The 72,089-nt window shown below is 38.1% G+C and overlaps 2 protein-coding genes and 1 long non-coding RNA gene across 5 annotated transcripts; 2 read left to right on the top strand and 1 right to left on the bottom strand.

Moving 5' to 3' along the window:
• The first annotated feature begins 505 nt into the window (after positions 1–505).
• LOC107788803 (uncharacterized) lies at positions 506–7,010 on the top strand. Its single transcript, XM_075251239.1, has 8 exons — positions 506–751; positions 1,246–1,561; positions 2,340–2,537; positions 2,617–2,889; positions 3,252–3,354; positions 3,607–3,725; positions 5,303–5,479; positions 5,943–7,010. The coding sequence occupies exons 2-8, from the start codon at positions 1,259–1,261 to the stop codon at positions 6,735–6,737; spliced, it is 1,968 nt and encodes a 655-aa protein (XP_075107340.1). The 5' UTR covers positions 506–751; positions 1,246–1,258; the 3' UTR covers positions 6,738–7,010.
• A 14,874-nt stretch (positions 7,011–21,884) lies between these two features.
• Positions 21,885–23,067, top strand: LOC107816274 (uncharacterized). Its single transcript, XR_012708439.1, has 2 exons — positions 21,885–22,287; positions 22,375–23,067. It is a non-coding gene; the product is annotated as an uncharacterized LOC107816274 (long non-coding RNA).
• Positions 23,068–25,191: 2,124 nt separating this feature from the next.
• LOC107816273 (aldehyde dehydrogenase family 7 member B4) lies at positions 25,192–31,980 on the bottom strand. 3 transcript variants are annotated; one of them, XM_016641977.2, is made up of 15 exons: positions 31,616–31,980; positions 31,446–31,532; positions 31,145–31,276; positions 30,756–30,828; positions 30,443–30,465; positions 30,289–30,352; positions 28,824–28,869; positions 28,060–28,240; positions 26,977–27,153; positions 26,711–26,875; positions 26,154–26,294; positions 25,952–26,049; positions 25,701–25,850; positions 25,427–25,489; positions 25,192–25,340 (listed from the first exon to the last, which is right to left on the bottom strand). In XM_016641977.2, the coding sequence occupies exons 1-14, from the start codon at positions 31,748–31,750 to the stop codon at positions 25,435–25,437; spliced, it is 1,527 nt and encodes a 508-aa protein (XP_016497463.1). In that variant the 5' UTR covers positions 31,751–31,980; the 3' UTR covers positions 25,192–25,340; positions 25,427–25,434. The 3 variants fall into 3 exon arrangements, with proteins under 3 accessions (XP_016497463.1, XP_016497464.1, XP_016497465.1); XM_016641978.2 differs by having other exon boundaries at positions 25,192–25,334; positions 31,616–31,979; XM_016641979.2 differs by having other exon boundaries at positions 31,078–31,276; positions 31,616–31,951.
• Between the last annotated feature and the right edge of the window lie 40,109 nt (positions 31,981–72,089).

Here is a 72,089-nt window from a genome sequence, read left to right as displayed (position 1 = left end):
GACCAGAAGAATTATTGACGGGTCCACATAATATATATAGAGTCTTTCAAAAAGGCTTTATACATATAACGCTTTTCAAAAAGGCTTTATACATATAACGCATTTTAAAAGGGCGCTATACTTAACTGGACAAATGACCGTTAAGGTATAGCGCCCTTTAAAAAGGCGTTATATATAAAATGGTCACCAAATTTATTTTTCACATATTTTGGTTCTTTAAATCCAAAAGAATCATATATTGGTTCCGGAATTGCGTTAATTTTTCTTGAAATTTGTTTACTTTTGTTTTTTGCCGTCAATCAGTTCAAAGTTAACGTGTTTTTCTTTTTAATGATAATTGTCTTTGTTTTAGGCAATTATCATCAATAGTAATAGTAATAACTCCACGGTGGAGTGATGAAAAAAAAGAGAAAATCCACGGTGGAGTCGGTTTATTTATCCTGTTGGGGCGTAATTTGATTCTTAAATGCCACGTGTCTAAAGTTAAGCAAAATAATTTCGTAGAAAGTAGAGTCTATTTATTTATCTTCCGGAGAAAAGAAAGTCCCCAGTTTATACACGCAATCAAAATCCAAATCCCATAGATAGTTCCAGTTTGAAAGAGATACATAGTCCACTTCCCATTTAAGCGTTGAAACTTCTTTTCCTTTAAATTCCGATACTTTACTTTTTCAACTCCAAGTTTTTGCTTTCCTTAGAAATTAAGTAATCATCCAAGATTCAATTTTTCTGCTACAATCGATCTCCCCAGGTTCGTTAATCATATTTCACGTCTTTTTTTTCCTGCCTTTGATTCGATTCTTAAACTACTGTAATTGGTTTATTGTCTCTTAATATATTTGGGTTCTAGTTTTTTTTTCTCTTCTAGATGCTGATTATGTTCAGGTTAATTTCCATTACTTATTTGCTTTTGAAGATGGTTAGGGTTTAGGTTAGGAAATATGAAGTTTTTATTGGTAGAAAATGCTTAGCTTGCTGATGACAGCAAAAATAATCTTTTTGCTTGTTTCTTAATATCTAGGGTTCTACGTCTGCCCACCAAGGGGTTTTGCTTAAGGAATGTTCCTCTAATTCTCTTGTTTACTGAATAAACACGTAATTTAAGACTTGCATTCTGGTAAATATGAAATATTGCCGCATTGCCACTCTGTCATTCGGTTAAGATGAGTTTTTTGAAAAATAGAATTGTTGAGAGATTGTTTTGAATTCTAATAAACTTATATTTGTATTTGCTACTGAAAATAGGGTTAGGAAACTGATGGCGACGGCGACTATCGCCACTGCAGCAGGTGCTGCTGCTCTATTATATTATACGTTAAATAAGAAATTGCAATCTGCTCCAACAACGGATGACGATGAGGAGGAATGTGGCAGCAGTAGCCAAGATCATGCTCAACTAGGAATTAATAGGGTTTCCAATAGGCTTATACAGGCCTCTGCTACGTGGTTAGAGACAATCGCGACATTATCTGAGACTCTTAGGTTTACTTACTCGGAGACCCTGGGCAAGTGGCCTATTGGTGACTTGGCTTTTGGCATCAGTTTTCTTTTGAAGCAGCAGGTAATCGTGAATCGATTGTTGACTTTTTTCCCAGTAAAGGTATTTGGTTGATGTGGAATGTTATGTTGTGTACTGTCATATGTTTAAGCTCTGTTGTCGTCATGCTGGAAAAGGGAGTATATAATATGAAACGCAATATGCAAATAATTGCACCATGGAATGGAGTAGAGGGAAGAAGATGTTAGACAGATAGCAGTTTGTCAACTTGTCCAGTATAGAACAATTCAATTTTTTTAAACAAGTTTCTTCCTTTTTTGGAATATGTGATGTGAGGAGTTTTATATTCATATTCCTTTCTTTCTACACTGACATGCATTTATCAAAATGTCTAGCCGGGTGATTTTGGATTGTTTTTGTTGCTTTTCTGAGACTGAACACAGCGCTCTGTCCTGTTTTATCATTTCATTTTTCTTTTCATTAATGTATTAATGTTTTATGTATTCTTTATTTATCTATTGCTTTTTATTCAAAATGACTAGTCTAGGTCCCTCCAACACACTTTATCTTTAAAAAACAGTTGTGGAAGTTTGGTGGACTGTGGCCATATATAACTAAATACAATAGGTTCCCAAAGGAAAAAATGCTTGGGGAAATCTCCTTCCTATGACTGTTAACTGAAGCATGATACTTCTGTGATTTTTCCATAGATTGATATACCAAAGCAATTAGTTGCTTAAAGAAGGTGTCGTTCATTTATGCCATGTTAGTAACACCTTGAGTTGACTTAGCACTATCTTACCGAGCTTGTTCACTTAGTAGGTTTATGTAATGTTTGCAGGGAAACATACATATTAGTAGCATATTCTGTGGCGAAGACAGTACCCTGTTAAAAGGTTGTGATATTGCTGCAGAGCTTAAATTCCTCTTACACTTGTTGACAGTTTGTTGGCATTTCTCCAAAAAGCCTTTCCCATTATTCTTGGAGGAGACAGGCTATTCTCAAGAAAGTGTACTACTTCAAGAACCCAAAGCTGGAGTAAGTCTCCTCCATAATTCTCAGGCTCTGACTTAAATTATTATATCCTTTCTTCTAAATGACAAATTCTATTGTGCAGATTCTGAAGCCAGCTTTTACAATACTCGCGGACCACCGATCAAAATCTTTCTTCCTTGTAATCCGTGGAACTCATAGTATTAAAGATACTTTGACAGCTGCTACCGGTGCAGTTGTGCCTTTCCATCACACTATGGTACACGAGGGAGGAGTTACCAATTTGGTGTTAGGCTATGCGCATTGTGGAATGGTTGCAGCTGCTCGATGGATTGCAAAACTTGCAACGCCTTGTCTTCTTAAAGCACTTAGTATTTATCCCGAATACAAACTTAAGGTCCTTGATATTGAGTCTGATCTTTCCTCAGTTTTAGGACCTTTACTCCCCTTTTATCTTTTTTATTTTGGGGTTAGAGATGTCTCTCTTTTTTTGTATCGAAAATATTGGTCATATAGGTTGGATCTGTTCCATCACGACCTGTTAAATTTTTATCAATACTAGTTCTTTAATTTCTTGATTCCCAAGTAGTTTGTCTTTATTCTGTTTGGCATTGTTTTTTTATCCTTCTCTTTCTCTTGGTATGAATCTGCCTCTCTGTTGATTTTATGCGTACTATTGTATTAGGAGTTTTCTTGCAGATTCCTTATGGCGTCTTTAGGCTAATTCCCTTATAAAAGTTATCTTCTTTTGGCGCACAGATCGTGGGACATTCCTTGGGTGGAGGAACTGCAGCACTTTTAACTTATATACTTCGTGAGCAGAAGGAACTGTCAGCAGCTACCTGTGTAGCATTTGCACCAGGTTTCATATATAATTTTGTTAATGTTATTTGTCATTTGACATCATTTATGCTGACATGTTTCATTTTGGAACTGATATGATAAGGGTTTCTACTCTATGCTACGTCTATTATTGAAATGTTCTAAGTTGACCTGGTCATCTGTCTACTAGTGTATGCGTGTACTTATATATCCACATTCTACCATTTTGTTCACTTGTCTTCAATCGCACATATTGCTAGATTTTGCTCATTTAACTAAACATCTTTTGCAGCTGCCTGTATGACATGGGAATTAGCTGAATCGGGGTGTGCATTTATTACCTCAGTAATAAATGGAGCGGATTTGGTGCCTACATTTTCAGCTGCTTCAGTGGACGATTTGCGTACTGAGGTTAACTTCTAGGTTTACATCGTAGAATTTCTGTGACTGTTTTTATGTGGCAATTGGTGCATTCTGTTGTAGTCTTTTTCTTCTTTGGGTAGATCGGCTAGCATGTTTTGTTTTGATACTCCACACAACCTGTTTCGTAGGTGCAGTACATGTTGTCCTGATGTTGAACTTATCTTGCACTTCAAGCTTTTTGTTTTTATGTTTTGGTGAATAGAAATTTTGATACTAGTCATGGTTCCTTTACCCCGCTCCCTTCCAGTTATTCTTCCTCCAATGGATACATTGGTCTGAGCTAGGGGTGGCAAACAAGCGGATTGGGTCGGATATGGGCGGGTTGAAAACGGATAGTGCACAAATGGATAAAATATCCGACCTGGCCCGACCCATATTTAATACGGATAGAAAATGGGTTAACCGGTGGATAACATGGTTATCCATATTATCCATGGCTTCTTGAATATGATCACTTTTGGCAGAATACCTAGTCTCCCAAACTTGAGGAACCCCAATTTAAGTGGGCGTTTGGACATAAGAATTGTAAAATTCCAAAATAGGGGGAAAAAAATTTCAAGTGAAAATGGTATTTGAAATTTAGAGTTGTGTTTGGACATGAATATAATTTTGGGTTGTTTTTGAAGTTTTGTGAGTGTTTTGAGGGAATTTTGAAAAGCAGCTTTTTGGAGTTTTTCAAATTTCCGAAAATTTTCAAAATGCATCTTCAAGTGAAAATTGGAAATTTTATGAACAAACACCGACTTTGAGAAAAAGTGAAAATTGTTTGGAAAAAGGAAAAAATTTCTTATGTCCAAACGAACTCTAAGTCTTTGCAAATGTAAAAGTTAAACTCATTGGTTATCCATTTTTTATGAGGATAATATGGATCTTATCCGTATTTGACTCATTTCTCAAAAGTTTATTATCCAACCCATTTTTTAGTGGATAATATCGATGGATAACTATTTTTTTTTATCCATGCAGCTAATCTGAGCTATGCTGCTGGAGAACCTTCCACCGTAAGCCTTGACACGGACTTCTTCCCCATGTGTAAACCATATTGACACGAGAGTTAGCTAATATCCCCTTGATACTACTTCCTCAAGCCAAACGATGTTGGTTGTATCTGCTAATCCTCCTATTCTTGCTAGCCGACCTCAACTAGTTCCTGGTTGATGCATTATTAACCAATTGATTGATTGACATCGTATGTTTGCTTTTAGGTGCAATATCCATTTAAATTAGTGTCTGCTGTTGCCTTTCTAACTTTTCCAGGATTCAGGTTTTGGCCAAAAAACAGTCTATTTCATTTTTCACCTTAGAAGTAAACTGAGTTCATTAAGCTTTGGTATCTATTGGTCTAGTTTGGCATGGTGATCTTGATTGTCGAGTTTACAGATCCACTTGATGGTTCAGAGAAAAGGGTTCTGTTTATGGTACATCGTGTTGCTACTATATGCATAGTTTTGTTAATAGCTTCTGGAAGCTTGTTCTTTGTACCAAAATTGCACCTCTGCTCCTAATACCTCTTTAGTTTTGAAGTATGGTCTCTCAAGAGGGGAATGTTTTTTTTCTTGTTGCAGGTGACAGCATCTGCTTGGTTGAACGATCTAAGAAATCAGATTGAGCACACTAGGATTCTTAGTACTGTTTATCGTTCTGCATCAGCCCTGGGATCTCGTCTTCCATCAATTGCCACCGCGAGAGCTAAGGTTGCTGGTGCTGGTGCAATACTACGGCCTGTTTCCAGTGGAACACAGGTACAATTATAGTTTACTCTGTTATTTCAGTTTGCCCTTACACTGGTAGTAACAAAGCTGTAATACAGTGTGCTTATGTGTGAACTTGTTTGACCATTTGGCTGACCAGCGTGTCGCCTTTGGTGCATGTCAACCTGTTATATGCACATCGAAGACATGACATATAACTTGACTGCACAGTTGTGCTTAGCTTTCTGTTTTATAGGTTATTTGTGAAAAATGTTTAAGGTGTTGGCATTCTAGAGAACATTCTTTTGAGTTGGAAAAATAATCAAGAGAATCTGTTTAATACTTTAGTTCACTTGAGGAGTTAGCACTTATATGTGGGATGGACAATAGGGTAGTGGCCTTAGAGCTTCTGGCTCTGTTTATTTTGTTTCTTGTACTCTGCTGGAGTCATTTGACCACATTTATCAGTCCTCGAGGTATATCAGTGGGTGTTGACATCGGCAGTGATTTGTAGGTTGTCATGAAAAGAGCGCAAAGTATGGCCCAGGCAGCATTGTCGCGACCTGCCATGCAGTTGTCGTCATGGTCATGCATTGGTCCCAGACGTCGACCCACAAATGTTCAGGTTAATTCCGATGAACAGCAAAACTCTGGTGAAACTTCTTCCAGCCAAAATTCTGAAACATTCCTTCTGGAATCCGAGACTCGAAGTACGACTGTGATGGAGCTTCCTGTATCTTCAACCGTGGGAATTACATGGAACTCAGACATTGATCAGTCTTTTGCAGATGGGATTAATATCCATAATGGCCTGGATCCCGATCTTGATGATAGTGAACATGTGGCCGATGACGGACCTGAAGACCGAATGACGGAAGTTGAGATGTGGCAACAACTAGAGCATGAATTGTATGATCAGTCTGAAGGTGAAACTGATGTTGCCAAGGAGATTAGGGAAGAAGAAGCAGCAGCGATCGCAGAGTCAGGTCAGAGCTCAAGTGAATGCTCTGTTCCAAACACAAAAGAGGTGCACAGATTCTTTCCTCCTGGAAAGATAATGCATATTGTGACTCTCCTCTCTGAAGAAGAAGATCGTGAAAGTGACAGCGACATGTTGTGTGAGGATCATAACCGACCCAAGGATACGAGTGTTGGAATATTTCTCACTCCTAGATCACTGTACAGTAAAATAAGGTTGTCACAAACTATGATCAGTGATCATCTCATGCCGGCTTATAGAAAGCAGATAGAGAAACTAATTAGGGACCACGAGAATGATGATGCTCGTGTCAGATTAAATGAAACCTGACCATTAAGTTTTCAGGTGCAATGTCAAGTGAAATGTTGGTTCGTGAATGGCATCAAAAAGAGAACTCGAGATTAGTCCCTGTGTCGGCTGTGTCGTAGCGAAAATTCTGATACGTTGATACTTTTCACGATTGTAGAGTTAGTGATCAATGGCTGCAGCATCCTCCTCAGGGGATGCTTACTGATGATATACTCTTTAGCTAATTTGCCTGTATATATCCTGAAGACGTCTTATTCTTTTGTCAATGAAGTGAAACTGTAACTATTTAATTTAGCCTTTTATGCTTCCTTTTGCACATTGTGCGTTACAGTTCATTATTAAAAATCATGTGAAAGCTGCATCAGTTTCAACTAATTTATGAAACTGAAGGGATTTCATGCACATTTGTTAGCTTCGAGCTTAATCATGAACATTTTTTTTTTTGATTTAATACTCAATGGAATAAAATATCAGTATCTTTGCTAATGAATGAAAATGAAAGAGAAACATCTGATAAGTGGACTTTGAGCAAAATAGAAATATACTTAGTCTCCAGAGAAGTTGCAAGGTAGAGAGCGAAGCTTTATTTAATCTTCAGCGACGCCTCCACTTGGCATTATTTATTAGTTTTTAACTTGAAATTGTGATCAACTAATGATAACTTAAGAGCAACATACATTCGTATTTAGCAATTATTAATGTGAATATTCCATTAAGCAACATTTATAATTGTAACATATGAACCCCACTGCTTCATCAATCACGATTTACATCCCATCTCTTCATTACGAATCTTTCTTTCTTTTAGATAAATTATTTTTATTGTTATTGCGTGCAATGCTTCTTTCGATTGGTCAAAAACTAAAGAGGTATATAATATAACTTGCAAGTTGCAACTTGCTTGAGAGAGGTATATACCTCGCATCTCCCAAAATCATCTATATTTGGACTGTTTATAACTAATTGTTGCTTGATTTTTTAAAATTGATTCGGTGTGTGTTATAGACGGAAAATATTTTGCAAAAATGTGTCATTGTTTGTTGTTTGGTTTCCAAAAAATAATTTTCGATCCCCCAACCCCCATTCCACCCCTCCCCAACCAAAATAGGGAAAATGACTTTCCTTGTGGATGAATGTTATTATCCTTCACAATTAGCTTAATTCTTAATTTTATATTATTGCTTTAACCAACAGTTGGACATTGTTATCATTCTAACTTGATTTCGTGATATATTTGATTAATTGACATTGTAGACGTGTATAGTTATTTATAAATGAAAATGATAGAGCGCTTTCCGATTTCCCTAAACAAGTGGAAGGAGAAAAATTGACCAATGAAATGATTAATAATAAGAAGAATGGACATGTGTGTATGTGGGCCTTTACTCTAATCTTTGCAATTTCGAGATGAAACTAAAGGAATGACATTGTCTCAGTCGTATCTACCCACGTGTCCCTTTATCAGCTCCAATGTTCTCTCTCCTTTTTTGATAGCTTAATGAATAATGAAAATGACATTGTAGTTTGTACAGATAAAAAAATATTTTGATTAGTATGTTTAATAATTAATTATTGTTAAGTTGGCCATGTAATTGTTGGTAAAGAGCGGATATGCCTTATGTTATTCCTTAATAAACCGCAAAAATAGTTTCTTTATGATTGCATGAGGTCACTCGTGACAATCATGAAAGGCTGCGCCCATCTCCTCTTGTATTTAATTGTTTTTTTAAAAAAAGTAATCAAATCTATAGTGTTTATTTACTTCTTAAACTCCACTTTAATTAATTTTTTAAATATTTTCACTCATATTAAGAAATTCACCTTTTAGCATTAATTAACAATAAAAATATCATATTAACCTTAATTTGTTCAATTCATTAGAAATATAACAAATACTCCTAGATTCTTTATTTCGAGGATAACTTTGAAAAAAAGAAGTTAATTACTTGTTGATATTTGAAAAGGGGATCTATACATAAATAACCGACCATATTCATTGTTTACTTTTTATAGTCATATACATATATTATACAATGATTATACACAATTATACATATATAATACATACATTATGCATATATTATACCTTCACCGGCTATTTCTAGTTTAACCGGTTAGGTGGTAGCTATTTGGGTTAATTCTTCTTTAAATAAATCAAATATTATAGATCACAAGAAAAATACTAAAAAAAAAAAAAAATAAGAACAGAAGGATTAATTAAATATGTGGAAATGGTACACTTAAATGTGGAGATAAAAGTGCATTATCTAAACATTCTCCTTCATGACCAATATGGCACGATAAACCTCTCTTCTCCTGGCACGCTAAGAGTTGTACCTCCAAAGTGTAGACGATATAATATGAGGCTCAATATTAAGTAAATCAAAAATTGAGATGAGTCTGATTTTAATACTATGTAAAGAAAATAAATATTAAACGTAACTCATCCACAAAATATTATTATAACTTCTAAGGTGAGTTTAAAAGAGAAGTTGGTGCCAATGAATGGAGTCACTCCATCAAGCAAAAGATGATTCTCGAGAAAAATTGTCTGATGGTATAAACTCACATCCCATGTTAGCTATCTTTGTTTTCATCTTATTGGTGGAAGAAACCTATATATTTAGTCACTTTTGTTCTATAATTTGCTTAGACTAGATCTGAACAAATCATATATCTAAAACTCTTAAATAGGCCAATAACTAGTTGTTTATTTGATATCATTTGTAATATGATCCGCATGTCTTGAAACATATATATATATATATATATATATATATATATATATATATATATATATATATTCGATGTGAAAATTAGAGGAAAATGTATATAAGACAGTCGGAATTTGAAGTTTATGGTTTTAAACTTACCAGCAAGCTCATAACTCGTTGTAGTTATTGAATTCGTAATTAAATACCTTTAATAACCTTTTTTAGAGAATGTTAATAAATTCCAAAATTTATTTCGCCGTCCAATAGCGACAACTGTCTTTTTGATTGGTACCGCAGTCGTCCTTTGGTTGGAAAGCGCTCATGGTATCATTATGAATATACAAACCAAAACTGTGAAAGCCTAGAAATATACATACCCAGTTGAGATGAGATATGATTGCATAACGATGTCTAAGGACACGATCTAATAGATCGTTGTACCGAGTAGTTGGATCATGATCTCTTACCATAAAAATGGTTGCATGCGCGACAGCACCAACTATGAGAAATCCACCAATGTAAACAATGACAGTTGTGTACCATAGTCAGTAGCTAGATACAGATAAGGGGACATGGAATGCTATTCGAAATCTTACTGAATACTGAATTTCTTATCTCATGTCTACTTTTCGTGAAAAAATACCAATTGAAGTGGAGGGTTTCTTCAAATAACAAGGGGTTGAGTCAACTATTCAATCAAATGATATTGAGTATGTTTCTCATCTCTTCTCCAGAAATAAGTGTGCTATTTCTTTGCAAAAATGTGCTCAATTTCAAATGTGACAATTCCGCGTAGATCTCTTCGTTAGTTGGGGGAAGAATCCGTCCGAATATATATATTTGATGAATTTCATAATACAAATACATAATCTACATAAATATTATTGAATTCATCTAAACTCATACCTAATACTCTAGCTCCTCCGTGCCTCCGAACTGTAGGATCTATGATTGGTTAACCGGAACTATTGGATATATGAACAGTCACAAATTTGGGTCAGAAGACCTTTTGTATTGGTGTTTGATTTCCTATACAAATTTCATAGAAAAATATTCGTGTCATAATCTCATAGACATGTCCTATCAAATAAAATTGACCAAAGAAAAGCGTGAAACATGAGAAAGCTAATTATATATATGTCGTATTGTTATTGACACATAACCATAATAATTGATGATCATGACTAATGCTTCCACATTTCATCTACCTACTTAACCAATAAAGATAAGAAAATCCTTTCAAACTTCTTACGTTTTTTCTTATCTTTTACTTACTCATCCGTGATCCGACTTTAGAAACTCATTGCCTCTGCTAATCCAGATTTCATCATAAAAAGTCCATTATGAGAGTTCTAGCGTTCCCTTCCAAGAGAATTTCATTCCCAAAACTCAAATTTAAGATATCTGATTAAAAATGAAAAGAACATTTATCATTCTTTAATTTGTTATAGACAAATTATAGAAGAGATATAATAGTGACATCTTGGACATTTGTATAGTTTAAACTAGGGGCACTTTAATCATTCCATCAAAGTCGTTAGGAATCTGTTAGGAATCTGGTAAGGTGGTTAGGAAGTTAGTTACAATTAGAGCCGTTAAATACTGTGTAACAGATTGGGAAGAGGCATTGTATTCTGGAAGAAGCATTTTCTGTTAATAATTCCAATCTCTATATTCTTTCAATTCTAATTCTCAAGCATTAGTGCACATCTGTTCAGGAATTGTTCTCCATCTTCGATTCCTTAGAATTAGAGGTGGCAAAATATTTAAAAGAAAACAGTTATCCACTCATATTATTCATTAAAAAATGGATTGGATAATGAACTTTTTCAAAACGGGTCGAATATGGATAAGAACCATATTATCTACTTAGAAAATGGTTAACCAAATGGATAACCAATGGATAACTAATGTGTTTAACTTTTACATTTGTAAAGCCTCAAATTAAAAATTTTACAAGTTTAAGAGATTATAATTCTTCCGATCCAACCCGCCTGTTTGCCGCCCGAACTGCACTGTTGGAGTTCTTCATTGAACTCACTTCATTCTTCTACACGGATAAGTACCTTTTTTTTTCTTTTCTTCCTATCATTATTAAGTGGGCGTCGTTTTCATAATCATCCCTCTCCCCTCCCCCAAAAACAAATGAAGAATAAATAAAGACACATGAGTTTCTTTTTTTGTTCACTTAATTGGTCCATGCACTACTAGTGAATAATTAATAAAAAAGAAAGATATATGAAGGCGACTCGTCTTATCGTCATTTATCACTCAGGGCATATATAAATATTACAATCTATATATGTCACGTACCGATTTCTTTAGCCTAATAAAAATAACATTGGCCAAGTGAGGTCAACTTTGGTAGCGTAAGTTTCACTCTTTGTATCTTGTTCCCTCTATCTCATATAAATAATCATAATTACTAAAAATAGTTGTCTCAAATCCTGGGTTGCAGTAAGTAGATCAGGTTATTCCACCCATTGTCCCCGAATATGGAAAATATGTTCTCATAAAATCTTGCGTAAATCTGACCTAGCTGGCGAGCGATCCCAGTTCGCGACATTATTTATCATTTTAGAAGTTCAAGACAAAATTGATTATTTTTTTTCTTTTTTATCCTTAGTAATAATTGTTCTTAAAGATAGAGATAACACATAAATAGAATAAATATTCAATAAAGAGAGATTATGAGCCCGTTTGGATTAGTTGATTGTAAATAGCTGATAAGCTTATAGTGCTAAAAAGTTTTTTTAAATGCTGAAACTGATTTTTAAAATAAACATTTACGTGTTTGGATAGAAGTGCTGAAACTGATAATAAGCAGTTGATGTGTTTGATTAAAAAATGTTGATAAGCTATTCTTTTGTTAAAATGACTAAAATACCCTTGAATCTTTTTCAAAAGATTATAAATTAAAAATTTCTTTGTAAAGAAAAGAATTAATAACGAATATGGAATAAAGAGAAAGTTAAGAAATTTATTTTGGGAAGAGTATTTTGTGAATTAGAAAATATTATTATATTAATGATAAACTAGTAAAAGTGTTGGTCAAACTAAAAATGCTTATAAGTTGAAAAGCCATAAGTTGGGGGTGACCGGCTTATGACTTATGGCTGATTTTAGCTTATAAGCACTTTGAGTGTTTACCAAACGCGTAGATAAGCCAAAAGGTGCTTATAAGCCAGTTTGACCAGCTTATAAGCTTAGTCAAACACCCTCTATATCTTAAGACATAAATAAGGGTAGAATAGTCTAATCTATTTTCTAATTAATATTTTTTAAGGGATGTGTGAAAGAGAAATACGAAAAATAATATATGACTGAGAGAGTAATAATTTACAACTCCAGTTAGGTCCTCTGCCACTTGCCCACGACCAAATTAAAGCTAGGAACCTGAAAATTAATGCCATTTCAATTCTTTGTCAGCTTCCAAGTCAGATTTAATTCTGATCCCCAATGGCGGAGACACATAAATTGAAGGAATGTCAGTTAAATATTCTCAATCAAAAAATTATAATTGTATATGTAGGTTGTTCCAAACCTAATAACATTAGACGGAAGTCTGACTTTTCCTATCAATTAGCGAGATAAAGCCGTTGGAAATCGGTAAATATTTACTTTGTCCGATGTTCTCATCAAATTGATAAATGTATGATGAATATTTTGCATATAAACTTTTAGTATTTAATCATAGTTAAGTGATGTGTATTAGAAAATTAATTATCGAATTTTAAGGTTAAATTGTTTAGCTTGATCTAAACACGAGTGCGTGTAAGATAAAAAATTCACATAAGTTTAGCTTATAATATTAATATGCCTTGTTTGTTACGAGATCATTTACATTTACATTTTGAATTCAAAATAGATTTTTTTTTTTTGGTAGGATTAAACATGACAAGTGAGAGTTTCTCAGATCATCTAAAACAATAACTGGTTTAAGATACTTGACATTACTGGAGTTTAACTCATTAGATGAATTCTTTGAGCCAAGAAATAAGCGATTCTAATGGTACGTGCATTTTTTATTTGTGAGAATTCACCATCTTGTGTTCTTAGCCTACTCTTTAGAATATTATATTGACACAATAAAGTGTCGAGTTTGAGTTCTATGCTATTGATAAAATTTTGTGCTACTTGTGTTCCAACATGCATGCGTGTGGGGAAGTGGTTTGAGTAGTTATTGTTGGATCATGGGCATATATTATCTAAACCATTTTATTTATGTTTCTACTATTTCGGGTTGTATGAGAATTTTATAAACATAAGTCAAATGGTAAGTGTCACAATAGTGTGTATATATAATGGAGAGTCGTTCACTTTATATGCTCTGCGCGTCTAGTGAGAGATCATGTATGCTCAGCCAATGAGGCCCGTAATGAAATGACTCATTAAGGTTGCAATATTTATCGAATTCCCCGAACTAACCCTTATTCTGTAAATTTTATAACGCACAATAGACAGTTGTCCTAAGAGCGATAAATAAGGGTGCGGGGAGGGAAAGACCCAGTCCGTCAAATAAGTGTTGAAGATACAATTAAATAAATAAAAGTGCGCCCTTTCTAAAAATTTAAGCTTTTAGATGAGATTGTCACATTTCAACATGGTATCAGAGCATGCTGAGACCCTAGATTCGAATCTCACCACCACCCATTATCAAAAAGAAAATCCAGGTGATTGACTCATAAAAAAGGACAAGTCTTCACGTGAGGGGCATGTTAAAGATACAAATAAATAAATAAAAATGTGCTCTCATTAACAGTTTAAACTTTTAGATAAAATGACAGCACATTTCAACAAGTACATTGTTATGTGTTCATCGGACTAAAATGTATTTATTTGTTGTGTTCGATATGGAATTTATTATGTTAAATATCTTTACGTCATCGTATGGAGTAAGTATGAACAATAACCACTGGAAAAATACACAATGACGAAATAATAAAACAAATAATCAGAATGCATTGCATGTTGAAATTGTCAAAAGTTCCACATCGGTGGATGACAATTTTGAATGGGAATTTCACCCTATAAAAGGAGGCCTAATGTTTAGAATTTAAACACACCTCTCATTTGCCTTTTTATCTTCTTAAGGCATTTGTATCTTCTCTCTTTAGTATTATTTCACTTGTAATTTTGGAGTGGAATAAAATATTGATTGTGTCCGAGAAAGTAGGCAAAATTGGCCGAACCTCGTAAATTCTGGTGTTCTTTTATTGTTGTCTTATTGTCTTGTTTATTATTTAGTGGTTGTCATAATTTTTGGTATAGTAGTTGTGACTCATTCACACTATATACATTTGGCTTCCGCAACAATTGGTATCAGAGCCAAGGTACTGTCTAAGTATGCTCTGTGGTTGCAGCATAGTCTGATCTTCCACATCAGAAAAGATCTATCTTGGTAACTGAGTCAAGGTTCTGTCTGAGTATGCTCTGTGGTTGCAGCTTAGTCTGATCTTCCACACCAGAAAGGAAATAATCTTGATTTGTGTCGTCAGCTACTAAATAATATTTGTGTCAAAATGGAAGACAATAAACAAGAAGAATCTACATCAAGTGTCAATAATACGTCATCGTTGGCATCTTCGCTTATGACAAGAATTGTGTCAAATGCGAAATTTGCGGTAGAAATTTTTGACGGGTCAGGACATTTTGAGATGTGGCAAGGCGAGGTTCTAGATGTTCTTTTTCAACAAGGGCTAGATCTTGCCATTGAAGAAAAGAAGCCAGATGTTATTGGAGAAAAAGATTGAAAAATTATTAATCGTGTTGCTTGCAGTACCATTCGATCCTACCTTGCTAGAGAGCAGAAATATCTATACACAAAGGAACCTTCTGCAAGTAAATTATGAAAAGCACTGGAGGATAAATTTTTGAAGAAAAACAGTCAAAATAAATTGTACATGAAGAAGAGACTGTTTCGCTTCACCTATATTCCTGGTACCACAATGAATGAACATATCACCAGTTTCAATAAGTTGGTTACAGATTTGCAAAATATGGATGCAACTTTTGATGATGGTGACTTGACCTTGATGTTGTTGGGGTCACTTCCTAATGAGTACGAGCACCTTGAAACTACTCTACTCCATGAAAATGACGAAATTTCTCTCAGAGATGTTTGTTCGGCTTTGTACAGCTATGAACAAAGAAAAGGAGAAAAACAGAAGGGCGGAGAAGGAGAAACACTAATTGTGAGGGGTCGTCCTCAAAATCAAACGAGGACTAAGAAGAGAAGATCCAAGTCGAGATCTAGACCCAGCAAAGATGAATGTGCCTTTTGTCGAGAAAAGGGGCACTGGAAGAAAGACTGTCCGAATTTGAAAAATAAGGCCAGACATAACAATGGAAAGGCCATTATGGATTCAAATGTAGCTGATTGTGATGATTCAAACTTCTCATTAGTTACAACAGAGTTATCAACATCATCAGACATATGGTTGATGGACTCGGCTTGTAGCTATCATATGTGTCCCAACAAGGACTGGTTCGTGAATTTTCAAGAAGGAGAATATGGAGTCATCCACACAGCGGATAATAGCCCTCTTACCTCATATGGCATTGGTTCAATAAGATTAAGGAGCCATGATGGAATGATCAGAACATTAACAGATATTCGATATGTACCGGATTTGAAGAAGAATCTCATCTCTGTGGGAGCCCTAGAATCAAAAGGGTTCAAAATCATTGCAGAAAATGGAGTGATGAGAATATGCTCCGGTGCACTAGTGGTAATGAAGGCCAATCGGAAGAACAATAACATGTACCGCTATCGTGGTAGTACAGTTATTGGGATAGCAACAGTGACATCCAGTGATGACAAAGAGGCAGAAGCAACCAGGCTATGGCACATGCGCTTGGGACATGCTGGAGGGAAATCCTTGAAAGCTCTATCTAATCAAGGATTGTTAAAAGGCGTAAAGACTTGCAACTTGGAGTTTTGCGAGCATTGTGTCAAAGGGAAACAGACAAGGGTTAAATTTGGTACAACGATCCATAATACTAAAGGCATTTTGGATTATGTACACTCTGATGTTGGGGGTTCTTCCAAAACACCTTCATTGGGTGGGAAGCACTATTTTGTAACCTTTGTTGATGATTTTTCCCGAAAGAGGATGGGTGTATACAATGAAGAGGAAAGATGAAGTGTTGGGAATTTTTCTCAAATGGAAGACAATGGTGGAGAATCAAACAGGCAGGAGGATCAAGTGTATTCGCACAGACAATGGAGGTGAATACAAAAATGATCATTTCAATAAGGTCTGTGAAAATGATGGCATCATCCGACACTTCACTGTCAGACATACACCACAACAGAATGGAGTGGCAGAATGTATGAACCGGACTTTACTGGAGAAGGTACGATGTATGTTGTCCAATGCTGGCTTGGGCAAAGAATTTTGGGCTGAGGCAATTACATATGCATGCCACCTCATTAATCGTCTACCATCTGCTGCTATTGATGGCAAGACACCATTTGAAAAATAGTATGGAAAACCTGCTGTAGATTATGACTCTTTGTACGTGTTTGGCTCAATTGCATACTATCACGTGAAAGAGTCAAAATTGGATCCGAGAGCAAAGAAGGCTATATTTATGGGGATTACTTCTGGAGTCAAAGGATACCGCGTATGGTGTCCAGAGACAAGGAATATTATATTCAGCAGAGATGTTATCTTTGATGAATCTGCCATAACAAATAAGGTGACAGTTGAAGATGTCAAACAAACTGGTGGTGCATCAAAGCAGGTGGAGTTTGAGGGAAAATTTATTTTTCCTACACAAGAAGCAGAGAAGGAAACTCATGAAGATTACCCTCTGGAAGAAGAGCCAGTAGAGAGGGAGATTCCAACTCAGGAACCTCGACAACAACTTGAATTAATAGCAACCAGCAGGCCAAAAAGGACAATAACGAAACCTGTTCGTCTCATAGAGACGGTTGCTTGTGCAACCTCAATTGTAGCTGATGGTGTTCCTACCACTTATAAAGACGCAATCCAAAGTTCAAAAGAAGATAAGTGGAGGATTTCCATGAATGAAGAAATGCAGTCCCTTCATCAGAATAATACATGGAAATTGGCCAATCTCCCGAAGGAAAAGAAAACAATTGGGTGCAAATGGGTATTTGCAAAGAAAGAAGGATTTCCTAACCAAGAAGATGTTCGCTACAAAGCAAGATTGGTGGCCAAAGGATATGCTCAGAAGGAGGGAATTGATTACAATGAAGTATTTTTTCCAGTTATAAAATATTCCTCCATTAGAATTATATTGGCTTTGGTAGCACAGTTGGATTTGGAACTAGTTCAGATGGATGTAAAAACTGCATTTTTACATGGAAACTTGGAGGAGGAAATCTACATGAATCAGCCAGAAGGATTCAAAGTTGCTGGAAAAGAAAATATGGTATGCAAACTTGAAAAATCATTGTACGGATTGAAACAATCTTCTAGACAATGGTACAAGCGATTTGACAAGTTTATGTTGCGGCAAGGGTACAAGAGAAGCAAATACGATCATTGTATGTATTTGCGCAAACTTAATGATGGTTCCTTTGTATATCTTCTCCTATATGTTGATGATATGTTGATAACTTCCAAGAATTCGGAAGAAATTGATAAGTTGAAGATTCAACTGAAGGAGGAGTTCGAGATGAAGGATCTGGGTGAGACAAAGAAAATTCTTGGCATGGAGATAATAAGAGATAGACGTTCAAAGAAACTCTGTTTATCTCAGAAAGAATATTTGAAGAGAGTACTACAGCGTTTTGGCATAGATAAGAAGACTAAGCCAATTAGTACGCCACTTGCTCCCCATTTTAAGCTAAGTACTACTATGTCGCCAAAGGATGAAACTGAACAGGAGTATATGTCAAGGGTACCATACGCAAATGCTGTTGGTAGCTTGATGTATGCAATGGTTTGTACGAGACCTGACATTTCACAAGCCGTTGGAGTTATTAGCAGATATATGCATAATCCAGGAAAGGAGCATTGGCAAGCTGTGAAATGGATTCTACGGTATATTCATAGTACTGTAGATGTTGGGTTAGTTTTTGAGCAGGAAGGCAATTGGTCTGTAGTTGGATATTGTGACTCAGATTTTGCGGGTGATCTGGACAAACGAAGGTCAACTACTGGTTATGTGTTTACTTTTGCAAAGGCACCAGTTAGTTGGAAGTCTACTTTGCAGTCAACAGTTGCTTTGTCTACAACAGAGGCAGAGTACATGGCTATTACAGAGGCTGTGAAGGAGGCAATTTGGCTTCAGGGGTTGCTAAAGGAGCTTGGTATTGAACAAACAAATATTACAATTTTTTGTGATAGTCAAAGTGCTATTCAATTAGCGAAGAACCAAGTTTATCATGCAAGGACGAAGCACATTGATGTTCGGTATCATTTCGTACGAGAAATTATAGAAGAAGGTAGAGTCACGGTGAAGAAAATTCATACTACGGAGAACCCTGCTGATATGCTGACAAAAGTGGTGACTGCGGTCAAGTTTCAACATTGTTTGGATTTGATCAACATTGTTGAACACTAAAGATTGAAGATGAAGACACAATCAAAATTTGTTATTGAGAGAAAATTGAAGATGTGGAATTTTGCCAAGGTGGAGATTTGTTGAAATTGTCAAAAGTCCCACATCGGTGGATGACAATTTTGAATGGGAATTTCACCCTATAAAAGGAGGCTTAATGTTTAGGATTTAAATACACCTCTCATTTGCCTTTTTATCTTCTTAAGGCATTTGTATCTTCTCTCTTTAGTATTATTTCACTTGTAATTTTGGAGTGGAATAAAATATTGATTGTGTCCGAGGAAGTAGGCAAATTTGGCCGAACCTCGTAAATTCTGGTGTTCTTTTATTGTTGTCTTATTGTCTTATTTATTATTTAGTGGTTGTCATAATTTTTGGTATAGTAGTTGTGACTCATTCACACTATACACATTTGGCTTCCGCAACAATTGGTATCAGAGCCAAGGTACTGTCTAAGTATTTTTTTTTTCGCTCTTATACTTGCCTGCAGTCCAAAAATAGATAATTTTCCTGTTCATTTCTCGTGTGTGCATTGATACATGCTATGCAGCTGCAATCAATTACACTTGTAATGGAAGCATATTCCATTTGCAAAAGAAAGAAAATGAAACTTTATTCCTTGTTATCGTTTTTCCCTTTTCCAAAACACTAAGTTTGTTTTTCAGATTAATATTTAAATAAATAAATGAAATAGTTTATTGAACAATCATTATGTTCATTTGAGATAAACGCAAATTGCATTCGAATCAAGCAAGTTGCTACAAGTTGTATAAGGAAATTGACGTACGTAAAATTGGAAACAAAATCATCAATTTTAAGAAATGGTATCCCATTATTAACATTACTTTTCCTTCTCTGTGTCGTTTTATTTACTTTTCTCTCTCTTTCTTTTCCTTCTCAAGTAAGCAATAAAAATAATACTCTGATTCGATTTTTAATTAATTATTAAGAAATCTCAACAGTACTTAATGGTGGAAAATCATCTTAGTCATTAAAAATAAACATAGTATTTTCTTTTCTATAACTCCTTTTTCTTTTACAAAATAAAAGCCAAGAACAAAAATATGTCGAATAATTTTATTTTTCCAGCTTAATTTGCCAGAGTTCATTAAGACCGGGTCATAAACCTTGTTTGCAACAAAAAGGAAATGCCTTTTTCTTTGTTACAAATTAAAAGTACAAAAACGTGTAAAAAGAAAGATGTGGCTAGTTAGTGAAGTGTGAACCCTATGATTAAAGTCTAAGTTTAAATCACATCACATTAATACATAATATAGGAGTAATAGACAGCGCCACATTATTTTCACATTAGGATCTTTTTATTTTTAATAATTTTTCTTATTACAGATTGGCCGTCCATGTCTGTGGTCCAGACGTGGTGGATTCTTAATCGTTATAGAGTTTTAAATAAAGGTAAGAAAACTTCCCAATATTACAAAATCATTATCATAAAGAATAAGGTGGAAAATGAAGATTTGTTTCCAAATATAGGTAATGCCCACGGTGCCAATCTATTATTTCCTTCTCTCATTTTATGTGATCTTATTTGATTGAGCATAAAAATTTAGAAATAAAAAGCTTTGTTTTTTGAAATTTCTAATATTAAGTATGCTAACATATATTATAATATTTGTACGACTACAAAAACTTATAATTAATAATAAAATAAGAATTTAAATTAAATTATTTTTAAAATTAAAAAGAGATCAACATTTTTTTTTAAAAAGGAGTATATGTTGTCTGTAGGGGTGTCATTGGATATTCAAAAATCAACTAAACCGACCGAACCATACTGCACCGAACCGATTTTTAGGTTTCTTTTTAAGAAACTGTAGGTTTTTATATAAATCTATAACCGCACCGATAATTATGGTAGATTTTTTATTTTATAAAAATAAATCTAAAAAATACCGCACCGTACCGAATAAATTTTACATGTGGAAAATATATTTATCTAGTAAGTTTAAAAATAATAATGCATTAAATTTTTCTTTGGGCCTTGAAATTATGAAAACTATTACAAGCCAACAAGTAATTAAACTCAAAATACTAATTCCTAAAACCTATTATGCTACTTCTACTTAAACTAAGTTATTTCAAGTATCTTTATTAGCAAAATACAAAGTATTTTAGTGATTATGAGTAGCAAACTACAATGTATTGAATATGTTTCCTTTCATATAATTTAGATTTATCTTTTTGAATATTTAATCTTCTATAGACTTTATTCTTGAGTCCCAACCTGATTAATATCTTTCCACTCGTGTGATTTATATTTTCTTTGCCTTTGCTTGGTTTCTTTTACGTTGTTGTAGAATAGTTGATGGATCTATACTCTAGCCATCTTTCATTTTTTTTAATTTATCACCCTTTAAACAGTAAAAATATCTAGAGAGTTTTGCTAAATCCTATAAAAGAACGTATGTTATTGCATTTTACTTTTACTGGTGAATTTTACGTGATATTTTAAAAAATACCGAAAATTAACCGAACCGTACCGATACCGAAGAGAAATCGACATGATTGGGACGGTTTCGAAAAGTCTAATTTTGGTTATACATAATAGAATAATCGAAAATTGATATGATATAAATTTTATAAAATAACCGGCCGAACCGAACCATTGACACCCCTAGCTGTCTGAACTAAATTGAGAGCGTACTATGGTGGATTCTTAATCGTTAAAGACTTTTAATTTTAAATTAAGGTAAGAAATTTCCAAAGATTATAAAAAATCACAATTGATAAGGAAAATTGGTGGAAAATGAGATTTGTTTCCAAACATAGGTAATGCCCAGCTGGCAATCTATTAAATATACGGCCTGAAATTAATTGACAGCACAATCGCTGACGTGGATTCTCCAAATTCCCACTTAATCATTGAGATTTGAGAGAGTTTTCCTCCTTTTTAGCCTCCGCCCCTTATTTCATTTCTCACTCTTCCTAAAAAAAAAAGCTCTCAGAAAAAAGAAAAAAGCCATCCTTTTGTCTATTTCAGAATTTAGTACAAAATTGATTCTCTTTTTGTTCTGTGTGTATATGAAATTCGTTGTAACGAATCAGAATTACAGAGACTGATTGAGAAGCTGGAGCTTGTTTGTGTTTTCTGATATGTCTTTCATGGCTACCTTTTTTGTTCCTGAGGAAACAAAGGAAGAAGAAGGCGCGTGGGAAAAAGAAAGATAACAGCCAAGACATCTTCTTCTACTAATTCTTAGTCTCCGAAATAAGCAGAAGTAGAGCAAATAACTATGAACTTTTATAGTTTTTCTGTATCTATATAATTAACCACATCTCTGTTTCGATCTTTACTGCTGCTGGTAATTGTTTTGCTTTTTTGAACTTTTCTGTTTGTTAATATAAAAAAAATGGTTTTGACGGTGAATTTTGTTTTTTTCTTCCTTCAGTTTGACGGTAAACGAAACGATGTCGACGACGGTAATAAGCGAATCGGTGGTGATGAACGCTGCGGCGGAGGCACAAACGGTAGCGGCAAAACTAACGGCGCAAACAATCGAGGTGGACTTCGCGACGTGCGAATGCTGCGGATTGACGGAGGAATGTACTCTGGCTTATATACAGACGATTCGTGAACGGTATCAAGGGAAATGGATATGCGGATTGTGTGCAGAGGCAGTGAAAGATGAGATGATACGATGCAAAAGGCTGATCAATACGGAGGAGGCGTTGACACGTCACCTCAATTTCTGTAAGAAGTTCAGTTCGTCAAGTCCTCCGCCGGTGGATCCGACGGTTCACTTGATCGCCGCCATGAGGCAGCTGCTGAGGAAGAGTTTGGATTCGCCTAAATTGCTTAGGTCAATGCCCTGTAGTCCGACGAGGAACGGTAGAGAGATGAAGCCTAACGTGTTGGTTCGAACGGAGAGTTGTATTCCTACACTCTCTTTGGTGGAATCTGCTGCTTATCATGCCATGGAAATGGATCAAAATTGTGGATGAAGGCGGTAATTGTAATTTCTAGCTTTATTTTCAACTCCCAAGAAAGAAATAATTAGTGCTTAATTTGACCAAAGTGTAAACAGAATAGGACTAGAACTATTTACCAGTTGTGATGGAATGGGAATAGTATTTGCTCTAAATTTGCGTGATTGAAGTTTGAATTCTGTTTACTCAACAGATTTTACAATTTCGATTTGCCATCTTAGTATGCACCTGTAAATATATATTAGCAAAAGGTATGTTCTGATGGATAGGCTGCTATATATTTATTTGGCAATTAGACACCATAAAATGTCTTATTTTATGGAAATATTTTCACCTCTTTGTGAACTAGCTACGACTTCATTGGTTTTATCAATTATGCAAAGATATATTTAACGGACAATGCTTGCATTGCTACATATAACATGAGAAGCAATGTTGAAGGGTGCTTTTGAACTGTGGTTTACTCAGAACCACAATTCAAACCCGTGAAAACATTCTCCTTCCTGCAGAAATGCAAGGTAAGGTCCGGCCCTTTCTCGAACCATGCGTATAGCGAGAACTTAGTGCAACCGACTGTCCTTCAAGAAATCATATTTTGAAAGTTCACGAGGATTAAGTAAGAATAAACATCTCTCTCTTCGTCTAATTCTGGGGTATCAAATTAGCTGAAAAAAGTTATCTTCTCCCTAATTGTAGATAAGAGACCTAGAAGAAGAAAGCTTCTGGCTTTTTCTGGCTTATGGAGGATAGCAGAGGAAGTATAAATTAGGTACCAAGAACCCAAAATTGAGAAAATGACAATGTCATATTACTACATGTGACTTCCCCATGTACAAAATAGTGAAGAAATTTTGGCGGATGAGGTGCGGAGGTTCTGGCTTTGAGACAGAACTGAATGGGCGTTCCGTTAGCTAATTGATGTCAATCGGAAGTACCATTGTGGGCCTAAACAACCTCTTGGTTGTGACGCTCTTATGTGTGAACGAAGAAATTTATGATAGGAAGTACTTCCTCTCTAATTGACCCTATACGACTCGAACCTTAATAAGTTCAACGGGTATGTTTTGAACACGGGATTATGTATATGTAGATTTTATATATATATATAGGAGTGAGGGAGGGCCATTTGTCTGCTAGTGATGAAGATATTGATGCAAGGTCAGGATATCCACCCCTTAATCTGATTATAGTCCCATCCTGTTTTGTTCCATTCGGACTGACTTCAATCATTTTTACTCCATTTGTTATCACCACCGAACTCAATTATGGTTCTTACTTTTTAGACAGTCAACTGAAATCTCTGCAATATGGATATGTTAATTAATCGAGTTTTTCTGTCCTCATCTTTATTGCTATTATTATTTGAATATAAAGAAGCATGGCTCATGAACTTCCAAACAATTCAAACTGTAAACAAACCCCAATGCCTTTTGGATTTATTAGGTTGGTTCCGGTATGAACAGTTTATGCTACAACCGCATAAACTAACTGTAGTCTACAGTGATAGAACAAGTTGTCTCATTACAATTAAGAACAACTTAAAAAAAGGAGGTGTTTCGTTTGGACTTTGATCAAGCGATCAGAGAAGATTAGCATAGCCCCTGGATGACACGCACAAATTGAGAAATGGTCCAAAAAATTTTAGTGATCATTCCTTAAAGCAGTTCTCTAAGACTGCAAATGAATGTGTAGATTTCTTGACTAATGAAAATCATAGACATGAAAGAATGAAGGATATGGGGCAGACTATTCAATGGAGTGGAGCCTATCTATTTAGCAAGTATTCTCTATTCCTAAAGAGAACTATTTAGCAAGTATTCTCTATTTTTAATGCAGAGTTGCCAAAAACCTATGTGAGTAGGTATCCGAAAGAATAGTCGAGGTGCGCACGAGCTTGAGCCGAACATCACCGACCACAATCACAAATTAGAAAAGAGATTGTAAGCGTATAAAGAAAGGGACTGCCTGTTGTACTCCGACTTCTAGAACTAGTTTGATTTTTCAAATATCAAACAAATTTGTCTATACATGTCACGAAGCTTCCAGAGGAGGATCTGGAGGACCATGTGGACTAGTCACTTCCATTATTGGATATAATATATCAAAATGATTGACAAACATAAACCTATAAGATTAAGAGTCTATGTAATTGACTTCTAACCACCGATAATGCAAGTGTTGTTTTCTAGTTATGAGATTAGGTTAACTACTCTTGAAGTAGAGCAGAACAGCCAAGTAAACTCATTGATTGGGCGACCTGATAGTAATCATTAGAACACTTGGTTATAATATGAGTATCACTTTATTGAGTTGCAAGGGAAGTACATTTAAGTGATTCGGGGCCAATTACAAGTACTTGGAGTAAGTATCAAACCATGGACACACTCAAAGGCACGATAGTCCAAGAGCAGACCGCGAAGTTCTGCACCTGAAACAACACTTGGATTAATTAGAGCAACACTAAATTTAAACTGCTATAAGATAACTTTAGCATACAGTAATGCAATAACCCACCAATTTCGTTACCCAAAATTGATTCCTTGTGCCAATGGTAGTTCATTCCCATAATTGATTGTACTGCAATGGCAGGGAATAACCCAAGCAAGTCAGCAAACAATCATCAGATGAGACTTTCAGTAATGAGAATTATAAGATAATAAAGTCTAAGATAATTACAACATAGTAATTAATTCAAGATGCTTAAAGTGTAAAACGAAGCAATAAGTCTGAACAGTGAGCTTCCGTGAATGCAGCATCCAAATGTATTAAATGAGAAAGGAATGATTACCAAGTTGAGCGCCTCATATATTGTTTCCAAGAATCACTTCCTGCCTCACGGCCACCACCAGTACCTTTTTCACCTCCAAAAGCACCACCAATTTCAGCTCCATTTGTTGGTATGTTTACATTGACGATGCCACAGTCACTTCCTTGAGCTCTGCAACACATATAGGCATGAGAGAACCAGGGGCCATAATTTATAAATGAGAAGGAAAATTCATCTAAACCACATGCTCAAAAATATTATAGATTGCTTACCCAATCCACTTAAATAAAACTTGTGGATTTCGGGTGAAGATGGAACTACTTAAACCTTGAGGAACAGAGTTGTTAATTTCAACTGCTTCTTCGAAAGTCTGCAAGCAGAAAGTTAGAAACTGAATAAAAAGAAATTCCACCAAATGTGGGGACGGAACCTCATTGGTCATCTCGAAAATTCAATGCCTTCGAAAGGAAATACCTTAAACTTCATTATATAAAGAACTGGAGCAAACAATTCTTCCTTCACAACTTCAGCTTTTGGAGAAATTTCAACAATTGTTGGATGCACAAAGTAACCCTCAGATTCTATGACTGAACCACCTGTAAGGATCTTTCCGCCCTGCAAAACATTCAATTTAAAAAACAAAGTTTCACTCATATTTTTCTTTCTGTTGAAAAGGGAAAAATTCAACAACAACAACAACAACATACCCAGTGTGGTCCCACAAGTGGCGTCTGAGGAGGGTAGAGTGTACGCAGACCTTACCCCTGCCTTTAAGAAGGCAGAGTGGCTGTTTCCGACCCTCGGCTCACGAAGGATAAAGGGAAGGGGCAATAAAAGGGGAAAAATCCAATTCCATTACATGATAGATATGGTCCTAAGTCCAGCTGAGCTAACAAAATATGGTCTCCATTTTCATTTTAGGGTTATTAATGACATTATGATCTGACACTTTACTACAGGCTATACTTTGGAGGATAAACTGTTAATAAATGCCTATTTAGGAATAATAAGTCTCAAGAATCGGGACATACCTGGGACTTGATATTTTGGATTCCCTTCTCGAAGTTTTCCCTAGAGGTGCGAGTATGCAGTGGCCCAAGTAAGGTACCTTTTTCTAAAGGGTCCCCTATCTTAACTTGCTTGTATACATCAACTAGTGGTTCAAGTACCTTCTCATATACTGTCTCGTGAACAAGCTTCACCCAGAAAAAGATTAATGAAGAAAAACAGTAAGAAGTTTTGAAAGTGAAAGCTTTAAACAGCAAACCGAATAGGATATAAACAATTAATGCACTACCAGTCTCCGGCACGTTGTACAGCGCTGACCAGCCGTACCAACGGCAGCAAATAAAACAGAACGAACAGCAAGTTTAATGTCCGCATCATCCATTACTATTATGGCATTATTTCCACTTAGTTCTAGTAGGCATTTCCCAAATCTCTGATTTACTGTTTGCTGAACTGCAAGACCAACCTATTGGCACAAAAGAAATAAGCCCACAGATGGAAGTTCGTTATAGCAAGTTTGAATTTCGATATGTAATTTTTTGGTATCAATACTAGAAGACAAGCTTTATCAAATTTATGGAATAACAAATATGAAAAGGAATTTGAAAAATTTCAAGATTCTTTTTTTATTCCTTTATCTTTTTTTGGTTTTTAATAAGGTCCATGATTCGCTAAACACAGACTTACATATCCATTTAGTTTCAGAATTGACTCCCTACCTTTTACTTTTCAAGTCCTGTTAATATTCTTTGATTCAACAACCCAGACAATGTAAAGCCAAAGTAGAAAAGTAAAGTAAGCAAAAAATGGATAAAGTAACATTGCAGTAGTTTTTTCCTCCAGCTCCAGAAATATGGTTCTACATCTTTTAATAGCATATGCATCTCTACTTCTTATTAGCTAGAGCTGAAAAGTTTTAATTAATTACTACTATCCATAAACAGGTATATTCTTTCTGCACAATATATTTTTTCCAAGAAACACAAAGAAGACAGATAAAGGAATTATAGAACTGCGGTGAAGTACTATTACTTCATTTATTCTCATAGACATTTTTGTACTTATTTCATCATTTATGGAGGCTCAATATCAAGTCAAAACAACAAATATAGGAAATTAAGAAATTCAATGACTTTTTAATGTCATATCAAAGATGGCAGTGGAAGTTTCCTAGAGATGAACCAACAAAAACAGGCAGTGTAGCTATACATTTTAGGTAATCGTAGTGTCGAGAAGCTGGAAAATTATTTAAAAGGTAAATCCAAGTTAAAGTAGGACGTAAATACTAATGCAGTATTAGACTATTAGCTGCAAAAGGAAACCCCTTGATGAGATAAGACACTGGCATGTTAGCTTAGGACAGAAAAGTCACCTTTGAGCTCCCAGTGAAAGAAACTAGAGGAATTCGAGTGTCCTTTGCTATTGCTTCACCAATTTCAGCTCCACCACAGAAGGCAGTAAAAATTGAACCAGGTAAATTGTTTTTCTCCAATACACTAGCCACAATTTTGGTCATCGCAATGGTAACCAATGGTGTTGTTGGAGCACCTTTCCTGTGAACATGGCATAAAATCCCAAGACGTGAACAACCAAATACCAAACTCAAGTTTTGATTTCAAGCATCAAGGTATTGGACATCCTCGAAGAGCAAATTTGCTTTTGGAGATTTGAGGATAGAATTGAGAGATTAGGCATTAGTATAAACTAAAAAGCATCTGCTCCATCCTCCCAATTCAAATGTGCACACGCAACATTTTATTAAGACAGGAGAAGATACTCTGTTTTGTTTAACTTATTTGGACGCGGAAGAGATTCTGTTTTAGAGCCAGTTATAGCAATATAACTTACTTAAATATTCAGCTGCAGCATGAATGCTTAAAATTAGGTTGACATGGTTCGCAAGGTAAGAGGGATTCAAGGCAATGATTACTTTCAACATAAATGTGTCTGTGATGATGTTCAAACTATGGTGTGGCAATAATACCCGATCAATTTGAGCTCAGCAATAACTACAAGCTCAATTTATCAATCTGAAAAGATGTTCAACCATCAGCTCAACTATCATTGAGAAAAGCCATTCAATCATTTCTACAATAGAAAACTTCACTTCAAACCATCCAAAAGTGATGGACTTACCAGACAACACAATTGCCGCAGACCAGTGCAATACACGCATTCCATCCTGAATAGAATATTATACATAAATTTAGAAAAGATAAAGTAGATATCGATACTTCTCAAACATTTACTTGGAAAATTGGGTCAAAGCATTTAAAGCTTAGTCAGAAATTACTTGGTATATGTAAGCAAAAGTTCTCCACATACAAACAGTAGAAGCATTTTACTTATTTTCGTTTTTAGATCAAAGCACTGCAGTGGAAAGAGTGCAATATAAAATACAATCTGAACTTATCAGCCATACACTCCAATGCTCGAGTTAAAAAGTAATTAACAAGTAAATTTATAGAGGAAAAGTACAGTGAACTGTCACCATGACACCAACCAACTGCCTTAGGGAAAGAACAGGAAAGATGGAAGATACACAGGCATCATCTAAGAGCACAGTTTTATCAGAATAGAGTGAAGTAGTGTACTAACAAAACGAAAATAACACAAAAAGAAGAGAAAGAAATACATGGATTCAATTCTTAAATAATGATAGGTAACTACCTAAATAAACCCAACTCCCCAATATCGGACATTTATTCTAGTATATTGACCCAATAAGAGAGTTATCTCATGTTAACTTCCTGCATATTAGAACACTAGGCAATTTCTTCTAAGGTATTTGTGTTGGTGGGAGGTAGCAAGTAGCCGAGTGGGCGCAAGCTGACCTGGACACCACCATCATTATAAAAAAACACTTACTGCATATTAAGCATTTCTCTTTTTCTCCCCATCCCCCATCCCAGAGATCAACAACAGTTTCCCATTTACCCTATATGACTAACCCACAACTTATCAGTTGGAAGTAAGAGTGTGTCACCAACTAAACCAAATGTTCTTGTAAGCATTTCTACTTTCAAATAAATAGTATACCTGTTTACCATTTTCTACAAGGTGCATATCAAATGTAAACATCAGTTTGGCTGTTATTGACACTAGCATGCAGGTCAGAGTGCATAATTTGCATGGAAGTGCCTTGTACTATATACCTTTCTGGTAAAATATGGAAGATGGAAGAAGAAGTAAATGGGGACGGATAAGGGTGTTTCCCTGAATTGGTAAGGAAGTTAAGGAGGAGGACAGATAAATGTCAAGGGGTTGGATGCCCCTCCCTGTCAGCTTTTCAGCTCGTAAAAACTGGGCAGAGAAGAGGAAGTACATGTCTTTTATCCTGCCGACCATAACAAACAGCTAAAGGTAAATTGTAAGTATCCTAAATCAATTAATTTTCACTTTTTTACCCTTCCAGAAGCTAACGGGAAGGGCTTGCTTGAAGGTAACGGGAAGGGCTTGCTTTCGTAGTGCTGCAAAAATCCATAGTGGATAAATGGACTAACCATTCTATTCTATAGTACATTTTACTACAGCCCTGAACAACAGGAGGCAAAGTGGAACCAAAAAGACCATACAGAAGTCAGAAATTTCAATGGCTTACCAAGTACAGCACATGGGAAGTTGAAAGCCGTGATCACACCAACTATCCCAAGAGGATTCCACATCTGTGCACAAAAATTACATTGAGAAGATCAAAAACTAACATAACCAAGGTTCGAGTAATTCCTGACTTTAGAGCACAAATGTCAGCACACCTCCAACATCATATGGTTAGGGCCTGTCAACAAATAAATATAAATATTGTTAGTAAAAGGAAGTTATGTAAAATCACAACGTAAACACCAATTCCAATTGCATAAGAATGTAAATTGTCTACTCCTAAAGAACATTTGTATCCCAAATTCCCAATAGTCAGCAAAAGCTTTTAACATCAGTTCAACCAGGAACTACTCAGGTCACCAGAAAATATTTAAACCACAAACAAGAAATTGCAATCACAAATATAATTCCTTAAAAGATAACAACTTTGGCTATTCCTAAAGCAAAAAAGTAAGGAAGCAAGCTCACGTTCAGAAGGAATAATGGATCCATTCAGTTGTCGACTCAATCCCACAGCAAAATCACACATATCAATAACTTCCTGCAGAGTTTTGCAGTAACGTTAGGGCGTATACGGACAAGGTTTACTTAAACATTTGAACACTAACACATGGACAATGTACGCCTAGTAAGTCTGCCATTCACTATTCAATTATAAAAAAAAAATAAAGATAAAGGAACTACATTATGAAAAGAAAGAAAGTTACAAGACAGAGAATGATCATGAAAAAAGAGACTGATATATAATAAACCAAGTGGAATTAGTTTACATGTCACTGTAACCACTAACCACAGAAAGTTTCCAGTAGTAAAGCTGTTGTCTACACTGTATGTTAGTGAGTTGTGAAATTACATACTTGAACCTCTCCGATTCCTTCGGGGAGTATCTTCCCCATTTCAAGTGAAACAAGCCGACCAAATTCCTGAAGGTTTGCTCGGAGTGCATCACCAATCTGCCTAACAATCTCACCTCTTTTTGGTGCAGGAACCTGCAACATAATAAAGCATTATCAAGCAAGGGGAATGAACTTAGAAAAATAAGCATTGGTAAATGAAATTTAAACTAGTTTTAGCAATATACTCATAGTAGAAAAACTGATCCCTAAAAAAAAAAAGAAGTTAATTACAGTAGAATATGAATAGGAGTGATGAGCATACCTGCACCCAAATTTTTGCTGCTTCAGAGCAAGCTTGCATGCCTTCCTCATAATCTTGGGAAGAAGCTTCTACAACTTCAGCAATAGTCTGTATCCGCAAAAATAGCTTTAAATTAACCAGTAGTACAATTTAAATATTAAAAAAACTTAAAATCGTTAAAAATTAAGAACCTGATTGTTGGCGGGATTAACAGTGGAGATGACGGAGCCACTAGCTTTCCAGGTGCCATTAACATAACAACCTAGATTTTTAGGGCCAATTCCAATCTCCTTGAGAAATTCGTACTCTTTCTTTGCGAAACTCATGATTCCTTCAATTTCACACTAAATGTACAATCAAACCTTTCGAACTTATATAGAAATTGCTTAGTGAGAGAATCAAGAAATCAATTCAATGCGAGAGAAGTAGCGATCCAGTCGAAGAGACGTAACGTATCAGAAGAGAAGTGCGGAGTAAAACAGCAGAAAAGGACAATAATATATAGTCATAGGAGATGGTTATCCTTCAAATCATAGTAATCTTATTAGTGAGTATAAACAAGTGGCAAATTGGCAATTGCCTATTTAAGATTTTTGGACTCACCCGCTCTCTCTAGGATAATACAGTCTTATCTTGATTTTGATGTTTCGGCTAATGAAAATAAAGGTATTTAATGAATATTTCTAGTCGTTTATGAACCTTTTTAATTAAAACATTTAGCTATGATTTTTTCAACTGAGACTAAAATTGCCCTTGCATTCTTCCATTCTTTTAAAATTCTATTCTTTGTTTTCTAATTAATGATCTTAGTACGTTTGGCTCGCAAAATCATAAATCTTCTCAACTAATGCCAAAATACACGAGATGTAAGAAAACAGCTTAAAGCACTCAAATTCAACTGCAAACGATAGAATTCATGCTTAAATGCATCATTTTGTGTGAGCTATCGGTAGATATGTCAATTTATATGTTAAATTCAAGTAATTCACTAGAGAATATCTGCAAAGACATATGGTGTTTCTTTTTTTTTTTGTTATTCAAAATACATTATCAAGAGTGTTAGTTGGGATGATAGGATCTCCCCTAAATAATCTACAAAGAATCTTCATCTTAATTTCATGTTCTTAAAATTTTTACAAAGGAATCCTCATTTTCTCCGTACATGAATAAAATAAATCACCTACTTTTTTTTATAATTGTGTCCATCTCCTTTATCTGATCCTTGTATGCAAGAAATGGGTCCAAAGTCTATGTGGATATATATATGCACGCCAAAAGAAATTTTTACATTCTTATACTATATATGAAATTTTATTATTTTTTTTAATCAAGTTTTAATTTAATTACATAGCCATATACAATTTACCAATTATATACAAATTAGTTTTAAATGAGTATCCCTTTATATTAGAAATTAAATAAGGAATCCCCATCCCTGCGCTTTCTCTTTCTCTCTCTCTTCCTCTCCTTCTCTATTCTTTCCCCAATTTTCTTCCTTCATTTTTCTCTATTTTTCGTCCCTTTTTCCCAGGAAATTCATTAATAAATTTCAATTGTTATAATATAGAGCTTTAACTTAGCAATTTCCTTTCATGTTGCACAATTGGTGTTCGAATTGAAATTGTCAATCAATAGATTTTGAAAGTGTTTGATTCTCCACCATTGACAATCATTAAAAAGCTTCAAAACTTTGAATTCGAATTTGAGTTGTCAAAAACCATTGTTTGTTTGGATTGAGTATTGTTGAAAACAATTGAAAATATTCTTTGGAGTTTATATCTCAATTTTGAGGGTGTTTGGTAAAAATTAGACTTGATTTTGGTTTAATTTCAGATTTAAACTCGAAGAAGATGATATACAATATACTTACGAAATTGTATTAAAGTTGTACAGTACTAGAAATCCGGAAAAATTCGACCGAGCCATACCAACCAACGTTGGTCGATCAACAAAAGCGACCAAAAAATCATCCAAAGCGGACGGAAATTACCAAAAAAATATTTTATATTTTTTTAAAAATTACATACCGATCGAAATTGGTCTGTATATTGGTCAAATATTTGACCAAAATGGTCGGACTTGCTTAGTCAAAGGACCTTTTTGATTATCGACCAACATCGGTCGGTAACGTGGACCCATATTTTTAAATTTTAATAATTATATTATTATTTAAAATATTTTATAAAATTTATAGTTGAATTTACCGACCAAAGTCGGTTGGTTATTACAGGAGAAGATTTTACTGACCAACTTTGGTCGGTAGATGTAATTTCTGGAAAATAACCGACCAACTTCGGTCGGTTCATAGGTAAAATATGGTCAAACTTTTGAATCACATTAATATTTACTATCTAAATAATATAAATATAATTCGTTAACACTTTATTTTGTAATACAAAGGCAGAATACATAAAATGACACCTAGAGTTGTACCCAAAATCCCTGTTACACACTTGTTGACCACAAAAATATGTTTAGACACTTAACCTTTCAAAAGTATATCTATTACACACCATTTTTGTATTTCACCACTCTTTACAAGTAAGTGTAATGTCACGCGCCAATGGGATCTTGACACGTGGATTAACTAAGAAAATAAAATAAAACACATAAAAAAATCCACTTGCTTCATCTTCCCAAATACCCCTGTCAAGAACTTCATTACCATTACCACCCCATTACAGAGACTCCATTACCGTCCCAAACAAAGACTCCATTACCACCCATGTCAAGAACCCCAGTCGCCTCTCCACCATCTAATCGCCCACCACCATAAATTTTTCAATCCACCACTGCTCCGCCATCAATCAGCCATAGGCGCCGCTCGACACCACCACATTATTTTGAAGAAGATATTCCTTTATTGGCACCTTCCCGTAGTCCATGACACTATAAGCACAATATTCCTTCACCTGCAATCATTTTGCATCATCTATCCTTGAACCCACATCCACATCCTCCCATTAAACCACATTTTCACACAGTCGTTGCTTCATCATAGAACAAAGTTCAACGAACAACCCTACTGCCTTATGTAATCGGAATAAACAGTGAAAGATGTTGAATGTTGGGATTTTTGGGGTCAAAATCTTTATGATTTTCTTGAGTTTTTTTAATAAATGCTTTTTTTTGAAGAAAGGATTGAAGGAAATAAAGGGGAAAATATAGAAGAAATAGGAGAGGAAGGGAAATTTTCTATGGTGAGATTTTGGAGAAAAAGAAAAAGGAATAATTTCTCCATTATTGCGAGAGCTGGTTGTTTGTTCAAGCTCTTGACGAAGAAGATGATGTTTTTAATTAAAAAATTAAAAAATGGACATATGTGGCATCCAGACGAGAGTTCACACATTTCTTTTTCTATTCACTCGCCTACTTTATGTGTAAAACACGCTCTTGCCATGTAATCAAAATGGCGTGTAACAGACACTCTTTTAAAAGGTTCAGGTGTGTAAAAATATTTTCGTGATCAACAGGTGTGTAACAGGGATTTGGTAATGTCACGACTCAAAATCCCAACCTGTCATGATAGTGCCTATCACATTACTAGGCAAGCCAAAAATCTCGATAAACCACAATCCCTCTTAAATTTAAAAATATAATATTTAAATACAATACAATATCCCACAAATACTGATACAAACACTCCCCAAAACCTGGTGTCACTGAGTAAATGAGCATCTATATAGTACAAGTCTGGAGAATATGGTCTATAATGATCTGAGACCAAATGCAATTAACAAAAAGATAGGGAAAGAGAGACAAGGTCTGCGAAACATGGCAGCTACCTCTGAATCTCCGGAAGATCAGCTGCGCGGAAGAATCAACACCTGCTATGTCCAGAAACACCTGGGTCTACACACGAAGTGCAGGGTGTAGTATGAGTACAACCAACTCAGCAAGTAACAATAATAAGTAAGGAACTGAAGGTAATGACGAGCTACACAGTTTCAGTTCCTTTCCAGTAATTTCAGCAAAGAATAGACATGCTTTCAAATCTAGTCAAATCAATTTTATATTGTTCAAGATCATATAATCCGGATATAAAATCTTTCAGAGAATTTCACAACAATGACAGATAGCAACAAAGTGCAACCACAAATGAAAAGCAAGTACAGCTTCTCAGGCCAACAATCACTCAACTCGTCACAACAACTCATCCACTCGGCTCTCACCCCTTAGCACTCACACTCAATGAGTACCCGCGCTCACTGGGGGTGTACAAACTCTAGAGGGGCTCCTACAGCCCAAGCGCCATAATCTGCACGGACAACTCGCGTGCTGCACGGACAACTCACGTGCTATAATATCCTGCACGGACAACTCACGTGCCATAATATCCTTACCTCACCGACAGGCCCTCGGCCTTACTCAGTCCTCAACCTCTCTAGTCTGTCGGGCTCTCAGAGATCACAAAGATCAGCCTAAATAAAAATAACATAGCGTATCAACAAATATCCAGAAAAGACTAAGGTATAATACGTAAGAAAAATCATGACTGAGTACAAGACAACAATTAGCAAATAATTCAATAAGTACGCGACCTCGGTGGGTCCCAACAGTACTATCACATAGCCTAAACATGATTTCTAACATGATTTATAGTCAAATTTCTTCAACACATAGAGATCATATAGCTAACAACAAATTATTAAACTTTACAGTTTCACGGGACGGACCAAGTCACAATCCCCTCGGTGCACGCCCATACGCCCATCACCTAGCATGTGCGTCACCTCCAAAGTAATCATATGATACAAAAATTCGGGGTTTCATACCCTCAGGGCCAGATTTAAAACTGTTACTTACCTCAAGCCGTGAAATTCTTATTCTACAATGTCCTTTCCTCGTGAATTGGCCTCCAAACGCCTCGAATCTAGCCATAAATAATTCGTTTCAGTCAATAAAATTTATTGAAATTAATTCCATAAGAAAATGCTAATTTTCCATAAAAACTCGAATTTTAGCTCAAAATGCCACTGCCTCACATTAACCCTACGTGATCACAGATATCCCCACGCGATCGCGTAGAACAAAACCCCTCACTGACTAATTAAGCCTACGTGATCGCAGACGCATTCACGCGATCGCGTAGAAGGAAAACATCATCAGATATCAGAAAATTCCAACAACTGTTCAAGTTTAAATTTTTGATCCGTTAACCATCCAAAACTCACCCGAGCCTCTCGGGACCTCAACCAAATATATCAACAAGTCCTAAAACATCATATGAACTTATTCGGACCCTCAAATCACCTCGAACAACGCTAAAACCATGAATTATACCCCAATTCAAGCCTAATGAACTTTGAAATTTCTAATTCCTACAAATGGCTCCGGAACCTATCAAATCACGTCCGATTGACCTCAAATTTTGCACACAAGTCATAAATGACATAACAGAGGTATTCTAATTTTTAGAATCGGATTCCTACCCCGATATCAAAAAGTCAACCTCCCGGTCAAAATTCCCAAAAATTAAACTTTCGGCATTTCAAGCCTAATTCCACCACGGACCTCCAAATAATTTTTCGGACACGCTCCTAAGCCCAAAATCACCATACGACGCTATTGGAATCATCAAAATTCAAATTTGAGCTCATTTACACATAGGTCTATATCAGGTCCACTTTTCTAACTTAAATTTTTAATTATGAGACCAAGTATCTCATTTCACTCCGAATTCCTTCCGGACCCGAACCAACTAACCCGGTGAGTCATAAAATAACTATAGAGCATAAATTGAGCAGTAAATGGGGGAACATGGTTATAATACTCAAAACGACCGGTCGGGTCGTTACATTCTCCCCCTCTTAAACAAACGTTCTCCCTCGAACGGGTTTAAAATAATACTTGGAGCCTCAAATAAGTGTGGATAGTTGCTCTGCATCTCCTGTTCAATCTCCAACTGGATGGCCTCTCCACTGCACCTTCACTGATGTTATGCTCTTTGACCTCAGTTTTCTAACCTGCCGGTTTAAAATAGCCACCAACTCCACATCGTAAGTCAAATTACCGCCCAGTTGTACTGTACTGAAATCCAGAATATGAGACGGATCCCCGACATACTTTTGGAGCATGGATACATGGAACACTAGATGAACACCTGATAGACTAGGTGGCAAAGTAAGTTCATAAGCCACATCCCCAATTTTCTTAAGTATCTTAAAAGGCCCAATATACCGAGGGCTCAACTTTCCCTTCTTCCCGAACCTCAACACACCCTTCATGGGTGAAATCTTGAGCAAAACCTTCTCCCCAACCATGTGAACAACATCACGAACTTTCCTGTCGGCATAACTCTTCTGTCTAGATTGTGCCGTACGAAGCCGTTCCTGAATTATTTTGACCTTCTCTAAAGCATCCTGAACCAAGTCAGTACCCAATAGTCTAACCTCACCTGGCTCAAACCAACCCACCGGAGACCGACACCATCTCCCATATAAAGCTTCATACGGAGCCATCTGAATGCTCGACTGGTAGCTATTATTGTAAGCAAACTCCACGAGTGGAAGAAATTGATCCCAAGAACCCCCAAAATCAATGACACAAGCGCGTAGCTTGTCCTCCAATATCTGAATAGTGTGCTCGGATTGTCCGTTTGTCTGAGGGTGAAATGTTGTACTCAACTGAACCTGTGAGCCCAATTCTCGCTACACTGCCCTCCAAAACTGTAAGGTAAACTGCGTACCCCGATCTGAAATAATGGACACCGGCACACCATGTAGGCGAATAATCTCGCGAATATAAATCACAACCAACCGCTCCGAAGAATAATTAGTATCAACTGGAATAAAATGTGCGGACTTGGTTAGCCGATCTACAATCACCCAAACAGCATCAAACATTCTCAAGGTCCGTGGGAGCCCAACTACGAAGTCCATGGTAATACGCTCCCACTTTCACTCCGGAATTTCAAGTCTCTGTAGTAATCCGCCCGGTCTCTGATGCTCGTACTTTACATGTTGACAATTTAAACACCAAGATACAAACCCGACTATATTTTTCTTCATTCGCCTCCACCAATAGTGCTGCCTCAAATCCTGATACATCTTCGTGGTGCCTGGATAAATAGAGTACCGCGAACTGTGAGCTTCCTGGAGAATCAGCTCACGCAAACCATCTACATTAGGCACACATAGCCTGCCCTGCATCCGTAATACATCGTCATCTCCAATAGTGACTTCCTTGGCATCACCGTGCTGAACCGTGTCCTTAAGGACAAGCAGATATGGATCACCATACTGGCTCTCTCTGATGCTATCATATAAAGAAGACCGAGAAACCACATATGCCAAAACTCGATTCGGTTCGAAAATATCCAATCTAACAAACTGATTAGCCAAGGCCTGAACATCCAAGGCTAAAGGCCTCTCTGCTACCGGTAAGTATGCTAAGCTGCCCAAACTCTCTGCCTTATGACTCAAGGCATCAGCCACCACATTGGACTTTCCGGAATGATAGAGAATGGTGATATCATAATCCTTAAGCAACTCCAACCACCTTCGCTGCCACAAGTTAAGATCCTTCTGTTTAAACAAATGTTGTAGACTCCGATGATCGGTATATACCTCACACTGGACACTGTACAAGTAATGCCACCAAATTTTCAAGACATGAACAATAGCTGCTAACTCAAGATCATGGACTGGATAATTCTTCTCATGTACCTTTAACTGTCTGGACGCATAGGCAATCACCCTACTGTCTTGCATCAGCACTGCACCGAGACCAATACGCGATGCGTCACAATACATAGTATAAGACTCTGAACCCGTAGGCAACACCAACACTAGAGCTGTAGTCAAAGCTGTCTTGAGCTTCTGAAAGCTCTCTTCACATTCATCCGACCACCTGAACGGAGCACCTTTCTGGGTTAATTTAGTCATAGGCGATGCAATAGACGAGAAACCCTCCATGAAGCGACGATAATAACCAGCCAAGATGAGAAAACTCTGAATCTCAGTAACTGAGGATGGTCTGGGCCAATTCTGAACTGCCTCTATTTTCTTCGGATCCACCTTAATTCCTTCCCTGGACACTATATGTCCCAATAATGCCACTGAACTAAGCCAGAACTCACACTTAGAGAATTTGGCATAAAGTCTCTCCTCTCTCAGCCTCTGTAATACAATACCCAAGTGTTGTGCATGCTCCTCCTAGCTACGTGAGTACACCAGAATATCATCAATAAATACTACGACAAATAAATCAAGATATGGCTAAAATACACTATTCATCAAATGCATAAATGCTGCTGGGGCATTAGTTAGCCCAAAAGACATCACAAGAAATTCATAGTGGCCATAACGAGTTCTAAATGACGTCTTCAGAATATCCGAATCCCGAATTTTCAATTGGTGATATCCGGATCTCAAATCAATTTTGAAAAACACCTTCGCTCCCTGAAGCTGGTAAAATAAACCATCAATACGCGACAAGGGATATTTATTCTTGATTGTAACTTTGTTCAACTGCCTATAATCGATGCACATCCGCATAGTACCATATTTTTTTTTCACAAACAGAACCGGTGCACCCCCAAGTGACACACTAGGCCTAATAAACACCTTTTCAAGGAGTTCTTGAAGTTTCTCTTTCAATTCCTTTAACTCAGCTGGTGCCATACGATACAGAGGAATAGAAATGGATTGAGTGCTCTGCATAAAGTCAATATCGAAATCAATATCCCTGTCGGGTGGCATACCCGGCAGGTCTGCAGGAAATACATTCGGAAAGTCTCACACTACCTGTACTGAATCAATAATAGGAGTATATGCATCAACATCTCTCACAAAGGCTAAATATGCCAAGCATCCTTTTCCAACCATATATTGGGCCTTCAAATAAGAAATTACTCTACTAGGAACAAGATCTAGAGAACCCCTCCATTCAACTTTTGGCAACCCCGGAATTGTCAACGTCACGATTTTTGCGTGACAGTCCAGAATAGAATGACATGGAGACAACCAATCCATACCCAGGATTACATCAAAATCAACCATACCGAGTAATAAGAGATCAACTCTAGTCTCCAGTTCCCCAATAGTTACCACACACGACCGATACACACGATCCACAGTAATAATATCGCCCACCAGTATAGATACACAAACAGGTGAAACTAAGGACTCACAGGGCATATCCAGATAATGAGCAAAATACGATGATACATATGAATAAGTGGAACCAGGGTCAAATAATATAGAAGCCTCCCTGCGGCACACTGAAACAATATATGTGATCACTGCATCTGAGGCAACAACATCTGGCCTGGCAGGAAAAGCATAGAATCGGGCCTGACCGCCACCTGACCGGCCTCCTCCTCTTAGGCGACCCCTAGCTGCCTAACCCTCACCCCGAGCTGGCTGGGTGGGTGGTGTAACTGCTGGTGCTGGTGCCGTTGGTCGAGAACTTTGCTGCAGAGCCCCACTCAACAGCCTAGGACAATCTCTCTTGAAATGACCCAATTCTCACCACTCGAAACAACCCCCCTCTGACGGAACTGCTGCTCCTGATAACCCGAAGAATTACCTGTAGAAGCCTAAGCAGACGAGGCATTATGAGAACTCTGTGCTGGTAGTGTACTAAATGAAGACTGGCCTGAGTAAGCACTGTAAGAACCGTGGCTAGCTGATGCACCACGATGAGCTGGACGACCGTCTGAGCGTGTCTGTAAGAACGACCCCTACCACGGTAAAACTGACCCCCTGAAGGAACACCGCTGAAATCACCAGATCCACGAGGCCTCTTAGCATATCTCTCAACCCGTTCCTGGTTGCGAACCATATCAATCTGATGAGAAATGTCGACAACCTTGTCGAAAGTAGAACCATACACCCTCTCTCTAGTCCTGAGTAATCGCAGTTGAAAAGTGAGGCCATCTATGAACCTCCTGATCCTCTCCCTGTCTGTGGGAATCAACTAGATAGCATGACGGGCCAGTTCTAAAAATCTCATCTCATACTGTGTCACGGGCATATCACCCTGACGAAGCTGCTCAAACTGCCTGCGCAGCTCCTCTCTACGGGACTGAGGCACGAACTTCTCCAGGAATAGACCAGAGAATTGCTGCCAGGTAAGGGGTGCTGCACCGACCGGCCTATATCTCTCGTAAGCCTCCCACCATCTAAAGGCAGCCCCAGAAAACTGAAAAGTAGTGAATGAGACCCCACTAGTCTCTAGAATACCCGTTGTCCTAAGCATCCGTTGACACTTATCCAGAAAATCCTGAGCATCCTCTGACTCATCACCGCTAAAAGGTGGAGGTCGAAGCCTCTCAAATCTCTCAAGTCTCCTCTGCTCATCATCTGCCATAACAGGAACTACTGGGGCCTGAGCGGCTGCAACCAGCTGGGTTGGTAGTGCTCCCGGTATATGAAGTCCCTATACTACCTGGTCTGGAGTACGGGCAACACAGGTATGAGTACCTCCCCCGGCCTGAGAAGTGGCAGGTGCGGTCTGAGCCGAAACCACCTGGGCCAGACCAGTTCAAGCTACCAATATTTGGGCCAAAGTCTCCTGAAGGCCTGGAACCTCAATGGGTACAGCTGGTGCCTGAGCTGATCATATCGGCTCAGCTATATCCGGAATCTACTCGTGAGCTGGAGAAACTAGTGGTACTACAGGTGTTGGTTCAACTGTGGTACGAGCTACACCTCGACCTCTACCTCGACCCCGGCCTCTCGCGGCCCTAACTGGTGGCTCTGGTGGCTGACCGTCTGATCCGGTAGTACGTGTCCTCACCATCTGTGAGAGAATAGATCAACAGAATTTTAGTTTATGGAATTAACAAATTCTCACGACAGAATGCAAGAAAGTGAAATTTTTCCTAAGGGTTCTGTGGCCTCTCGAAGATAAGTACAGACATCTCTGTACCGATCCGCAAGACTCTACTAAACCTGCTCATGACTTTTGAGACCTATGTAACCTAGGCTCTGATACCAACTTGTCACGATCCAAAATCCCAACCTGTCGTGATGGCGCCTATCTCATTACTAGGCAAGCCAAAAATCTCGATAAACCACAATCCCTCTTAAATTTAAAAATATAATATTTAAATACAATACAATATCCCACAAATACTGATACAAACACTCCTCAAAACCTGGTGTCACTGAGTACATGAGCATCTATATATTACAGTCTGGAGAATATGGTCTATAATGATCTGAGACCAAATGCAATTAACAAAAAGATAGGGAAAGAGAGACAAGGTCTGCGAAACATGGTAGCTATATCTGAATCTCCAGAAGATTAGCTGCACAGAAGAATCAACACCCGCTATGTCCAGGAATACCTCGGTCTACAAATGAAGTGCAGGGTGTAGTATGAGTAAAACCAACTCTGAAATAACAATAATAAATAAGGAACTGAAGGTAATGACGAGCTACACAGTTACAGTTCCTTTCCAGTAATTTCAACAAAGAATAGACATGCTTTCAAATCTGGCAGTTTAAGTCAAATCAATTTTATACTGTTCAAGATCATATAATCTGGATATAAAATCTTTCAGAGAATTTCACAACAATGACAGATAGTAACTAAGTGCAACCATAAATGAAAAGCAAGTACAACCTCTCAAGCCAAAAATCACTCCACTCGTCACAACAACTCATCCTCTCGGCTCTCTGCCCTCAACACTCACACTCAATGGGTACCCGCGCTCACTGGGGGTGTACAAACTCCGGAGGGGCTCCTACAACCCAAGCGCCATAATCTGCACGGATAACTCACGTGCTGCACGAATAACTCACGTGCTATAATATCCCGCACGGACAACTCACGTGCCATAATATCCTTACGTCACCGACAAACCCTCGGCCTTTCTCAGTCCTCAACCTCTCTAGACTCTCGGGCTCTCAGAAATCACAAAGATCAGTCCAAACAAAGATAACATAGTGTATCAACAAATATCCAGAAAAGACTGAGGTATAATACGTAAGAAAAATCATGACCAAGTACAAGACAATAATTAGCAAATAATTCAACAAGTATGCGACCTCGGTGGGTCCCAACAGTACTATCACATAGCCTAAACATGATTTCTAACATGATTTATAGTCAAATTTCTTCAACACATAGAGAGCATATAGCTAACAACAAATTATTCAACTTTACAATTTCACGGGACAGACCAAGTCATAATCCCCTTAGTGCACGCCCACACGCCCGTCACCTAGCATGTGCGTCACCTCCAAAGTAATCATATGATATAAAAATCTGGGGTTTCATACCCTCAGGACCAAATTTAAAACTGTTACTTACCTCAAGCCGTGAAATTCTTATTCTGCAATGTCCTTTCCTCGTGAATTGGTCTCCAAACACCTCGAATCTAGCCATACATAATTCGTTTCAGTCAATAAAATTCATTGAAATTAATTCCATAATAAAATTTTAATTTCCCATAAAAACCCAAATTTTAGTTCAAAAATCGCTTGTGGGGCCTACATCTCGGAACCCGACAAAAGTTTCAAAATCCGGAAGCACATTCAACCACGAGTCTAACCATACCAATTTTACCAAAATTAGACCCCAACTCGACCCTCAAATCTTCAATTTAAACCAAGAGGGTTTTCAAACTTTTCCAACTTAATTCACCAATTAAATGATAAATACACCCATGGATTTGGGTAATTTAATCAATATTGAGTTAAGAACAATTACCTCGTTGTTTTTCTTGAGCGAAAATCGCCTCTTCCTGAACTCCAATCCGTCAAAAACTGAATTCGTCCCATTTTTAGAACTTAAACTCTCTGCCCAGACATTTGCTCTACGCGAACGCGAACATTCCCACGCGATCGCGAAGAACAATTTTCCATCGCCCAGATTTTACTCTACGTGATCGCGGACTTTTCCACGCGATCGCGATGCACAACACCACAGGCCTATGCGATCGCAGACTCGTCCACGCGATCGCGAAGCACAAAACTCGTGACTTCTATTTCCGCTCCACTTACTCTACGCGAACGCGACCTTCTTCATGCGTTCGCGAGTCACAAAATCCCAGAGCTACGTGATCGCGTACCGCTTCACGCGATCGTGAAGCACAAAATGCCACTGCCTCACATTAACCCTATGCGATCGCAGATATCCCCACGTGATCGCGTAGGACAATGCCCCCTCTGACCAATTAAGCCTATGCGATCGCAGACGTATTCACGCGATCGTGTAGAAGGAAAACATCATCAGATATCAGAAAATTCCAGCAGTTGTTCAAGTTCAAATTTTTGATCCGTTAACCATCCAAAACTCACCCGAGCTCCTCGGGACCTCAACTAAATATACCAACAAGTCCTAAATATCATACGAACTTAGTCGAACCCTCAAATCACCTCAAACAACGCTAAAACTATGAATTACACCCTAATTCAAGCCTAATGAACTTTGAAATTTCTAATTCCTACAAATGGCTCCGGAACCTATCAAATCACGTCCGATTGACCTCAAATTTTGCACACAAGTCATAAATAACATAACATAGGTATTTCAATTTTCAGAATCGGATTCCGACCCCGATATCAAAAAGTCAACCTCCCGGTCAAACTTCCCAAAAATTAAACTTTTGGCATTTCAAGCCAAATTCCACCATGGACCTCCAAAAAATTTTCCAGACACGTTCCGAAGCCCAAAATCACCATACGGAGCTATTGGAATTATCAAAATTCAAACCCGAGGTCGTTTACACATAGGTCCATATCCGGTCTACTTTTCTAACTTAAATTTTCAATTATGAGACCAAGTGTCTCATTTCACTCCGAATTTCTTGCGGACCTGAACCAACTGACCCGATGAGTCATAAAATAACTATAGAGCATAAATTGAGCAGTAAATGAGGGAACGGGATTATAATACTCAAAACGACCGGCCGGGTCTTTGCAGGTTACAAGTTCAGGTGTTATTTTATGTATTCTGCCTAATACAAATAATAAATACACTAACATATACTATAACAAGCTATATATAGTTAAATTAGTACAATAAAGTGTGTGTGTGTGTGTGTGTGTGTGTGTGTGTGTGTGTGTGTGTGTGTGTGTGTGTGTGTGTGTGTGTATAAGTATAGCCACATCTAGGGCCACAAGGTCGGGTTCTTTTGGGGATAGACTTGTGAAGAAGTAATATCTAATTAGTATATATAATTGATCATCATCAAATATATCTATTTGTAAATTGATTTATCGACTTATAACTTACTTAGATGCATCTATGAATATTAAAAATAAAACGTTTCGACCTATATCGATTAATCTATGTCATACATTATTAGTGATGAATGAATGAAATATGGAAGAATAGTAAACTTCTTTGACATGTATATATTGATCACAAGTTAAATAAACGAAAGAAGTTATTAGCATTAAGTAAATGAGTTAATATAACAATCGGCTAAATATATTTAAAATAGAATAATATTGGTTTACCAATTCATCAATTGATAAAGTTTTTGTACGTAGTAATGTATGTGATTGATCATCAATTACAATATAATATATGTGTGTGTGTGTGTGTGTGTGTGTGTGTGTGTGTGTGTGTGTGTGTGTGTGTGTGTGTTTGTGTGTGTGAAATTACTCATATACTTAATTATAACGTAAAAAATTAACTTCGATAGATGAATACAAAAGGTAAAACGTCTTGACCGATATTTATTAATCTATGTGATTTGTAATTATATATAAAACAAATGAATATATAAGATAAAATGTGGAATTCGAATAAAATAAACGTCTCATATATATACCTTTATTTTTTTTAATTATGATTGATTAATCATATATGTGTGTGAATAAAATATATGCTTGTAATTTATAAAAAGTAATTAGTTAATATAATTATTTATAAAGATTATGCTTATAGTTTATAACTATTTATAGTAAATATATATGTGAATAAAATATATGCTTATAGTTTATAATAATTTTTTAAAATTTATAATATTTTAAGAAATAATAACACAAAAAAATAATTTAGTTTTTTTTAAAAAAATAATTGACCGAAATCGGTCGGTTAATGGTCAAACACAATCAACGCACAGTCACTTACGTGTACCGACCGACGTCAGTCGGTAACTTTAATTCCAGATCTCAAAAACGAGCTTTTTCCCTCATTTCTCTTACTCTTTTCTCAAAATTTTCTAATTCCCCACTCCCTTCTCCCTCACACACACAACACCCCCCCCACTCTGTAACGACCCGACTTGTCATTTTGTGAATTGGCGTCCCGTTCAACGGTTTAAGGTCCCGAGCAACTTTGTGATGTGTAACGACCCGACCCGTCATTTTGAGTATTATAATCTCGTTTCCCCATTTACTGCTCAATTTATGCTTTACATTTGTTATGTGACTTGCCGGGGATAATTGGTTCGGGTCCGGTGAGACTTTTGAATGCTTTGGAACACCAAGTTCCAAGGTTTCGAAATTCAATTGAAAAGGTTGACCAGATGTTGACGTATGTGTAGTGACCCGGAAAGTTTTGCTAAGGAAATTAAGTTTTTTTGTGGCGTCGAGGTAGATCAAATAGTACAAACTGCGGCTCAGACTTTTTGGGTTGAACAATGCACCAGGAAGTAAAGGAAACTTTTTGGCAGAAAAATGCGTTTCTGAGGTCCATTATGCGACCGAATAATCACTCTGCGGGCCGCATAATGGCCGCAGAAGTGAGGCAGAAGAAGGCCAGTATGGATGAAATCTGCGGTCGACTATGCGACTGCATAACTGTTATGCGGTCACTATGCGACCGCAGAACAGGTATGCGGGCTGCATAGTGACCGCATACATAGACAGATGTTTGCCAGTTTTGGACACCGATTATGCGACCGATATGCGGTCCGCATAACCATTATGCGGTCGCATATGCGACCGCAGAACCTGTTCCGGAGCTTTATTTTTCTGATTTTATAAACCCGACCCTATTCTTATAAAACACTATTGGGGGTCATTTTGATGGGTTTCATCTGATATTTTAGAGAGAGGTGAGAGCATTTTAGAGAGAGAAAGTGAAGACTTAGTCATTTATCTATCAATTTCTTGTTCAAGGTTTGAAGATTTCACAAGGATCTTGCTAGGGCTTCAAAGAGGTAAGAATTTCTTTCCTCAATTCTTTACTTTCGGGTTTGGAGTAAAGAAGGGTGATTTATAATATGATTCTTGGGTGTAAGAGTATTATGTATACATACCAATAAGGTTATGGAAAGATTGTTAGGTTCAAATGGATACAGATTGGGTTGAAAATGGTAGAAATCTTCATAGACTTTGATTGAAGATTTAAGGCTCGAGTTGATGTCGGATTTTGGTGAAATTTGTATGGTTGGACTCGTAGTTGGATGGGCATTCATATTCTGTAACTTTTATCGGGTTCCGAGACGTGGAGCCCACAGGCGATTTTGAGTTAATTTCGGAATTTTCGTTAAAATGTTGATTTCGTTAATTAGATGAGTCTATTATTATTGTATTTATGATATGTAATTATTTTTGGCTAAATTTGGGTCATTCGAAGCCGGATATTCGTGGGAACGGCATTGTGACCGATTGATTGAGCTTGGTTTGAGGTAAGTGGCTTGCCTAACTTCATGTGGGGGATATCCCCTTAAGATTTGGAACTATTGTGCTATGTGAGCGCCGTGTACGTGAGGTGATGAGTACGTACACGGGCTAGTTGTAGAGAAACCCGATTTTCTTACTGAGCAGCAACATGTTTTTCCTGTTATTTTGATTTATACCATTTTAATGAGTACTAATCTATTTTCATTATTAATTGAGTTATTCCAATATGTGTAGCTATCATGTTTAGTCTAATACAATATGTCTACGTGTCTAATTGTTTATGTGAATTATGTGCAGCATGCTTAATGAATTTCCTGCTTCTTCCCTGACTGGTACTTAGTCTAAATTGTGAGAATTTCATGATTTAGTTGTATTTCTATCATTCGCACTACATATTTACTTTGGGACTATGTAACAGTATTCCGGGAGATCCCCCTGTCTTGCAGATTTACTTTGGGACTACAGAACGGTATTCCGGGAGATCCCACATGCACATTTATTTTGGGACTACGGAACGGTATTCCAGGAGATCCCCTTGCACATTTATTTTGGGACTACGAAACGGTATTCCGGGAGATCCCCCCTGCACATTTATTTTGGGACTACGGAACGGTATTCCGGGAGATCCCCCTGCACATTTATTTTTGGACTACAGAACGATATTCCGAGAGATCCCCCCTGCACATTTATTTTGGGACTACAAAATGGTATTCCGGGAGATCCCCCTGCTTATTTATGTTTGGGACTACGAGACGGTATCTCGGGAGATCCCCTGTTGTGTTTCTGTGTACTGAGCTGTTACCTTATATGATTTCATTGTTGTTAAATTTCAACCTTTATTTTATTGCGGTATTACACTCTATATTGTTTATTTATATAATTACCAGTAGAGCCCTGACCTGACCTCGTCACTACTCGACCGAGGTTAGGCTTGGCACTTACTAGGTACCGATTGTGGTGTACTCATGCTACTCTCTACACATGTTTTTCGTGTGCAGATCCAGGTGCACCTTATTAGCCGCACTATCAGTGAGCCAGGACAGCTTTGGAGACTTCAAGGTATATCTTCCGCATCCGCAGACCTCGGAGTCCCCTTCTACTCTTTCTCATGTCCATTATCTTCTGTATTTTTCCTTGTTAGACTCTGATGTATAGAGACACTAGATTTTTCCTTCTGTAGTTTGTGATATAAGATGTTCCGGATTTTGGGATTTGCTGTGTATTTTTGAACGGTTAAGTGTTAAAATTATGTTTTTATTTTATTATTTCGCAAATGTTAGGCTTACCTAGTCGTAGAGACTAGGTGCCGTCACGACATTATACGGAGGGAAAATTTGGGTCATGACATGATGTGTATTATGACTTGCGTGTATGGTGGAGTTTGGTTTTCGGACGATTCGGGATTTAATTGGAAGAACAATTCTTATTTAAAAGCTTAAAAGAAAAGAGTTGAACGAAGAGTTGACTTTTGAGAAAACGAATATGAAATAGAATTTTGATGGTTTCAATAATTCCGTATGATGATTTTAGACTTAGGAGTATGTTCGAATGTTGATTTGGAGGCCCGTATGTCGTTTTGACGTAAATTGGCAAAAGTTGGAAAATAAAATTTTAAAAGTTTGAACGGGAGTTGACTTTATTGATATCGTGGTAGAAATCTAATTCTGGAAGTTTGAATAGGTCCGTAATATCATTTATGACTTACGTGCAAAATTTGAAGTCAATCGGAGTTGTTTTGATATAAATCGGCATCGATTTCGGAATTTGAAAGTCCATAGTTCATAGGCTTGAATTTGGGTTGCGATTCATAGGATCGAGGCAGTTTCGACGTTGTTTGATGTAGTTTGATGCCTCGGGAAGGTCCGCGGTATATTTTAGGACTTGTTGGTATGTTTGGTTGAGGTCCCGGGGGCCTCGAGTGTGTTTCGGAGTAAGTGTTGAACGAGTTTGGGCATTTCGGCACTTTGATGATGTTCTGGAATAGTTGAAGTGTGGAGGGCGTATTTTGGAGTGCTGAGGCAAAGCCTCATGTGCGGACCTTAGAGGAAAATTTCGGACCGCAGAAATCCACTTGCGGCCGCAGAAAGGAGAATCTGCAGGTTCGATGGTATGACTTCGGAAGTTTATATAAGGAATTTGGAGATGATCCAAAAATAAAAGTTGTAAAACTTTGAGTCTAGTTTCGAGAAAAATAAACAATTCATCATTTGGACATTTGTACAGAATATTATGATCAATTTACTAAAGCTTGATAATGCAGATATTACAGAACTGCAACCGCACAATTTGGGTTGCGGCCGCAGAACCCAGAATGTGCAGACCGCACAAGAAAATGCATGGTCAGCACTTTGGAGGTTAGATGTGGTACCATATAAATGAGGTTTTCATTTTATTTTTCATTTTTGGGTCTAGAGAGCTCGGTTTGTGGCGATATTGCGTGGGTTTTTCAAGAAAATCATCGGGGTAAGTGATTCTAACTCAATTTTTGGCTATATTACACGAATTTATTGTTGTTTTTATCATTTAATTAGTATTTTGAGATGAAAATTTGGAAAAAATTGTAGAAATTTCATAAAATGAAATTTTGGGATTTGAATGTTGATTCAGAGTCGAATTTGAGTGAAACTTGTATGGTTGGACTCTTATCGGAATGGGTGTTCTGATTTCGTGAAAATTCTGTCGGGTTCCGAGAGACGGGCCCATGTTGACTTTTGGTTGACTTTTTAATGTGAAATTTTAAGTCGACGTTATATTATCCGAAATTATTTTTGATGAATTTTAATGAAGTTATACAATTAATTTGGATAGATTTGAGCTGCCCAGAGGTCAATTCAAGCAAGAAGACTATTTTGGAATATCGGCCTAACTTCAAAAAGGTAAGTATCTTGCCTAACCTTGAGTGGAGAAATTACCCATTAGGCATTGAGTCTTATGTGTAAATTGTGTAATTGAAAATCATATACGCGAGGTGATGAGCACGTACTTGGTTTATATGTGCAAATTATATCGGTTAAAATTCATAGACGCCTTTATGTATTAAAATTAGAAATTGTTGGCACTTATTAAATTCTTTAATTGTCATCCCTCATTCCTTGTTTGCCGAGGTTATTTTTATATGATAATTTGCTGTGATTGCCACTTTGATTTTTATGTGAAATACCGTAGTTAGTTGGGTTGACATTTCTTGGAAATAATTTCATTATGGATTCCTTATCTTTAAATATTATTAAATAAGCTTAAAATGAGGCATTAATATTTATCAAAATTTTGGATTAAAGAAGGCGTTGTCCTATGCTGAGTTACTTTTCCATCTCTGTTGTTGTTTTTGAGGTTTTATATACGTTGTGTGGAGCCTTGGGCTATTTGTTGTGAAATTAATTGATTTTGTTGTATCTTTGGAGTTGGTTGTGGCCTGTGGGCAAATTGTGATATGAATTGTTGTATTGTGTTGTCGTTTAAACACTCTCCTTGATGTTATTTATGCTTCCTACCTTACTTGTTAATGATATACATGTGTTTGGTAAGGAAGAGTGTAAAGCACGAAGGGTGATGCCGTGCTATTTTATATACATTATCATGTGAGGGAGAGTGTAAAGCACGAAGGGTGATGCCGTACCATTTCAGTTATATTATCATGTGAGGAAAGATATAAATCACGAAGGGTGATGTCGTGCCATTCATATACATTAATATGCACGAAGGATAATGCCGTACCATTTCATATACATTATCATGTGAGGATGAGTGTAAAAGCACAAAGGGTGATGTCGTGCCATTATTTTTATATTATCATTTGTTCATGGCACAAAGGGTGTTTCCGTGCAGGCGAGGACAAGAGACATACATTATATTGTGATATGTTTTCGTTGTGTATACATTCATGCCTTTATCTTGAGCTGTTATTATGCACCTATGTTTTTTATGTGACTTGTAGTCATTGTTGCTTCCTGTGTGCCTCCCACTTTATTTCTTTTATTGTTATTGGTATTTCTCCCACCTAGTTGGTACTGTAATATGTATACTCGGTGAGAAAGAGATAAATGCACGAAGGGTGACGTTGTGCCAATTGATTTGATCTACATATATCGTGTGAGAATGAGACAAGTGCATGAAGGTATTACCGTGCCATTTGATGTGATATCTTGAATATATTTCTCACACAAGGAAAGTTAAATGAGGTATCACATGGTGACATTTACTTGAAAGAATTATATTCGAAAGGTATTTATTTGAAAGAATTATATTCGAAAGATATTTACTTGAAATAATTATATTTGAAAGATATTTTGTCACGACCCAATTTTTCCTCTGTTGGGTATCGTGATGGCACCTAGTCTGAGGGACTAGGTAAGCCTAATATTTACTAAATAACAACAATAATTAAATAACATCTAATAATTTTTGAAATAAAAATCTCTATAAAATTTACAATTCCCAAAACCGATAGTACAAGTCATAAGCTCTACAGAGTTTGTTACAATTTTCTAAATACAACTGTTTGAAATAAAGTATATAGTGTGAATACAAATCAGAAGGTGACTCTGAAGCCTGCGAACGCAGTAGCAGGTTTACCTTGAGTCTCCACAGCAACAATTCGCACAGCTAGCTAATGATCAACTGACTTCGAAAATACCTAGATCTGCACAAAAATATGCAGAAGTGCAGTATGAGTACACCACGGCGGTACCCAGCAAGCATCAAGACTAACCTTAATGGAGTAGTGACGAGGTACAGTCAAGACACCTACTGGACTAAATAACCTGAACAAGTATAAGTATAGGAACAACAGAGTATGATATCTACATAAGGACTACGCGAAATGGCAAATAATACGGTAATTTCAGTAAGAAAGGAAAACAACAACTATCAGCGGAATACCATAATAATGACACAGTAGATGTACGGAAACACGATCTAAATCCAGTGATCACAAATAAATGAAAGGCAAATAACAAATCAACAAAACGACCGCTTTCACACCGGGTTTTAGCCAATAACCTCCACAAGGTACCGAACCTCAGAATATTCACAACTTACGAGTCCCAATTCCTGAACCCTAACACTTAGCATCATGTGCTCCCGTTACAAATTATAACCGCACTGACAATTCAGGTGCCAAATAGAGCCATTCTCACATAGAAGGCAAGTAAATAAGAGTGTGCATCTATACTCAACAATATCAAGAAAACATCTTAACCGATAAGAGTGCTTAACTACGTGTATGCTTGTGCAAGTGTCCTAACATAGTTCATGCCGGCTAGTAAGTATAGGAAAAGAAATGGCACGTAGAATGTTTTCCCATAATTTTCCACAAGATAGAACTCACACAGGTAAGTGCACCACTACACAAATATCAACAACAAGAATGCCCCCATGCTATCACAAGTCATCACAAATCAATCCCTGACACAGCCCACCTTGTATCGTCACGTGTGCAATAGTAAAGTGAATGCCCGCCTTGTCTCACCACACGTGCATAATAATGTTCCCACCTTGTCTTTCCACATGCGCAACCCACATATATATATAGCCCGCCTTGTCACGCCGCATGTGCAAATTTCAGTAGTAACAATAGCACGGCAGAAACCTCGTGCAACCCCATAACAACAACAACACGACAGAAATCTCGTGCATCACAATAACAACCGCACGACAGAAACCTCGTGCATCACAACAACAAGTACCACAACAACAATGACAATAATATAAAGTACAGCAAGTAAATCAACTCAAGAAACTTCGATCACAAGAAATGATAGAACTAGTTCACAAGGAATAACCATAATAAAGAATACTAGGCATAATAAGAACAGCTCAACAGGGAAGGGAACAATATGTAACAATGGTCCCACAATGTACGGTTCAACAACAAGAAACTAACACGAGTCAAATAATTTCGAATAAGGGCAAGTCCACTAAGGCATAGGATATCTAAGCTTCTTTTAAGTTTGGATAATTACGGAAGAGATACAACCACTTCAAATAAATGTGGGCAGCGAGAAAATCACTATAACCTCAATTAAGGGTGAACATTTACAAAAAGGAACAACTACAACTTCAAATAAAGATACGCAGTTAGAGAAAAGATAACATGACAATGGAAGAGATAACAATTTCAATTAAGGTATATATGAATCAAGTAAACAGTAAGAGTGGATCATGAAGCAATTGATTCTAATTAAGTAGGTAAAGGTGAAACTAGTAATTAAGGAACGTAATCATAACAAGTACAACTGCATATTCAATGAATGCAAGGCCCTAAAAGGCCAATTTCAACAAATAAGTCCGAGCACGTACTCGTCATCTCGCGTACACGGACTACAATCAACACAGAAGACTCAAATCCTAAGGGGTAGCTCCCCCACACAAGGTTAGGCAAGATACTTACCTCAAAGAAGACAAACCGATACTCTAAAATAAACTTCTCGAGTGAAATGACCTCCGGACGGCTCAAATCTAACCAAAATAACCAATCGATTTGCTTGAAAAACCCACAAAGAATCGCTCAAAACCGAGCTCTACAAGTCAAAATATGATGAAAAATGGCCTAACCCTCGATTTGGAAAACTTATATTCTACCCAGGTCTGAAAGCATCGCGAACGCGGAGAAAGGCTCGCGTTCGCGAAGAAAGAAAGTAAGGTTGTCCAGAAAAACCCTTCGCGTACGAGAGGGAAGGAGTGAGAACGCGAAGAACAAGTGACGGAACCTACGCGAACGCGAGACGACGAACGCGAATGCGAACGCGAAGAAGAAATATGATGCTTCTAGGAAGAGCTTCGCGAACGTGGGTGGCTAATCGCGAACGCGATAAAAGGGAAAACCAAACCTTCGCGAACACGAGAGGTTGAACGCGAACGCGAAGAAGGATCTTGAGGTGGTCAGTAGTAACACTTTGCGAACGCGAAAGGCGCTTCGTGATCGCGAAGAAGGATACCAGAAAACTGGAACAACAGTTCAAAAATAGGGGAAAAGGACCCGTAGCCCACCCGGAACACACCCGAGGCACCCGTCTAAACCCACAAACAAGTTTTATAACCTAACGCGGACTCGCTCGAGGTCTCAAATCACATCAAACAACGTCAAAACTACGAATCGCACCATGAATCAAACTTATAAACTTTCAAATCTTCCAACTTCTAAAACCCGTGTCGAAACCTATCAAATTAACCCGGAATGATGTCAAATTTTGCAGGCAAGTCGCAAATGACATAACGGAGTTGTTCTAACTCTTGGAATCGCATTCCGACCCCAATATCACCAAAGTCAACTATTGGTCAAACTACTCCACTTTCCAACTTCAACTCTTTCCAATTTTTGCCGAAATGCTTTAAATCACCCTACAGACCTCCAAATCCAAATCCGGACGCACGCCTAAGTCCAAAATTACCATACGAAGCTGTTGAAATCATCCAAATCCAATTCCGGAGTCGTTTACACACGAGTCAAATTCCGGTGAACTCTTACCGCTTAAGCTTCCAAAACTAGAATCCTTTTTCCGATTTGACTCTGAATCATCTGGTAGCTGAACTCGACTACGCACGCAAGTCAATACACATAATACGAAGCTTCTCAAGACCTTATGTCGCCGAACATGACTTAAATTCTCAAAATGACCAGTCGGGTCGTTACATATTTATTTGAAAGAATTATATTCGTAAGATATTTATTTGAAGGAAGTATATTTGGGATATATTTAATTATACGGATTACATTCTAAAGATTTTTATTTGAAAAACTTATAGATAAAAGATGTAAATTTTGAAGGACTTGATTAATTGGCTGTACTTGTATTTATTATACGTCTGAGTAATATTTATGGTGTTCTTGTTGCCTTGTTATTTATGTCACAAGTTGATTATTGTTGTCATCACTGCTATTTATTTTCTATTATTTTTTGTATGCTATATTGCACAGATTATTTGACTAGTGAGTGTCTTGACTGTACCTCGTCACTACCTCACGGAGGTTAGTCTTAATACTTACTACGTACCGACTATGGTGTACTCATACTATACTTCTGTATATTTTTATGTAGAGCCAGGTATTGGAGATATCGGATTCGGTCAGAGATTATAGTGTGATCGCAAAGATTCAAGGTAGGGCTGGTTAGTCGTCGCAGTCCCTTGGAGTCTTTCCATTATATTGTAGTGTCAACTCTTATTCGAACAATATTGTATATTCGATCCTTGTGATCATTGCATGTATTCAGTTAGAGTTCGTGACTCTGTATTACCTGTCTTGGGAGGTTGTTATAATTATTTATGTTGTTGGTTTCGACACTTGTATTAAATTATATATTTTAAAAAAAATGGCTCGAAATGAAATTGTAATTGGCTTACCTAGTCTTAGAGACTAAGTGCCATCACGACGCTTGTGGTGGGATTTTGGGTCGGGACGCACTCCTTATCTATTTCCCTCACACAAATCCCATTCCCCACCCCACGTCGCCAATACGTCATCCCCCTGTCGCTGCCGCCGCTGCCCGTTGCTACGGCCTCCACTGCCGCTCCCCCTCCACCTCCTAAAAATTCCAGGTTTCGATTTGAACTTACATTGTTTGTATAATTTTAATATTTTGTTATTTCGTTATGAATTAGTTAATTATTATTTAAATTGATTGTTTAACTTTGAATTTTATTGAAATCTAGGGTTTAGGTCATGTTAAAATTGAATTGAATTGAATTGATTACCTAGGGTGTAAATTCAATGTTTAAGTTTGTATTGACTTGGGTAGTTTAGTTAGGAATTGAATGTTTAACTTTGAATTGAATTATGTTTTTACGATTTGTTCTTGTGAATTGAACTTTTAGAGTATGAATTGAATTTTTAGGGGTAAGTGTTGAACTATTCGGATAGAGTTTATATTTTGTGAGGTTAATTAAATTGTTTAGGGTATTAATTGAATTGTTTAGGGTACTAATTGAACTTTTAGGGATTAGTGTTGAACCTTTTAGGTATGAATTGAACTTATAGTTTATTTTTAAATTGAATGAATCATAATTAATTATATTTACTATAATTTAATTTTGGTGTAACTAGTAAAAATTAATCATCTTAATTAACTAAAAATGATTTAATTAGTTTATAATTGTAGAATAAATTAAGTAGTTCTAATACTTATGGAAATATCTCAATTTTATTTTTATTTGTATAGATGGAACATCGTACTTAAATGTACAATAGGAATTATCCTAATCGGCGAGGACTGCGAGAGGATTGTAGAAGGGGTTGATGACTTTATTAGACATGCAATGTCTCATTCATCATAACAAATTGAAGGAGTAATTAGGTACCCTTGTGTCAAGTGCGATTGTGTAAAGTTTAAAAAATCGGAGGAAGTTAAGCTTCATCTTTATAGGAAAGGGTTTATAGAGAATTATTTTGTGTGGACTAATCATAGAGATATCGATGGTAGCCGTGGAATATTTCATAACATGGTTGTTGGTGAAAGTAGTAGGTCGGTGGGGAATAGAAATCATGATTCTAGAATTCAGGATATGGTTTCGGATGCTTTTGGGATGCACTCCGGGGGTGAGCCCAATGAAAATATTGAACAAAGTCCTAATGATGATGCAAAACATTTTTATGAACAGTTATAGGAAGCTAGTCGTCCACTACGTGAAGGAAGTCCACACTCTGAGCTGTCTGTTGCAGTTAGATTACTAAGTATCAAATCTGATTGGACTATTTCTCAAGCGGCTATGGACTCTTTCATGGACCTTATGAGTGACCTAGTTGACCCAAATATCAACTAACCTGGTGATTTCTATAAGGCAAAAAGATAGGTTTCTAAGTTAGGACTTTCGTCGATGAGAATTGATTTTTGTGAAGATGGTTGCATGTTATATTATAAAGATGATGCAAATTTAGAAAGTTGTAAATTCTGCGAAAAGCCTCATTTCAAGAGGCTTTCCAGTGGGAATATGATCGTTGTGAAGTCAATGCATTATTTGCCTCTTATACCTAGGTTAAAGAGGTTATATGCGTCGATGAGTTATGCTCCTCATATGAGATGACACTTTAAAAATCGAAAACCACCTGGTGTTATGTGTCATCCTTCAAATGGAGAAGCTTGGAAGTACTTTGATAGGACATGTCCAGATTATTCTAGTGAACCAAGGAACATTCAGTTAGGTTTGTGTGCGGATGGCTTCACGCCTTTTTCTATATCTGCGACACCATATTCATGCTGGCGTGTCTTTCTTACACCTTATAATCTACTAGCAGAGTTGTGTATGACTACTCCATATATATTTTAAAATTGTATTGTCCCCGGTCCACGTAATCCGAAAAGTTTGATTGATATATATTTTCAACCTTTGATTGATGAGCTAAAACAGTTGTGGTATGATGGTGTTGAAACATATGACATATCAACCAAGAAGAATTTCAAATTGTATGCTAATTTAATGTGGACTATTAACGATTTTCCAGCATATGGAATATTGTCTGGGTGGATGACTGCTGGAAAGCTAGTTTGTCCTTATTGCATAAAAAGTGGTAAAGTGTTCACTTTGAAACATGGCCGAAAGCAATCATGGTTTGATTGTCACTGTCGGTTCTTGCATGATGATCATGAGTTTAGAAGGATGAAAAATGCATTCAAAAAGAATAAAGTGGAATATGATGTGCCACCTCCGATACTTTCAGGTGAGAAAATTTGGGAGAGGGTCCAAAACTTCAGTAAAGTGGCCATATAAGAAATTGATACTCTTTAGATGCAAGTGGTTTGACCCAAATCTAACAAGAGGTACAAGCGTACACCACCAATACAACATAATTGAGGTTAATCATACGAGGGAGTATGATCGCTATGATCCTTTCATAATTACACATAATATTAGGCAAGTGTATTATGCTCCTTATCCATTGCGGCAGAATAAGTCCGATTGGTGGGTTGTAATCAAAACTAAGCCTGTAGAAAGGGTGGAAGTCAAGAATGTGTTAGATGTTGCATATCAAAACGATATCTCCAGTGTTCACCAAATAGTGGACGATCAGTTAAAAAATGATTTGGAACATCCTGAACGCATATTGGAAGAAGTTGATATAAATGAAGTAACAATTATAGAAAATGAGGCTGAAGAATCAACTGATGAAATTCAAACAAGTGAGGACGAGGAATTCTCGGACGAGGAACAATACATCGACGAGGATTAAAAAGTTATTTTTTAAAAGCAAAAAAAACACACTCATGTTATAACTAATTTCTTATATGTTTCAATCTAAATATGTATTATATTATGCAGATGACAAGCAAGGGTCAAGGTAACAATGACCCTACTAGTTCTCGGGGTCGAGAAAAGGCTAAGAAGGGAAAGAGGAGTGTCACTACTAAAACATTAGGTTTTAGCGACAGACAAATTCTGTAGCTAAATAGAAAAATCCGTGACTAATCTCATTTAGTGATGAATTAGCGACAAATTATCAAGAAATTCTGCTAGCTACAGGAGATTTAGCGACAGATTGGCGATAACGTTCGTAGCTAATTCTAGTTTTTTTGTAGTGGGTAGATCCTAGGGATAATACTACTCCCTCATTTCCACCCTCTTCAGAGATTCCTATGTCCTATCCTTCACCACACGGCTATACTGAGCTGCCACAGCATCACGAGGCCTACACCTTCAACCATACACCGGGTCTTCCATCACAAGGCCATAGGACTACGTCCGACATACAATCCACCTGCCTCACATTCAGGAAAAGAAGTATGGGCGTCCAACGAGCCATGATGAGCTATTCAAGGAGACGCATATTTTAAAGAAGAAAAAAGAGGGGGATACAGATAGGTGGGTCGAGGACCAGGCAGAGACTGCATATGTAAGCTTTCTATTTTCTTTAAGTGTTATAATTTACTTTTATAAGAATTTTTAAATACTAATTTAATTTATAATAACGTAGGGTCTCTACCAAAGTAACGTGGAGGAATTTATTCGTAGTCAGCCAGTTGGTGCATCGGGCAAGCCAACCCAACCTTCGGACGAGGATGCTGAAAGAATATGGTTGGATGTTGTTGGTGGTCCAAAAAAGGGGAGGTATACGGGCTTACTGAGAAAATATCCCATCGCTATAGATGTGGAATGCAAGGAATAAAGACTTCCACACAGGGTGAGACACTTAATAGGGAGAGCCTCTCGGCTATGCAGGAGACAGTGACAAGGCTTACATCCGAGCTAGAAGCGGCCAATGAAAGAGAAAGGCTTAGAGCTGCTCAATTCCTTGGTATGCAAGCTCAGATCAGAACTCTCCTTTCTATTGGATCTTTTCCGTTGCCCCGGTCTCGTGAGTCATTACCATAGGCTCGACCTCCCCGTGATTGTTCCTCTCGTCCTCCCCATGATTATTTTTCCCGTCCTCCACAAAACCGTTCTCTATACCGTCTTGTAGATAAAAGTTCATCAGATGGTGATGATGTTGTAGAAAACACCCCTTGACCAATACTTTGATATAGTTTGAACTAGACTAATAGAACTAGTTTTGAATTAGATTGAACAATTTTGAACTTGTTGTAATTACTTAGTTTTTGTTTGGTTTTGGATTGTGATGTTTAATTAAACTTTGTTAGTTTTAAAGTATTAATTGGATGTTTGGTTGGATTTGTGGTGAATTAGGGGTTGTAGGTGGTGAATTGGGGGTTATTTGATGTGAAATGGGGGTATTGGTATGCTGTTTTTATTTGGCAGGTGGAGAATGTGATGACCCAAAAGGTCATCTTATGTTATAGAACTCTAATCGGCGTTCTTAAGCCTTAAAAATCTCATTTTACCCTCCTCGATTTGCGTGCGCAGTCCGGGCAGGTTTCCGGAAAGCTTTTATGTTGAAAACTAATGAAAATAAGAATTTTTGCCTTAAAAGTTAATTTTAGTTGACGGGCCCGGATCCGTGCTTTGACGGTCTTGGTGGGTCCGTATCAAATTATGGGACCTAGGCGTATGCTCGGAATCGAATTTGGAGGTCCCTAGCTTGAGTTATGAATTTTCGATGAAAATTAAAAGTTTGGAAATTATTTATTTTTAAGAATTAATTGATATTTGGCATTGTTAGTATCGGGTCCGTATTTTGGTCCCGGAGCCCGGTACAGGTTCATTACGATATTTAAGACATCTCTGTAAAATTTGGTGAGGAACGGAGTTGATGTGACATGATTCGGATGTTCTAGGTTTTATTTAGAGTTCTAGGTGTTATTTTGGCGATTTGATCACGCGAGCACATTCGTATGATGTTTTTAGATTTGTGTGCATATTTGGTTTGGAGCCACGAGGGCTCAGGTGAGTTTCAGGTAAGCCACGGGATGTTTTGGACTTTGGAAATCTGGTTTTTTCTGCAAAATCTGTGTTCTGGCATGTCCTTCTTCGCGTTCGCGAAGGTACTCTCGCGAACGCGAAGAGTAAACTGGTGAGGCTGAGACTTCTTCTTCACGAACGCGAAGGCCTGGTCGTGCACGTGAAGGGATGGGGGATTTACCCTTCACGAACGCGACCTGACCATCGCGAACGCGAAGCACTTGGGGACCTGGGGGAGGGTTGGTCATGTTCTTCTACGCGAACGCGTCCACTGGGTCGCGAACGCGAAAGCTAGGGTGGAGTTGCCTTACGCGAATACGTAGGAAGACTCGCGAATGCGAAGGCCTTAGGCCTCTGTGCATCGCGAACACGACAGGCCTCTCGCGAACGCGATGAAGGCCTGTTCAGTGGCTTAAAACAGACTCCAAACAGGGGTTTCAGCCATTTCTTCAACATTTTCAAGAACCAAACGGGTAGAGGCGATTTCCAAGAGTCATTTTCTTCCCTAAAGTGTTGGTAAATGATTCTAAACCATTTTATTTCAATTACCCATTACATTTCTTGTAATTTTAACCAAAAATCTAGAGTTTTCATGGTAGAATTAGGGGTTAGGGTAGAAACTAGGGATTTCGAAAATTTGGGAATTTAGACCTCGATTTGAGGTCGGATTCCATAACCAATTATATATTCGGGCTCGGGGGTGAATGGGTAAGAGGATTTTGGTCCGAACCTCGGGTTTTGACCAAGCGGGCCCGGGGTCGATTTTTTTGACTTTTTGGAGGAAAATTTTGAAAATTTAATTTATGAAATATAATTGATTCCTTTAGCAATATTTGATATTAATGAGTCATTTTTGAATAGACACGAGTGGTTTAGAGGTGAATTCCAAAGGAAAAGCTGTGATTAAGAATTAAGTGGCCTTCGGAGCGAGGTAAGTATTGTGTCTAACTTTGGCTTGAGGGAATAGGTATTGTGTGATTATTTGCTACGTGTTTTGTTGTTGAATACGATGTATAGTTGAGGTGACGAGCATCTATACGTTGTGGTCGAGTCATAGTACGCGAGTGAAATTCTATTAGTGCAAATTTGTAGTCTTAAATCTGATTATCCATCCTTATTTTTGTTGTTGAAATGTTAGGAAACTTGTATCCGGTTCCACTAAGGTCGATAAAATTGTGAATATTGATTCGGGGTTGAGATGTTAAATTGTGAAAGTAATCATTTATGAAATATTGATTTTCTTGTGAAACTCCTCTCTATCCGTTGTTATTGATTATGTGAATTGTGAGGAAGAGTGTAAAGCACGAAGGGTGATGTCGTGCATAATTTAATTATATTATGAGGAAGAGTGTAAAGCACGAAGGGTGATGCCATGCATAATTGAATTATATTGGTGAGGTTGAGAGTACAAGCATGAAGGGTGATGCCGTGTAGTCTTATTTGTTACTTGGTAAGGTTGAGAGTAAAAGCACGAAGGGTGATGTCGTGCAGTTTTTCTTGGCTATTTTAATTGCTCAATTTTTTTAAGGATTTTCTATTTAATTCTATCTTTTCATTATTCTCACTCTTTATGTTGTATTCCCCACTGTATGTCCCCTTCCTATTATTTCTGCATTATTTCTTTATTTACTGTTGTTGCCACTAGCATGATTATATTGTTCAGGTTATATGTGAGTGTCTTGTCCTAGCCTCGTCACTACTTCGCCGAGGTTAGGCTCGACACTTACCAGTACATGGGTCGGTTGTACTGATGCTGCACTCTGCACTTTCTGTGCAGATTTTGATACCGACTCAGGTTGATCGATCGAGATTTGCTACTGGTCCGCTATCCGGAGACTCAAGGTAGATCTGTCGGCGTTCACAGACCTTGAAGTCCCCGTCTATCTTTTATGTCATATTGTTTTCTTTCATTCAGACAGTTGTATTTCTTTCAGACTATTACTTATCGTAAATTCTAGAATGCTCGTGAATGGCGACACTAGATCCGGGTGGTAGTAGTTAATAAAACTTTATGATATTCCGCACTTATTACATTCCATCTTAGTTGCATTTTCTAACGTTGGCTTGCCTGGCAAGTTAAATGTTAGGCGTCATCACGGTCCCGTCGGTGGGAAATTTTGGGTCGTGACAGTTGGTATAAGAGCACTAGGTTGCTTAGGTCTCACGATTCACAAGCAAGCTTAGTAGAGTCTGGAGGATCGGTACGGAGACTTCTGTGCTTATCTTCCAGTGGCTATGAAGTTTAGGAACAAGTTTCCCTTCTTTCTTCTCCGTCGTGCGATTTTGCTTTCTCAATACTAATTGAACTCTTCTACTCTTCTACTCTTATTCTCTCGCAGATGATGAGAACACGTACCGCTTCCTCAGCTGAGCAGCAGCCAGAGCCTCCAGTGACAGCTCCTACGCGGGGCATAGGTCGAGGCCGAGGCCGTGCCAGAGGCCGAGGCAGGGGCAGAGCTCAGCCTAGGGCCCGAGTAGCAGCCCCATCAGTGGAGCCTCAGATAGAGCTTGACGAGGAAGTTCCAGCCCTGACTGTTCCTGCCGGACCAGCTCAGGTTCCGGAGGGGTTCATTGCTACCCCAGTACTTCAGGACGCTTTGGTCTATTTGGTGGGCCTTATGGAGAGTGTGGCCCAGACTGGCGCATTTCCCATGGCACCAGCAGTATCTCAGGCTGGAGGAGGAGCTCAGACTCCCACCACTCCAGCTCCGGAGTAGATAACTCCCCAGTATCAGGCTCCAACAGCTCAGCCAATCAGATTAGTTCAGCTGGTTATTGCGGCACAGGTCGGAGATGGGCCAACTATGTCTTCTGAGGCCTAATGGAGATTAGACAGGTTTATCAAGCTCTTTCCTGTTCACTTCAGCGGTGCTCCTTCAGAGGATCCCCAGGATTATCTTGACAGCTGTCACGCGATTTTACGGAACATGGGTATAGTGGAGACCAATGGGGTCGATTTCGCTGCATTTCAGATGACTGGTTCCACCAAGAAATGGTGGAGAGATTACTTGTTGACCAGACCAGCTGGGTCTCCTGCTCTTACTTGGGACCAGTTCTCTCAGCTCTTCATAGAGAAGTTTCTGCCTATCAAATTGAGAGAGGAGCGTCGCCGTCAGTTTGAGCGTCTCCAGACTGTTACTCAGTATGAGACCCGTTTTGTAGATTTGGCCCGTCATGCTATTCTTCTACTTCCCACCAAGAGAGAGAGAGGGTGAGGAGGTTTATTGATGGACTAGCTCAGCCTATCAGATTGCAGATGGCTAAGGAGACGGGGAGTGAGATTTCTTTTCAGGCGGCTGCTAATGTCGCCAGACGAGTCGAACTGGTTCTTACTCAGGGAGGTCAAGGGTATGATAAGAGACCTCGTCATTCCGGTGAGTTCAGTGGTGCCTCACCTAGAGGCCGGAGTACTTTTGGTAGAGGCCATCCTCCCAGGCTGTTTCATTCAGCGCTTCAGGCATCTCACGGTGCCTCAGGTGGTCGTGGCTCTCAGATGCATTATTCCGACCAGCTAGCCTACAGTGCACCACCAGCTCCTATTAGTGCACCTCCACTCCAGAGTTATCAGGGTGTTTATTCAGGTCGACAGGGTCAGTTTCAGGGTCAGCAGTCACAGCAGCCGAAGTTATGTTATACTTGTGGTGATTCGAGGCACATTGCTAGATTTTGCCCTCGGGAAACAAGTAGCTCACGGCATCAGAGTTCGCGTGCCATGGTTCTGGCACCAGTTGCTGCACCACCTGCTCAGCCGGCCAGAGGCAGGGGTCAGGCAGCCAGCGGTAGAGGCCAGACTGTTAGAGGTTGAGGTCAGGCCATTAGAGGTGGAGACCAGCCAGTTAGAGGTCGTCCCAGGGACGTAGTTCAGGGTGGTGGGGCCCAGCCCCGGTGTTATGCTTTCCCAGCCAGGCCTGAGGCTGAGTCATCTGACGTTGTTATCACAGGTACTGTTTCAGTTTGCAGTAGAGATGCTTCAGTTCTATTTGATCCGGGATCTACTTAATCCTATGTGTCATCCTATTTTGCTTCCTATTTTGTTGTGCCCCGTGATTCTTTGAGTGCTCATGTGTATGTGTCCATACCAGTGAGAGATGCTATTATTGTAGATCGTGTTTATCGTTCGTGTGTGGTCACCATTGGGAGTCTTGAGTCTCGTGTAAATCTTCTACTTCTCGACATGGTTGATTTTGATGTCATACTGGGTATGGATTGGTTGTCACCTTATCATGCTATATTAGATTGTCACGCCAAGACAGTGACCTTAGCCTTGCAGGGGTTACCTCGATTAGAGTGGAGAGGAAATCTTGGCCATTCTGCCAGCAGGGTTATCTCTTATGTGAAGGCTTGGCATATGGTCGAGAAGGGGTGTCTAGCTTATTTGGCTTATGTCCGCGATTCTAGTGCGGAGGTTCCTTCCATAGATTCGGTGCCGGTTGTTCGTGAGTTTCCAAAGGTGTTTCCTGCAGACCTACCGGGGATGCCACCTGATAGGGATATTGATTTCTGCATTGATTTGGCTTCGGGCACTCAGTCTATTTCCATTCCGCCATATCGCATGGCCCCGCCAAAGTTGAAAGAATTGAAAAAGCAGTTACAAGATTTGCTTGATAAGGGCTTCATTAGACCTAGTGTCTCGCCCTGGGGTGCACCTGTGTTGTTTGTGAAGAAGAAAGATGGATCGATGAGGATGTGTATAGATTATCGGCAGTTGAACAAAGCCACCATCAAGAACAAATTTCCATTGCCAAGGATTGATGATTTATTTGATCAGCTTCAGGGTGCCAAGGTGTTTTTAAAGATTGATTTAAGATCTGGCTACCATTAGTTGAGGATTAGGGCATTCGATGTTCCTAAGACAGCTTTTCGGACTCGGTATGGGCGTTATGAGTTTCTAGTGATGTCATTTGGGCTGACAAATGCCCCAGCAGCATTTATCGATTTGATAAACCGGGTGTTCAAACCCTACCTGAATTCCTTTGTGGTTGTGTTTATTGATGATATCTTGATCTACTCCCACAATCGAGAGGAGCATGAGCAGCACCTTCGGATCATTCTTCAAACTCTGAAAGACAGCCAATTATATGCTAAGTTCTCAAAATGCGAGTTTTGGTTGACTTCAGTTGCTTTATTAGGTCACGTTGTATCAACAGAGGGTATTCAGGTGGATCCTACGAAGATTGAGGCAGTTCAAGACTGGCCTAGACCCACATCAGCTACAGAGATCCGTAGTTTCCTGGGTTTGGCAGGCTATTACCGTCGATTTGTAGAGGGGTTTTCATCCATAGCAGCCCCATTGACCAGATTGACCTAGAAAGGTACCCTGTTCAGGTGGTCAAACAAGTGTGAAGCGAGCTTTCAGAAGCTCAAGATTGCTTTGACTACGTCGCCGGTATTGGTGTTACCCACATGTTCAGGATCTTATACAGTATATTGTGACGCATCTCGTATTGGTCTGGGTACGGTATTGATTCAGGGTAGTAAGGTTATTGCATATGCTTCGCGGCAGCTGAAGGTTCATTATTCACGCGCTGAAGATTTGGAGGCACTATATTTACGGCATGCCATGTGAGGTTTCACTGATCATTGGAGCTTGCAGTATTTGTTCAAGTATAAGGAACTCAATTTGAGTCAGGGGAGGTGGCTAGAGCTATTGAAAGACTATGATATCACTATATTTTATCATCCCGGGAAGGCCAATGTTGTGGCCGATGCTTTGAGTAGAAAGTCAGTCAGTATGGGTAGTCTCGCATATATTCCAGTTGGTGAGAGACCGCTTGCATTGGATCTTTAGGCCTTGGCCAACCAGTTCCTGAGGTTAGATGTTTCTGAGCCCAACCGTGTTCTAGCTTGTACAGTTGCTCTGTCTTCTTTATTTGAGCGCATCAGAGATCGGCAAGATGACGATCCTCATTTACTTGTCCTTAGAGACACAGTGCGGCACGGTGATGCCAAGCAGGTTACTGTTGGAGATGACGGAGTTTTGAGGATGCAGGGTCGTATTTATGTGCCTAATGTGGATGGACTTCGTGAGTTAATCCTTGAGGAGTCCCATAGTTCCCGGTATTCTATTTATCCAGGCACTGCCAAGATGTATCAAGACTTGAGGTAGCATTATTGGTGGAGGCAAATGAAGAAGGACATAGTTGCCTATGTAGCTCGGTGCCTAAATTGCCAGCAGGTAAAGTGTGAGCATCAGAGATCTAGTGGTTTACTCCAGAGGTTAGATATTCCTGAGTGGAAGTGGGAGTGTATCACTATGGACTTTGATGTTGGACTCCCACGGACTCAGAGGAAGTTCTATGCAGTTTGGGTCATTGTGGACAGGCTGACTAATTCAGCGCATTTCATTCCGATGGCAGTTACCTATTCCTCAGAGCGGTTGGCAGAGATTTATATTCGTGAGATCGTCCGTCTTCACAGTGTGCCCGTGTCTATCATTTCTGATCGAGGTACGCAGTTTACCTCGCACTTTTGGAGGGCAGTTTAGCGTGAGTTGAGTACGCGGATTGAGTTGAGCATAGCATTTCATCCTCAGACAGACGGGCAGTCCGAGCGTACTATTCAGATCTTGGAGGATATGCTTCGCGACTGTGTTATTGACTTTGGAGGTTCTTGGGATCAGTTTTTACCATTAGCGGAGTTAGCCTACAATAACAGCTACCAATCGAGCATTCAGATGGCTCCCTATGAGGCATTATATGGTAGATGGTGTAGGTCACCAGTTGGGTGGTTCGAGCGGGGGGAGGCTCGGTTATTGGGTATAGATTTTGTTCAGGAGGCCTTGGACAAGGTCAAGATTATACATGATCGACTTTGTACAGCTCAGTCCAGGCAAAAGAGTTATGCTGACCGTAAAGTTCATGATATTGCATTCATGGTTGGAGAAAGAATATTGCTGCGGGTATCGCCCATGAAGGGTGTTATGAGATTTGGGAAGAAGGGCAAGTTGAGCCCTAGGTATATCAGGCCATTTGAGATCCTCAAGAGAGTGGGGGAGGTAGCTGATCGACTTGCGTTGCCTCCAGGGTTATCCTCAGTTCATCCGGTATTCCATGTGTCTATGCTTCGGAAATATCATGGTGACCCGTCCCACGTGTTAGATTTCAGCTCTGTCCAGTTGGATAAGGATTTGACTTACGAGGAGGAGCCGGTGGCCATTCTAGACCGGCAGGTTTGTCAGTTGAGGTCAAAGAGTTACCCTTTAGTTCGAGTATAATGGAGAGGTCAACCTATTGAGGTAGCTACTTGGGAGTCCGAGTCCGATATGCGGAGTAGATATCGCCACCTTTTCACCAGCCCAGGTATTTTTCTATGTCCATTCGAGGACGAACGGTTGTTTTAGAGGTGGAGAATGTGATGACCCAAAAGGTCATCTTATGTTTTAAAACTTGAATCGGCACTCTTAAGCCGTAAAAATCTCATTTTTACCCTCCTCGATTTGCGTGCGTAGTCCAGGCAGGTTTTCGAAAAGCTTTTATGTTGAAAACTAATAAAAATAAAAATTTTTGCCTTAAAAGTTAATTTTAGTTGACTTCGGTCAACATTTTTGGTAAACGGGCCCAGATCCGTACTTTGACGGTCCCAGTGGGTCCGTATCAAATTATGGGACCTGGGCGTATGCCCGAAATCGAATTTGGAGGTCCCTAGCTTGAGTTATGAATTTTCGATGAAAATTAAAAGTTTGAAAATTATTTATTTTTAAGAATTGATTGATATTTGGCATTGTTAGTATCGGGTCCGTATTTGGTCCCGGAGCCCAGTATAGGTTCATTACGATATTTAAGATATGTCTGTGAAATTTGGTGAGGAACGGAGTTGATGTGACGTGATTCGGACGTTCGATTGAGAAGTTATGGATTTTAATGTGTTCTTGAGAATTTCATTTGAATTGGTGCTAAATTTAGAGTTCTAGGTATTATTTTGGCGATTTGATCGCGCGAGCACATTCGTATGATGTTTTTAGACTTGTGTGCATGCTTGGTTTGGATCCCCGAGGGCTCGGGTGAGTTTCGGATAGGCCACGAGATGTTTTGGACTTTGAAAATCTGGTTTTTTCTGCAGAATCTGTGTTCTGGCATGTCCTTCTTCGCGTTCGCGAAGGTACTCTCGCGAACGCGAAGAGTAAACTGGTGAGGCTGAGACTTCTTCTTCGCGAACGCGAAGTCCTGGTTGTTCACGCGAAGTGATTGGGGATTTACCCTTCGCGAACGCGACCTGACCATCGCGAACGCGAAGCACTTGGGGACCTTGGGGAGGGTTGGTCATGTTCTTCTACGGGAACGCGTCCACTGGGTCGCGAACGCGAAAGCTAGGGGGTTGCCTTACGCGAACGCGTAGGAAGACTCGCGAACGCGAAGGCCTTAGGCCGCTATGCATCGCGAACGCGACAGGCCTCTCGCGAACGCGATGAAGGCCTGTCCAGTGGCTTAAAACAGACTCCAAACACGGGTTTGAGCCATTTCTTCAACATTTTCAAGAACCAAACAGGTAGAGGTGATTTCCAAGAGTCATTTTCTTCCCTAAAGTGTTGGTAAGTGATTCTAAATAATTTTCTTTCAATTACTCATTACATTTCTTGACTTTTTAACTAAAAATCTAGAGTTTTCATGGTAGAATTAGGGGTTAGGGTAAAAACTAAGGATTTCGAGAATTTGGGAATTTAGACCTCGATTTGAGGTCGGATTCCACAACCAATTATATATTCGAGCTCGGGGGTGAATGGGTAAGAGGATTTTGGTCCGAACCTCGGGTTTTGACCAAGCAAGCCCGGGGTCATTTTTTTGACTTTTTGGAGGAAAATTTTGGAAATTTAATTTATGAAATATAATTGATTCCTTTAGCAATATTTGATATTAATGAGTCATTTTTGAATAGATACGAGTGGTTTAGAGGTGAATTCCAAAGGAAAAGCTGTGATTAAGAATTAAGTGGCCTTCGGAGCGAGGTAAGTATTGTGTCTAACTTTGGCTTGAGGGAATAGGTATTGTGTGATTATTTGCTACGTGTTTTGTTGTTGAATACGATGTATAGTTGAGGTGACGAGCATCTATACGTTGTGGTCGAGTCATAGTACGCGAGTGAAATTCTATTAGTGCAAATTTGTAGTCTTAAATCTTGTTATCCATGCTTATTGTTGTTGTTGAAATGTTGGGAAACTTGTATCCGGTTCCACCAAGGTCGATAAAATTGTGAATATTGATTCGAGGTTGAGATGTTAAATTGTGAAAGTAATCATTTATGAAATATTGATTTTCTTGTGAAACTCCTCTCTATCCGTTGTTATTGATTCTGTGAATTGTGAGGAAGAGTGTAAAGCACGAAGGGTGATGCCGTGCATAATTTAATTATATTGTGAGGAAGAGTGTAAAGCACGAAGGGTGATGCCGTGCATGAATTATTTATATTTGTGAGGAAGAGAGTAAAAGTACGAAGGGTGATGCCGTGCAGTCTTATTTGTTACTTGGTGAGGTTGAGAGTACAAGCACGAAGGGTGATGTCGTGCAGTTTTCCTTGGCTATTTTAATTGCTCAATTCGTTTAAAGATTTTCTGTTTAATTCTATCTTTTTATTATTCTCACTCTTTATGTTGTATTCCCCACTGTATGTTCCCTTCCTATTATTTCTGCATTATTTCTTTATTTACTGTTGTTGCCACTAGCATGATTATATTATTCAGGTTATATGTGGGTGTCTTGTCCTAGCCTCGTCACTACTTCGCCGAGGTTAGGCTCGACACTTACCAGTACATGGGGTCGGTTGTACTGATGCTGCACTCTGCACTTTTTGTGCAGATTTTGATACCGGCTCAGGTTGATCGATCGAGATTTGCTACTGGTCCGCTGTCCGGAGACTCAAGGTAGATCTGTCGGCGTTCACAGACCTTGAAGTCCCCGTCTATCTTTTATGTCCTACTGTTTTCTTTCATTTAGACAGTTGTATTTTTTTTCAGACTATTACTTGTCGTAAATTCTAGAATGCTCGTGAATTGTGACACCAGATCCCGGTGGTAGTAGTTAATAAAACTTTATGATATTCCGCACTTATTACATTCCATCTTAGTTACATTCTCTAACATTAGCTTGCTTGACAAGTGAAATGTTAGGTGCCATCACGGTCCCGTCGATAAAAAATTCCGGGTCGTGACAGTGGTGTAGCTACCAAAACAAGCATTTTTTACCAAAATTAATCCTAGAAACCGACCAACCTTGGTCGGTAACTAAAAAAAAAAAATTAAATTGCAAAATACCGACCAATGTTGGTCGGTTAATGCATATTGAATTCCCAGAAATTCAATATTACCGACCAACTTTGGTCGGTAAGTTGGCTGCCCTATCGAGATTACCGACCAACGTTGGTCCGTATTTATAAATTTTAATTATTTATAAAAAATATAAATTTTCCAGTATCGACCAAAGTTGGTCGGTAAGCAAAATTAATAAATTTAATACACCAACCAATGTTGATCGATATAAATTAAATTATTAAAATAACATTCCGACCATTATTGGTCGGTAAGTCAATTAAATTGTCATATGGTCATGTAAAGGATACCGACCAATATTGGTCGGTAATTTCCGACCAATGTTGGTTGGTAATTTCCGATCAACTTTGGTCGGTATACTCTTCCGACCTTCAAAATACCGACCACACATAAATGGCCGCGTTTTGGACAGTTATTGGCTATTACCGTCCGATTTTGGTTGGTGTTTTTGGATGATTTTTCCCGAATTTCTAGTAGTGGTATGTAAATTGTATTTAAATTGTATTCTATTATAGTTATATATATATTTTTTTATTTGACTGTTGTATGTAAGTTGAAAAATAGTTATATAATGTATGAGTCATTGTA

The sequence above is a fragment of the Nicotiana tabacum genome, chromosome 4 (assembly GCF_000715075.1).
Source record: "Nicotiana tabacum cultivar K326 chromosome 4, ASM71507v2, whole genome shotgun sequence".
In the NCBI taxonomy this organism is placed as follows: domain Eukaryota; kingdom Viridiplantae; phylum Streptophyta; class Magnoliopsida; order Solanales; family Solanaceae; genus Nicotiana; species Nicotiana tabacum.
Note: the sequence above shows the minus strand (reverse complement) of the source record. Positions and strands in the feature narration are given on the sequence as shown.

Bases quoted from the DNA above. Each gene is read 5' to 3' on its own strand.
- LOC107816273 (XM_016641977.2), bottom strand. From the start codon at position 31,750: ATGAGTTTCGCAAAGAAAGAGTACGAATTTCTCAAGGAGATTGGAATT. The intron at 30,353-30,442 runs GTGTGCTGACAT...TTTTGTGCACAG, and splicing joins CTAACCATATGATGTTGGAG to ATGTGGAATCCTCTTGGGAT. The intron at 28,241-28,823 runs GTAAGTCCATCA...CCATGTTCACAG, and splicing joins TGCGGCAATTGTGTTGTCTG to GAAAGGTGCTCCAACAACAC.
- LOC107788803 (XM_075251239.1), top strand. From the start codon at position 1,259: ATGGCGACGGCGACTATCGCCACTGCAGCAGGTGCTGCTGCTCTATTA. The intron at 3,726-5,302 runs GTTAACTTCTAG...TTCTTGTTGCAG, and splicing joins TGGACGATTTGCGTACTGAG to GTGACAGCATCTGCTTGGTT. The intron at 5,480-5,942 runs GTACAATTATAG...AGTGATTTGTAG, and splicing joins CTGTTTCCAGTGGAACACAG to GTTGTCATGAAAAGAGCGCA.